At 41.6% G+C, this 72089-nt stretch overlaps 1 protein-coding gene across 3 annotated transcripts; it reads right to left on the bottom strand.

Moving 5' to 3' along the window:
- Positions 1-26094: 26094 nt before the first annotated feature.
- On the bottom strand, positions 26095-67904 carry LOC147640369 (uncharacterized). Of its 3 annotated transcripts, XM_086779869.1 has the most exons (11): positions 67712-67851; positions 66645-66817; positions 65656-66545; positions 58537-58665; positions 58223-58271; positions 57913-58127; positions 57761-57829; positions 57548-57648; positions 41922-42015; positions 41735-41804; positions 26095-27229 (listed from the first exon to the last, which is right to left on the bottom strand). In XM_086779869.1, exons 2-11 carry the CDS (start codon positions 66685-66687, stop codon positions 26355-26357), a joined length of 2535 nt encoding a protein of 844 aa, XP_086635995.1. In that variant the 5' UTR covers positions 66688-66817; positions 67712-67851; the 3' UTR covers positions 26095-26354. The 3 variants fall into 3 exon arrangements, with proteins under 3 accessions (XP_086635995.1, XP_086635985.1, XP_086635990.1); XM_086779859.1 differs by having other exon boundaries at positions 65656-66817; positions 67712-67904; XM_086779864.1 differs by having other exon boundaries at positions 65656-67637; positions 67712-67903.
- Between the last annotated feature and the right edge of the window lie 4185 nt (positions 67905-72089).

The raw sequence follows: 72089 nt of genomic DNA, 5'->3' as shown, positions 1-72089 counted from the left end.
TTCATCAGGTAATCTCTTGTTGGATGTGTTTCAACACCCAAGTGTGTTTTATCATCATCACTCCAGACTATTTCACCAAATGGGTCAAGGCCAAAGTAATGCAAAATTTTGGCTCAAGAGCTACCACTAGGTTCCTCTATGAGAATGTGATTATCCATTTTGGTTGCCTACTAGAAATATTACGATCGTGGTACACATTTTATTAAAAAAGTGGTAGAGTTCTTGCTTAGGGAATTTGTTATGGTGCACAAAAAGCAAACACCTTACTACCTATAAGCAAACAACCAAGCTGGAAGCACAAATAAGACTTTACACACTATTCTCAACAATAAGACAGTAGAAGCATAGTAGAATCAACACAATACAAAGCACTAAATTGAAGAAAGAAGTGGAGAGTAAACAATATTACTATGCTAATGGCGTCTGTCCACATGTGTGTTGAGATTCAAGCTCGATGTCAGTGTGAGCCAGCTGCACTGTGCTGGCATGTTAGGTAGGAACATGTGTGAGAGACATAAATGACCGCATCCAGCTGGTCATAGTGTGTGGACATTAGCTAGGGTTAGATGTGTGTGGACACAACTCATAGTGTGTTGTGTATATTATGGATTATGGCTTTATGCATTGTGTGAGAAGGGAGATGGCTTCCCTCTATGGTTAGGGTTTGCAATATACATTAGGGTTTGCTCCTGTGTGTGTGTCTCCTCTCCCTCTACCTATTTTTCAACATGGTATCAGAGCCTTGTGCTGTCTATTAGGGTTGAGTGAGTGAGAGAAGAGGGAGAAGAAGCTGTGAAGAAAAGCTGTGAAGCTTGCCATTGATGCTGTGAAGCTTGAAGCACACCGGTTACTATCAGATCTGAGAGCTTGGTCTATCGGGTAAGGTATTCTAAACATCCTTGAGCGGATTGTAGGTGATTCAGGCAAAAACAAAGCAAATTAGGGCAACCCAAAGCAAAGAAAATTTTTTGGTTTTTGAAAGCTTTCCATTAAAGCTTGGAAGCACTGATGTATGGCGAAATACATGTAAATCAGGAAAAGACACAAGTATCAGACAAGGAGGAATGTATTGGCAACTCATATACAAGCCCTACACTAATTTTGGAGCAATTTTGATGCATTTGAATGTGTGAAATTTACTGGTTTTTGAGCTCTCACAAAACAGAGAAAAGGAACTCAAATTTTGATGCATATTTGGAGCAAGTTTTTGGCAAAAATCAAAGCATTGATGGATTGCACACATACCTAGGTGTGTTGGGTACTTGTATACATCATCAATTAGCACTTTAAACACTCCCAAATCCCTCAGGAGCAGGCGGCGTAGGCTGGATAGAGAAACAAAGCATATTTCATACTATTTTGTAAAGTGGAGGACCAAAATCAACTCTTGTGCTTGATTAATTTCAAAATTGGTTTAGCAATTGGCTAATACACACACCTGAGAAGAAGACTATATGATTGGATTGATCAATTATCATTAATTGAGCTGAAAATGAGCTGATTAAAAAGGTTGTCTTGCTGGTTGCAGAGAAACAGAGTGTGATTAATCGACTAATTACTCTTTGGTCTTAAACAATTGGACTAATTCCTTTTACATGGAGTTAGTGGACATCATTGCTAAGCTAATGAATGCCTGGTTGCTCAATTTGGACAAAGATTGAAGAAATTAGAGCAAAATTACTACTAGTTTTACTGGTTTTTCTAGTTTTTCACAAAGCAGAGAAGGGGGTTTGACAAAATTGATATGTACACATGTTGGTTGGTGTTGATATTCAACATTGAGGTTGTTTAGGTATCAATGCAATTTGCCCATACTTGATTGCACCACTACATTGTAATTTGGAGCCTTGGAAAGCACATCAAAGCAGGGTATCTTGGACTGTGTGAGCCAGTTCATTTTGGATGCATACAGGTTGATTTTCTACATCAAAATTGAAGTTGTTGACTACATTGGAGTATCTGGAACATCCATTGGAGTGTGGTTGAGCTGAGGAAGGCTCGTTTACAGATTTAGAATCGTACGAAAGGTGTATTTGCATTGAGCAATATGTCGGATAATCCAGTATAGATTGTTGATGAAAAGCTAGATAGGAAGAACGTCCAAGCATGGAAGTACAGGATCAAAAGTTCTGAAGGGAAAAGGTTTTTGGAATCTCATTACAGGTGCTGAGCCAGAGCCGGAACTACCCCGACAACCTACACAGCACCAAGTTATAGCTCATAAGCAATGGTCAGAAAGAGCATTCAAAGTGTTGCATTATCTGTCTATATGTATTTCGGATGCTATGCTCATACACATACATGATGCTGAGAATCCCAAGGATGCATAGGATACATTGGTGAAGTTGTTTGATATAGACACGAATGCTCGCAAGTCTCAGTTGCGACAATAGATACATAATGTGAAGCGGAATAGAAGGAACATTCATGATTATGTGCAAGAAATAAAGAAGTTTGCAGATGCATTGGCAACAATAAATGCCCCCATGCGTGATGATGATTTGGTAGACATTACCTTGCGTGGTCTTGGCAAGGAATATAAATCTTTTGATACATCTATCTCGGTTCGGAGTACAGGTTTACCAGACTTTGATGAGTTGGTTTCACTCTTGCTTGTTGAGGAAATCAAACTCAGTGATTCCTTTCAGGATGCATCTACTAGCCATGATGATAATGGCAGGAATCAGGCTTTCTACTCGCAAAGAGGTTTTAGAGGCAGGGGAAGATTCGCATCACGTGGCTGTGGTAATGGTCGTGGATGGCAGGACGACAGGTCACCACAACAGAATTTTCAACCTTCATATGGTGCTAGAGGTGGTCGTGGATATACACCTCAGAGAGGCAGAGGTAATCCTCATGGTAGAGGACGTTGGCAAGGCCAACAAACATCTATGCAAGATGTGGAATGCCATTACTATGGGAAATTTGGTCATATGGTGCGTGATTGTTTCCGCAAACAGAATGATTCGAGAGGGGGTAGAGCACAACATCGTGGAAATTATGCACAACATCATGGAAATTATGCACAACATGGTGGAAATTATGCACAACATGGTGGAAATTATAAATTATGCATCAAGCAGTAATGATGGCAGCGCAAATCACTTATTTGCCATGAAACATGTTGTGGGATCTATAATGATAAATGCTGAAAATGATGACACTTGGTATATGGACTCTGGAGCATCAAACCATATGACTTGTCATGGTGAATGGTTTGAGCATATGAAGCCTATGGATGTGAAAGGCTATATGGAGACAGGAGATGATATTCAGCATGCCATTACATATATTGGAAGTGTACCATTGGTTATGCACAATGGTCAAACAAAATCTATGTCAGATGTATTGTATGTGCCTTCGATTACAAAAAGCTTGGCCTCAGTTGGTCAAATGGTGGAACAGGGATTACAGGTCATTTCAACAAGCATGATTGCTTCGTTGAGGAATTCAAGAATGGATGTAGAGTCATTGCTAAAGGCAAGAAAGAAGGCAGGTTGTTTAAGCTGGATGCTGGGATTCCTGAGTTAAAATCAGCCATGTTCTCTAAAAGCAAAAATGTGGTACTACAGGACATTGATATGTGGCATAAGAGGATTGGACATGTCAATATACGAACATGCAGGCAAGAGGAATTGTTAGTGGGCTGCCTAGATTCAAGTATGATGGGCATATGCATGTTTGTGAAGCTTGTCAGTTTGGAAAGCAGGCAAGGTTGCAGTTTCCTAGAGAAGGCAACATGAGTAGCAGGCCACTTGAGATAGTACATAGCGATGTATGGGGTCCTACACAAAACCCATCTGTTAAAGGTAGTTTATATTATGTGACATTCATTGATGATTTCAGTAGAATGACATAGATATACTTTCTCAGAGAGAAAAGTGAGGTGTTGGAAAAGTTTATGGATTTCAAAGCTTTTGCAGAGAAGCAATATGACTAATGGTGGATAAAATGTTTGAGGATAGATGGAGGTGGTGAATACACCTCAAATGCTTTTGAGCATTTCTTGAGAAAGCATGGAATAAGAAGGCAATTGACTTACAGGTATACACCTCAGCAAAATGGTGTGGCTGAGAGAAAGAATAAAGTCATATGTGAAGTGGCCAGGGCAATGCTCAATGAAAAGAGCCTGCCAGATTATTATTGGGCAGAAGCTTGTGCTACTTCAGTGTATATACTGAATAAGACACCTACAGTAGCCATACATGGAAGTACGCCAGAGATGCGGCTTACAGGTTTTCGGCCAGACATTGGACACCTCAAAGTTTTTGGATGCATAGCTTATGTACATGTGCCTGACGAGAGAAGGAGGAAGTTGGATCCTAAGGCAGAAAAGTGTGTATTTGTTGGATATGCACAGGATCGTAAGGCATACAAATGTTACAATCCACAAACTAGGCAAGTAGTTATCTCACGAGATGTGGTGTTTGATGAGCTTGCTAGTTGGTACAAAGCAAAGGATGAGGGTGTCATTAAGTCACTTGAAGCTGATGTGCATGTGAACTTGCCACAAGCAAGTTCTAGTTCTACTTCTATGTCTGGGCCAGCAGAGGCTAAGAGTAGTAATGTACGTCCATGGTCAGGACGCTTGAGACATGAGAGTGTGAGCACTCGGAGTAGTGCTGTGGATAAAGGAAAGAAGAAGGTTGAAGGAATTGGAATTACAGGTTATGAGTCGTCTAGTTCAGAGAATTTGGATGAGGAACTTGGCATACCTATTTTACGCACACCTCGTGCAAGGCAGGATAGATATGTGCCACCACATGCTAGAGTGACAGGTGTTCAAAGTGATCCGCATGCATTGCGGAGATCCCAAAGGGTCAGATATCCAATTGACAGGTTGACATATCGTGATTTTGCTATGCATTATGCATATATGACGTCTTTGGTGAAGCATATGGAACCTACATGCTATGCAAAAGCTATTGGAAAGCATGTATGGGATGAAGCAATGGATGTTGAGATGGACACATATTGGTTCATAACGACACATGGGATTTGGTTGCATTACCACAAGACAAAAATGTCATTGGTTGTAAATGGGTTTACAAAGTGAAGTGTAAGTCAGATGGTTCCATTGAGCGACATAAAGCAAGATTGGTAGCTAAGGGTTATGCACAAACCCAAGGTTTGGACTATGATGAAACATTTAGTCCAGTGGCAAAGATGGGAACAGTGAGAGCAGTCATTGCTATGGCTGCTGCAGCTAATGGTTGGAAAATGCATCAAATGGATGTCAAAAATACATTTCTAAATGGTGATATACAAGAGGAAGTGTATATGGCACAGCCAGAAGGTTATGTACACCCAAAGTATCCCACTCATGTATGCAGATTGAAAAAGACATTATATGGTTTGAAGCAAGCACCTCGTGCTTGGAGTGATAAGATGAGCAGATATCTTATCTCCCTTGGATTTCAGGTTTCTACAGCAGATTCTTCACTACATGTGAAGAAAACAGATCATGGGATTGTTTTACTTGTCATCTATGTGGATGACTTGATTATCACAGGTGATCATGGTACAGATGTGATGCATGTAAATAAAGCATTGAGTGGGCAATTTGACATGAAAGACCTTGGTGAGTTGAGATACTTTCTTGGAATTGAAGTGATCAAAGACCATGCAGGTACATGGTTAGTGCAACGCCAATATGCATTGGATATGTTGGCAAAATATGGCATGACAGGGTGTAAGCCTATGAGTACACCTTTGGAGCAGAATGTGAAGTTGCGGGCTGATTTTGGTGAGGAGTTGGATGATCCATCTATGTACAGAAAGATGGTTGGTAGTCTCATTTACATGACTATCACATGCCCGGATTTGAGTTATGCTGTGGGGCTAGTAAGCCAATTTATGCAGAGTCCCAGAAAACCTCATTTGGATGCAGTGAGACGCATCATGCGATATGTAAAGACCACTGCACATTATGGTCTACTTTATGAGAGTGGTAAAGGCTTGGATATACATGGCTACACAGATGCTGATTGGGCAGGTAGCTCATATGACAGGAGGTCTACTAGTGGTTATGCCTTTACACTTGGAAGTGCCGTGGTGAGTTGGAGTAGCAAGAAGCAACCTACAGTTGCTTTATCCAGTACAGAGGCTGAATACAGGGGTGCAGCCATTGCTACTTGTGAAGGAATATGGTTAAAGAATCTTTTGGCAGATTTGGGTGAGCCTATTGATGGCAAAGTTGTCATTCATTGTGACAACATGAGCAGTATACAGTTGGCCAAGAATCCAGTGTTTCATTCGAGGACCAAACACATAGAGGTCCATTATCACTTTGTCAGAGAGAAGGTGCTGGATGGTACAGTTGATCTACAGTATGTGAAGACTGATGACATCTTTACCAAGCCACTTAGTAGGGAAAAGTTTGAGTACTTCCGTACTATGTTGGGAGTACATGGGATGAGCTTGAGGGGGAGTGTTGAGAGCTTTGATATCCCAAGCTCATCTACATCTTCATCTATGGCAGTACATCATGAGCTTGAGAGGGGGTGTTGAGATTCAAGCTCGATGTCAGTGTGAGCCAGCTGCACTATGTGCTGGCATGTTAGGTAGGAACATGTGTGAGACATAAATGACCGCGTCCAGCTGGTCATAGTGTGTGGACATTAGCTAGGATTAGATGTGTGTGGACACAACTCATAGTGTGTTGTGTGTATTATGGATTATGGCTTTATGCATTGTGTGAGAAGAGAGATGGCTTCCCTCTATGGTTAGGGTTTGCAATATACATTAGGGTTTGCTCCTGTGTGTGTGTCTCCTCTCCCTCTACCTATTTTTCAACAATGTGTGCTCCAGGTAAGTGGCCATAGGTCTGTCCTTAAGGTCATTTTTAATGTTGAAAAGATATATTAAATATCTCCTTGAAGTCACTTTCTATGATGTCATCTTTAACAACATGTCAAGCCTTGTGCCTTTTCACATTTTTAGAAGTGTTATTCTCAGTGGTCTCTTAAGTTTTAAAGCCACTTCGGAGGTTCACCATCCTTAAAACCTCTTATCCTTGGACTTGACTTTTGGATGGGTTGCTTTGAAGTTGCGGCTTGAGTTTTGGTTGTGCCTTAGAAAAATCTTGAGAAGCATTTTAATGTTGAAAAGATATATTAAATATCTCTTTGCAGTCACTTTCTATGTCATATTTAACAACATGTCAAGCCTTGTGCCTTTTCACATTTTTAGAAGTGTTATTCTCAGTGGTCTCTTAAGTTTTATAGCCACTTCGGAGGTTCACCATCCTTAAAACCTCTTATCGTTGGACTTGACTTTTGGATGGGTTGCTTTGAAGTTACGGCTTGAGTTTTGGTTGTGCCTTAGAAAAATCTTGAGAGTAGCATATTTAACACTTCTTGTTTTGCTGCTCTTTACTTCAAGCCTTGCACTATGTTTATAAGTGTAATCCGTACACTTAAGAGGTTCAAATATCACGATGATGCTTTAACTATATATGCTTGTTTGAATAATTATTGTAAGCATATTTTAATCCACACTTACAACATGTTCCTCCATAAGGAATAATGTTGGGATTTGGTTTTTTTTCCCTTAGAATTTTGAGTGGGTGGCTTCTTAGAACATTCACTAACTTTGTGTGGGCCTTGGCAACAAAAGCACTAGAGTAACGAAAGGTTATCTCAAGGTTATTCATATTTAAATAGTTAAATTCTAAAATATCCTAGCAGAGTTTATTGCGCCTCCTATGATGGTAGAGGCCATATTCCAGACTATATGCCTGGTAGACAGATTCAGAGAGATGCCACAAGACAGATTGTCATACAGAGCTTTTGAGGCATCTAGACAGCTGGTGGCTGAGGCAGGAGACAGAGGATCATGGTATGCACAGGTCACACATTGGTTCTCACAGCATGGCCTAGACATGGATCATCTACCACCATTCCAATATGACAGGGATGCACCACATACCCGTCTCTCTCATAGTGAGAGGAACAGAGTATTGAGACAGGACCTATGGCAGCTCTATACACGAGAGACATGGATATCGCCTACACAGCCTCTTCCACCGAAGATGCTGTACAGAGATCACTTCATGAGTATCACTGATGATGGATTTATAGAGAGGCCTAGATACATGGAGGGCTTTTTACCACACAGCTCCCAAGTAGCTATTGGTCAGCTTAGAGTCTCATCACATCGATTGGAGATCGAGATTGGCAAAGCAGCACGGATTCCCCGCGAGAGGAGAGGGTATGTAGATTGTGCAGAGAGGAGGTGGAGAGTGAGGAGCATTATGTGTGCAGATGCAGAGCATATACAACCATCAAAGAGAGATATCCCATTTTATTCAAAGAGCCACATTCCCTATGCCAGATCTTTGAGGCAGCAGACCAGCGCATTCTAAGTTGAGTTACATTGGCTACTTTACGATTATGCAACATGGGAAGCTTGTAGCACTACATGTAGCACTAAGGATTATCTTAAAGAGGGCAACAATACTTGATATTTCCCAAAGTATGGCTCTTAAAGGTTAATGTTGTGCTAACTATAGCATCAAGATGTATCATAATTATCATAACATTGGCAATGTGCACAATACAATTGAAGTCTAGGCCTCAACTATGGACACTATGGCTCTTAAAGGTTGTGCCTAACTATAGCATAGGGGTGTAATTATCATAAACATTGGCAATTTGCACAATACAATTAAAGCCTTCAACTATGATTTTGATGGCATATAGTGCACCATACCGTCACATCTTGGATACAAGTGTGGGTGTTCTTGGTCTTCTTGGGGTTTTCTACCTTGGCCAAAGTATATGAATCAAGTTCTTGGTTTTCTTGGGGTTTTCTACCCTAGCTAAAGTATATGAATCAAGTTCTTGGCTGACTCATGAACACTTATATCCCCAATTTAAGTACCTTCTTTCTCAAGTTAAATTAACTTAGACATGGAACCAAGCTTGTATAAGTTATTTCTCAAAGTCGATATTCAGTAGGTTATCTACCATAACAATTGCCTTTGTTATGGCAATTGTTATCTAACCATAACAATTACCTTTTTCACTACTCTTTGAGAGATGTATTTATGGACTGTGATAGATATGGTCACAAAGTTTTTAAATCTTCAATCCCAAGACAAATATTGATATGGGATTTATCATCAAGCCTCTCTCTCTCACTGTCATAAGTGAAGATACTCTATGTAACATAGTCATGAATGGATCCTTCTTCAAATGATCATGGGAAAATATATTTATATTATATATTATAGAAAAATTTACAAACATACATCATTTAGCAAGTTCCATCATACCCATCAATACAATAGAAAGTAAGAGTTATTTTAAAGCTTTTGAGAAGTGCAGTTCTATTTTAAAAAAAATAAAGTAAGTGTGACTTCTTCATATAAGAACTTTGTATCATTACTATTAATGGCGTTTGTCTTGTCTATGAAAGTCAAAAAAGTGTGCAAGTGTGGATTAAGATAGTTCTTAGAGATTAATATAAGAAATACCATTGGATAGGGATATTTGAGTATGACTATTAGAATGTGTTTAGGATTAGATATTAGAATTATGAGTTCTTGGTATTGGTTTTGAACTCACTTATACACTAGCTACTTTCTAGCAAGTAATGAACAATAACTTTTGTTTATATCTTAAAAAAATTATGGTATGGTTTTTAATGACATCCTGGTTTTATCCATGTAAACCACCCTCTATGCTCAACCTACACCACTAAATCCCACATATAGATCTAGTGCCATAGAAATTATTTTGGTAAATATATATCTCCTTTTCTACACACTAGTATATTCAAATATTAACACTCCTAGGTTCTCTAGTCCATGCTATTGGGTTTGTTATAGCTCACCCAAACCCTCGTCAAAACACATCCAACAAGAAGATTACATGGTGAACCGCAACTATTGTGGTGGGGATCTTTTCGATGGCCAAGCTCATGACCCTTAAGGTCTCCAAGTTCCACCACTCCTTAGGTAGCAATTCCGGCGTAGCCTCCTACGTGTGTTGTCACCCTGCCGCATTACACTACGTGCACTCATCCCTTCTCTCACCTCACTTCACTCACGCATACTCACTAGCATGCATTAGAGAGAGATTAGCAAGAGCCACACTCAATTGCACAATGGGAGATTTATTTGTATTGTTATGAGAGATTTTCACTTATATACATGGCCATAAGTGTTCAAACTCACTTAAACTATGGCCGGCTGTGGGCACTTTAGGCTCATAAGACACCTAATGCTATTACAATGACTACTCTCATAAGATATCCATGAAGTACATCACTTGGAACTTTATCCTAACTTGCTACCACACGCTCTTGAAGCAAAAATCGCCATAAGTATTTTATCGGACCATTACAGGCGCGCATCCAAGTTGTAGATTTGGACACCGTTGCTTCATGTCTTGAATGTATGACATTCTGGTGTGTCTACCTTGACTCCTTGATGTAAGATAATGGTAGTAGCTCTTGTTAACCCTAGAAATGGGTTAGCATTCCCCCCTTTCGTGATGTCAATCGCGTACTCGTGATCGCATTGAAGACCTTTTTGTGGGGGGAATTGACAAGCTTTGTTAATAGATTTTGATGTTGAGTGCTGACATTCAATGGCCATTGTTCCTCCAGAAGAAATAAGAAAGGCTAGTTATTAAATAAGAAGGTTAGTGATTAGGGAAAATTCCTAACAGGGGTGTGGATTTTAATTAGTGATTGCATTTTTATATTTTTATAAGCATTTTTTTGTGGGTATATTTTTCTCACTTTGTTTTCTGTAATCATAAGCATAGTTGTTGAGAAACTAAGAGATGTTAATAATGGGGGAGAAGAGAAGGATGGATACGGAGGAACGTAGACAAAATCATCAAAATGAGATTGTGATTCTTAGTTTCTCATCTAATTCATTGAAGCGACATTCATCACTTGAAGAATTTGGCCTTCGATGATGTCCCTTTTTGTGGCAAGATTCTTGTCAAATGTTGTTGAGTATAGGACCTATTCCTGCATGTGTCTTCCCATGTGCTTTTTATGCTTTTATGTATATTTAAGTGTTCTATGAAGTAGATATACATGAAGTACATGAAATGAGTCAAATAGAATCTTATTGAGCAGCTACTTGTTGAAGTAACCACTTATTAGCGAGGCATGAAAGAAATATGGTGACTTGTGAGTTTATCATAGACATCATCACTAAGGAATAGTGGTCAATGTGTTGTGAAGACTCTAGTTTTTGTTTGGAGAGATTTGCAATTTAAAGTAAAATTCTAGATGATGAGTTGTACCATTAACCAAACTTTCGCCCACCATGGCCCCCCATCCAGAGTTCTACCTGGAAAGTTGTTGATGGGTCTTAAGTATGGATATGTACTCATGGAGTAGTTGCTACACATTAACTTAGACAAAAGAATAGTAAGCTATAAATTTAACAAAAATGTATTGGCTATTGAATATCATTGGGAGTTTCTTGTAATATTCTACCATTTTTAGGTAGACCATTCATTTGCCTCCCTTGTGTTTTTATATTTTTCTTTTCTCTCTCTCTCTTTTATTTGTTTCCACCTTGTGAGATGAGCAACATGTTCTTGTGGCTACTCTCCTTTAATATGTTCTTATGTGTGTCGTGTAGCTTCTGTACTCATGCTTCTCTTCCCAGAGGGGTGAAAAGAGCATTGTGAGTTTGTCCTTGATGCACTCATAAGTCTCCATTTGCAAACGTTGGGATTGATTCTTGAATTTGTGCCTCAAGTATTGTCAAGGCAGTAGGTACAGCTTCTGGTTGGTTGCCATTGGTGTTGACTGAACATGCAAGCTCTTATGTATGTGTTGTATGCACAAGAGGGGTTGAGTGGCTTTCTTGGTGTTCCTCCATTCTTGCTGAACTTTAGGTGTTCTTAGAAATAAAGTCGCTAGTGAGAATTTCGTCACTTTGTTTAATCTTAGCAACCATATGATGGGATTTTCATCATAATATCCTTGTTCTTGAAGCACGTTCATAGGCACCCATCTTTGATGAACATTAAAAATTGGTGGGGCTGATGCTTTTGATGTTGAGGTGTCTTTCTTTGTGCAAGATTAGGTGACTTCTTGATGTGCTTGGGAATCCAAGCTTTGGTATTACCTTGGTAGTACCCTTGAGCTTGTAGTAAACTTTTTGGTACCCACGCTTGTTGAGTGGCTGGAGTTCTTTGAGAAACTCGCATAGGCTTTTGCGGACAACATTGCGGAGTACTTTTATTCTTCTTTAGCCTTTGAGTTTTTCATTGAGGAAGAGACTTTGATTCTCAAGGCACCCAAATTGACTCGTAGTAGCCTTGAGCTATAAGTAGCTTCTTTTTCACCCACATTTTGATACCATTAAGATACCTCGATTTTGGTTATCATGATAGAGTTTTCTTTTTGGATCAAGTGGAAGGTTTAGGGTCCTCCTTCACATTGGTTGGTGGCTAAGGTTGCGGGTTTGAGACTCTTGGGTGTTGTTGACAATGAGGCTTGAGTCTCTTATGGATTGGTGGCTATTGATGTTGAGATGTTTGAGCATGCAACTTTCTCCCTTGGTGAGGTTGGTTGACGAGGAGTTGTCGAGATTGAGACTTTTCCTTTGAGTTCATTTTTAGAGATAGATGGTTGCGCTTGGGGGAGTTCTTCAAGAATAGCTATTGATTGCAAGGTTTTGGCATTGAAATTTGTTATGGAGTTGAAGGGATAGATGCTTTGTCGAGGTTGGTCATTGATGCAGATGGTAGGTCTTTGACTAGAGAGGCTTTCAAGGAAGAGGCTTGTAGCTTTTTGCGCTCAGAATCATATAGATCCGTCAATGTTGGAGATGCTTTCCTTGTAGTATGGTATCGTCAACTTTGTGTCGTTGACCATCATGATGAGCCTATCTCTAGCAAAGCACAATGGTGCTTGGGCAACAATAGTCCATTCATGCCCCAAGATCACATGTGCTATACCAACACATATTTCAATTCAAATCTTTTAAGCAAGGCTATGTAGAATTCAAGAAATGATAATTTCGAGATCAATTTTTCTTTAGCCTTTGCTTCACTAGGCTTAGATGAGGAACATCTCATATCATGATCATCCTCCATCATGTTGTCATCTGAACGTATTGCTTCTTTACAACATTGATCAAATGTTTTTGGATTCGATACAATGATCAAGTTGTGTAAGTTGTTTTTCTTTATACCCATCATAAAACATCTCTCCAATTGAGCATCATTTAGTTTCTCCCATGGCTCATATCGTGAGTCCAATATTTTTATTTGAAGGATAAAATCTCTAATGGTTTCGTTTTGTTTTCACTCAATCGAATAAAGTTCTCTTGCTGCACTCCGCCTTAAGAAACTATCAATGATCGAATTCCATCATGTACATATGAATGGGTTGCTTCCGTACAAATTTCTTTGCATGTTTCTTTCCTACAAACATCTACACATGGCCTTTCTAACTAGTCTTCGCCTTCTTTTTATTTTTTTAAAGAGGGATATTTAGAGTCTTCTCACTTTTATGACTCTATGCTAGTGGCAGAGAAAGTAGAATTGCCGATTTGTTGAGAACAGTTTGTCACATCTCCTCCTCTAGAAGCATAACATTGAACTCCTCTAGAAGCATAACATTGAACTTCTTAAAAATGGAAAGATTATTCTAAGTGGTGTCACGATTTTCGTACTTTTGAGCCTCTAGAAGCATAACATTGAAAAACCCATGGTGTGTGTGCACTTTAGTTCATTTCAGTGGGCAAAGCTTTAATTTATCAAAGGTCTAAAATATCATGGTTTGTAGGTGGATTTGGGTTAGTAGGTGGTCTTTATTGAGTTTAGCTGACAAATTATATGGTTTATATGGATTGCATATAGTAGATATTAACTCAAGTAGACTAAGTGCATATAGAGGATACCAACCATCCTATTCATGTATAAAGACCCACCCCCTTGTGAAATCCATGAAATTGAAGGTCCACTTCATAGTTTTCAATGCTTGGTACATGTCCCAACCAAGTACAATCACTTTCTACCATATTTAACTCTTCCAAGTTCTTATCAATTGGAGTATTGACCCGGGTGCAAGAAGCATTCGTAGGCTACTAGGAAGCTATGCAAGCCTTCACCATCCCAAAAATAGCATCTACACCTAGCTTTAAAGCTAGGCCAAAAGGTTCTACCATCATTTATATCTCATTTTTTACCATTTTCTTGTATTCTTTTACTTTCAATTAGTTTAAAACTAATTATCATGAATAAATTATTCTCTATAAAAATAATTATCTAATACCTTATGATATGTTTATTTCATCTTAGGCAATTAATTTTCATAAGGCTGTTTACATAGAATTAATTAAATTGTCTAAATTGAACATTCTATTAATACTAGGACATGAAATTGATTTAGATTGAAAGAATTAGATTGATTTTTGAATAGAATATATTCTATGATCATGCACTTTTAAAAAAAGAATTAATTGGTCATAGAAATTACCTTAGCCTAAGATAAATTAATAAGAATATGCCTTAATTATTACGGATAGTTTAGTAAATTTGATACTTTGATTACTACTTAGGATACACAAAATTATTTGACGATAATAATTGTGAGTATCTAGATTCATATTATTATCCTAATTAGATATTAATGCAAGTAAATCAAGCTTAAGTTAATTTAATTATATAAACTTGGGATAAAATTTATACGAAGGGATAAAATATTATATTTTGATATGTGTATATTTAAATTGAGGAGGTTGAAAGTTAGGTAAGATAAGTTAAATTTCCTTGATTTTTTATATTACTTAGAGTTAAAATGAAATGTGCACCCAAATATACACATAAATGTGCATATTTATACACCCAAATATACACATAAATATACACCTAAATATACACATAAATGTGCATATCAATTGTGCACAAAGATGTGTACATTGACCCTTCATATAAGAAATGATTTAGATTAAGAAAATTGGAGTATTAATTAAGTGAAAAATGAATATAATTTATTTTAGGGTTAGATAAATTAAAGGAATAATTCATGTATAATAAAACATGTAAAGAAGATTAGATTGATTTACATGCACATGCATGTAATAATAATTATGATTTTTTTTAACATGCATGCACATGCATTTGATGTATAGGAAAAAAATACTATTGTGATTCTTATATATGATATTATTTTTTTGAAAGAGAAAGTTAGAGAGGATAGAATTCTATGGAGAGGAAGTTGAAAGAGGGACTTAAAAATGTGTATACTCTGACTGCGGTTAGAGAGACATGTAATTATTACTCTAAGATATTGGATTAGAGCAAGGACTAAAGAGTTTATACAAATATTTTCCATAATCTTATAAGTTGGTCAAAAGCATTAATTCTCTCTTAGAATTAAGTGAAGAAATTGTAGATCATGTGTGCATGAATACCTCTAGATTTAGGTTTAATCCTAATAATTAGGAAAAAGATTAAGTATAGTTTATTTAGAGAAGATGGTCCTTAAGACAATCCTTAGTAAGAATTAATGAAGATTGTAGATGTATTGTCTAGATGTGTAGTGGAAATTTTTGGCCCTTATAATAAGAGATGCCTACCCCAAAGGTATTCTCTAGAACCTAAGTGATCCTTGTAAAGGTTGTCAATTTGTGATCAAAAACTCTAAGACGATTTAGTATGGATGAGACTATACCTTGAAGAACCTCAAAATTTATAAAGACCTTTAAGGTATACCTTTAGAGACCTTACGCCAAAGAGCTATGATTAGATAAAGGATTGGCAAAACAGGATGAATCCAAAGGCTTGAATCGGCCCGAAAACTTTGAAATGACCTTGCTAGGCTAATGCGGTTGGAGAATTTTAGTTCGTAATTTAAGAGCTGTGATGTTGATAGTTTTCACTGCTTCAAGGTGTATATTATTTGGAATCTTGCTTATTTATTTAGATTGTGAATATGGTGCATATTATTTGGAATATTGTATTCATATAGTGCATATGTATTCGTTTATGGAAGCCTGTGAAGGTACCACATAGGTATATGGGTGCATCACACAAAGGTGGTCATTTGAGATCTTGACCCCTCTTGGTCATTTGAGATCTTGACCCCTCTTGGTCGAACGGATGTGTTCATGTCATGAGATGAAGCGACTTGAAAGTCAAACGGGAAGGGTAGTGCCTAGTGGCTAAGTATGCATGGCTAGCACTAGGCATATGTGGCTCCTCCTAACATCCATACCTAGAGTGTTTGTGCTTTTGGGATAGGTGACGACCAATAGAAGTGAATCCTAGGACTATTTGGCACTTGTGTTGAGGTGGATGCGAGACATTATAGGTCTCCTTCGGTCATCATGGTGGTCCAAGTGTGTTCCGGCTCATTGGTGTGTACCGTCCTAGTCTAAGGATAATGGTCGTGGTGTGAGGAGATTATAGTGAGATGACATTGATTTGTTACTTGGATATTTATTATATGATGTGTGACATGAACATCTCATATGTACACAATATAATGTATGATTTCTTTTGAAAGGATTTACAAAAGAGTGTGTATGTGAACTCTTGTTTTTAAAAGAGGTGTGTGAGTAAAGTGGAAACTTTTAATTATGAGTCTGTAGTATGAGTAAAGTGGCAACTTTTAATTATGAGTGTGAGTAAAGTGGCAACCTTTAATTACGGGTGTGTGAATTTACACCGGCCCCATAGGTCCAGTGGTGGGTGTGGCGGAAGGCTAGACCCATGCGATTGGAAGGGGCTAGGTTAAGCCTATGGATCTGGTCTCAAAGTAGAAAAAGGTTAAACACTGAAAAGTGAGTAATCAGTGGACCCAAGAAGCCGAGTACTTTCGAAACAATACAAAATTATGTATTAGAGAAAGAAAGACGTGGGATAAATAATTTAGTTTGCAAATCATAATAAGTATAGAAGAGTTGTCTTCATAATTGAGGAGTCAAGACACCTCGCTGAGCCTTGGGGAGCTGCTTAATGTGACGTTCTTGTAAGGATTATGAAGAAAAACACATAGTGTAATCATTCATCTTTCTTGCATAAAGATTGTTCTCATCATACTAAGAGGAGCTGAAAAAATAGCCAAGTGTTAGGACATTGTAATATAAGGCCTCGAGTGAGTTGCTCTACCCTTAGTGTGATTCTGTTACCATAGAGGGATAGGGGTCTCATAGCTAGTATCAAAGTGGAGGCAAGTTAAGATGATTTTTAAATGTATTTTTATTGTATGGTGCACTTTTTGAACCTAAAATTTACACTATTTCACTAGGTTTCTCTTTCAAATGGAGAAATATAGTTGGCAAGGACACCCTACCAATCTGGAGTCCCAAGATATCTCCGGAGGATGACATGATAACCTTTGCATTTGATTCTCTCTTCAGCTCATTGTGCACAAATAGAGTCCTCCTGTGGCCAAACACTTTTAGAGCCTCTATTTTCCGTGACCATTGCAATCAAAGGTACAGGTTGTACTTAGGATAATGAATCATGGTGGCTACTTGTAACTAGCATGAGCAATTGTCAAAGAGCATTGCCCTTGTAATGATCCTTATTCAACTGGATGTTGCAAGAGGCACAGTTCTTTATGGACCACTCTGGCAAGATCTTAGAGTTCATAGATAGATGTATAGGACTCTTAAACACTATATTCCTTAGATAGATGTGTAGGAATCTTAGAGTTCACAAATAGATCTATATGACTCTTAAGACACTATATTCCTTGACATAGGATCCTGACTACTAGCCGAGCATCTGATCAAGTTTACTATGGCATGTGTGCTCGCTTGTAATGTCACTCCATGAAACCTAGGCTTGGTCATTGATGACCTCTTTTGTACTTGAATAAAACTTTGTGGAATAAAATATATATTGCATTGTCTCTTCTTTGAATCTTGTCTTTTATTTTGAGTATTATTATGTAAAATTAATATGCAGCATGGCCCAAAACTTATCTTGTTATTTAGAAGGACTTGCGATTGGAGTTACTTTTAAGCATCTAATCAGTGAGAAGAAATTGATGGCTCGAATTCTTGTCTCAGTTTTTGAGAATATTATTCTGGGTAGCCTTATCAGTCATGATTCATAAGGTATCAATAGTGGAATGGGGAAGAAGAAAAGTTTATTCTAGTAATATAGATTATTCTCTATTCTATGCCTCAAATCTGAACTTGACCATGATTATAGAGAGTTTAGAGTACACAATTTGTGGTAGAAGTCTTTTTACCCTACAGTATTTAGCTACGTATCCACTATTTTTCACTGATAACTTTAGTGGGGATGTCGTAGTATCTAGTCTATACTATGCATAATGGAGTTAATGATTTATTGTCTTCTAGATGAATACCATGAGGTTATATATTGCACTTTCTTATAAGGTGAATTTGGGCATGTTGATGGATTCATGTGGGTATATCTATGATGTATTAATAGACATGAAAATTTTACATTGTGAAGGTTTTGTCCAAGTTGTAGCCAGTTGATATTGTGTTAATTCTTTCTATCTTTAGTGGTGCATATGCCCTATCAACTATTTTTTATTGTAATAATTCTATCTATTTGTTATAATAGTTAGCGCTAGGCTTCATTATGGCTTAGTATGCCATGTATCTCTAGAGATCTGATAGAAACTCAGTACACATACCTTTGTATGAATATATTCTCTTGTGTGTGTGTGTGTGTGTGTGTGTGTGTGTGTGTGTGTGTGTGTGTGTGTGTGTGCGCGCGCGCACGCACGCGCGTGCGTGGGGGGGGTGGGGGGGAGCCAAGTATCAAAAGCTAGTGAACCTAGAGGTCGAGATTCTTTCCCCAAAATGCCATCAAATTTGTAATTTCACCTAAGGAGCGTAAGCATTTTAGAAACTAGGACATTTAATGAATGATTGCCCCAGTGCACTCGTTGATGTCACCTTCCCAACACCTTCTACTCCTAGATCTCATTACTAGAGGCCTGTGGGTCTGACTAAATATAAGTCCATAGTCTTGCCCTTAGGTATATGCGATGGGATCCTTGGTATGGATTGGCTCACACCACAGAATAAGACTAATATTCATTGTCACAAAGGGACCATTTCTTTCATAGATCTTCACAGGAAACAAGGTGCAAGGGATTGGAGTAATTAGAGCTCCCACCCTGTAACTCGAAATAAAAGCATTAAAGTAATTGAATAGACTCAAGAAGAAGCAAGCAACTTCTAAAAGCATCTAAGTTATTGATTACCCAAATGTACCCATTATTGTCACCTCCCCAACTCCTTCTTCTCCTGGATCTCGTTACCAAAGGCTTGTAGTCTTAATCCCCAGAGCGAGGAAGAAGAAAGGGGCAGAATTCATGCACCGCACAATTAAGCATCAGGATCAGAACAATCAGTTCTCACAGTAATCCAGACTCTAACCAGTTTTCAAGGTAAAGGCTTTAAGATTTTGGTTAATTCAAGCAGCACTTATTCTCTCATTTCACCCGAATGCTTGTGTAAGTTAGTAATTAACCAAAAGAAGGGCAAACCAATGCAAGTGGAATTAGCTAGTTATTGAAAAGTTCTTTTTATGCACCATAAAAATTTATTTTCATGAACCATGAGACATGTAATTTAGTTCTCCATGGATGGGACTAAATACAAGTTTAGAGTCTTGCCCTTAGGTGTATATGATGGAATCCTTGGTATGGATTAGCTCACAAAGAATTAGGCTAATACTCATTGTCACCATCCTTGGTATGGATTAGCTCACAAAGAATTAGGCTAATATTCATTGTAAGGGATTAGAGTAACTAGAATTCCCACCCTAGAACTTGTAAAAGCATCTAAGTTATTGAAAGAACTCAGGAAGAAGCAAGCAATTTATGTTGTTAAGTTAAATCCTACAAATAGGCAAAGAGTCAGATATTGAATGGTTAAGTTAATATGTTGACATATTTTGAAGATTATACTAAAATGTCCCCAACTTGTGAGGTTGATCATGAGATAGAATTAATCCCCTGAGCCCAACCAACTACAAAAAGATTTTACAAGATGGCCACTTCAAAAGCAATTGAGCTTAAGAAACATTTAAGACAAATTTTAGAGCAAGGTTTTGTTCGGCCCAGTGTATTTCCTTGGGATACACCAAAAGATGGGACTCTTAGATTGTGCATTGACTATTGAGGATTGAATCAGCTTACTATTAAGAATAAATATGATATTCGTAGGATAGATAAACTGTTGGACTGTTTGCATGGAGCCCAGATATTTACAAAGATTGACTTAAAGTCAAGATATTATCAAATCAAGATTAAGGAGCAAGATATTCCCAAGATGACTTTTAATACTTGGTATGGACATTATGAGTTCATAATAATGCCATTCGAATTAACAAATATCCTACTATCTTTAATCGACTTAAAGTCAAGATATTATCAAATCAAGATTAAGGAGCATGATATTCCCAAGATGGCTCTTAATACTTGGTATGGACATTATGAGTTCATAATAATGCCATTCGAGTTAACTAATATTCCTGCTACCTATGTAAGAAATCTTCAGAGATCATCTAGATGATTTCTTTTTAGTCTTCATTAATGATATTATGTTTTACTCCAAGAATATTGTTGATCATGATGAGAAGCATGTGCATAAAGTCTCAAAAACCCTCAGAAAGGTTAAACTTTTCACTAAAAAGAGTAAGTTTTCCTTCTTTACTGACTAGATTGAATATTTAGGATTCATATGGTATATCAGCTGATTTCGCTAAGGTGCAAGAACATTATCGACGAACGACTGGCTAGAACCAAAGATGGGAAAAGAAGTCAGAGGATTCTTGGGTTTGATAGGGTGGTATCAAATTTTTAATCCCTGATATGCCAAGATTGCTTCTCCATTGATAGCACTTCTCAAGAAGGATATTTCATTCCGATGGTCTACGATGTGCCAGAGTGATTTTGATAAGCTGAAGGTGGCTTTAGTGACTAATATGGTGCTAAAGTTGCCAAAATTTGGGAATCCCTTTGAAGTCATCACTGATGCTATGCGCTATTGGAGGAATCTTAATATGCAAGAACTAACTTAAAGAACTCATGAAAGAAACTATGACATCCATCTAGAGTCGCTTGCGGTAGTGCGCACACCATAAAGCTTTGGTGTCACTATCTTATCAGACAAATTCACATTGATCACAGATCATAAGAGCTTAAGATGTATTTTCACTCAAAATGATCTTAACATGAGATAGAGAAGGTGGATGCAAACGCTTCAAGAGTTTGATTTTAAAATCAAGTATAGATCGGGAAAAGAGAATTTGTTTGCTAATACACTTACCTACAAGGCTCCTTACTCTAAATAATAGTAATTTTAAATCCTTTACCCATCGAGATGATCAAGAAGAAGATTAGATCATAGGCCCAAGAAATTACAACATGTTCGTCAATGCTTAGTCCTACCAGAAGATAAAGGCCGAAAAGGATAAAAATGCCACGAAAGTTGCATGCTTTAGATATTCCATAGATGAAATGGGAATGTATAAGCATGGATTCATTACTTGATTGTCTTTGGTTAATGCAGGATATGATTCCATCTTAGTTGTGGTAGATCGTTTGACAAAGGTAACTCATTTGATTCTAGTAAAAAAACACCTACACTGCTCTTTGATGTTGCTAAACTCTTTCTGAAGGAAATAATCAGACTTCATGGATTGCCTGAAGGAATTGTGAGTAATCGAGATGCGAAGTTCATGTCCCACTTTTGCATTGTATTCATAAAAGTTGTGGGGACCTCTCTAGATCTTAATACTGCCTACTACTGCCTACTACTAGCATCCAGAAACTAATTATCACATAAAGTGGGTAAACAAGGCGAAATCAAAGATATTCTTTGAGCATTACGTGGACGAGAATCCAAAAGATGGATGAAGTATCTACAATTGGTAGAATTTGCTTATAAAACATTTCACCATCGAACCATTGGGGTGAGTCCATTTAAGGCACTTTATGAACAAGAGTGTGTAACACCATTGAACTGGTCTGACCCACATTGATTAGAGTGGAAGTGTCAGGAAACGTTAGATGAAATGGATCATGAGATGTGGTCGATAAAGAAGGAAAGCTACTCTCAGGAGGAGCGACATGTGTATACGTTAACTGCAGGTAGAGAGACATGTAATTCTTACCCTAAGATATTGGATAGAGCAGGGATTAAAAAGTTCATGTGAACTTTTCCATAATCTTATAAATTGGTCTTAAGTTTTAATTCTCTCTCTAGGAATTAAGTGACGAAATTAAAGATCATGTGTGTATGAATACCTCTCGATTTAGGTTTAATCCCTATAATTAGAAAACAAGAGTAAGTATAGTTTATTTAGAAAAGGTGATCCCTAAGATGTCCATTAATAAGAATTAATAAAGATTAATGTATCTTCTAGATGCGTAGTAGAATTTTTTGGCCCTAAAAAGAGATGTATGCCTCAAAGATATTCTGCAAACCCTAAATGATCCTTATAAGGGTTCTCAATTTGTGATCCAAAACCCTAAGAAGCTTTAGGATAGATGAGGCTATACCTTAAAGAACCTTAAATTGCTAAAGACTTTAGTTTAAGACCTCTAGAGAACTTATGCTAGAGAACTACGATACGATAAAGAATTGGCAAAATTGGAATGAATCCCAAGGCTTGAATCAACCCGAGAATTTTGTAATGACCTTGCCAGGCAATGCGGTTGGAGGATTTTTGGAGAGCTGTGATGTCTCATCGAGCTTACGATGATGGCTTACACTGCTTCACATGTGAATATTGTATATAATATTTGGAATCTTGCTGATGTTTGTGGAAGGCTATGAAGGTACCATACAAGTTTGTGGATTATTGTGTGGGTGTCATCCGCAAGATGCATCACACGAAGATGGTCATCCAAGACCCGATCGAACATGGGTGCTCTCCTAGCACAATTAGTTTAAGGATAGGAAGCAACTCCGCAATGAAATAAGCATGGTAGTTCTTGGTGACTAAGTATGTGCACTTGTACTAGACATATGTCGCTCCTGACATCATTACCTTGAGTGTTCGTGCTTCTTCGATAGAGGTGATGACCAATAGAAGCGGCTCCTAAGATTATTTGGCACTTGTGTTGAGGTGGATGTGAGACATTATAGGGCTCCTCCGGTCATCATGCATCACACGAAGGCAGTGGTCGGAGACCTTGACCCCTCTCGACCAAACATGGGTGTGCTCCTAGCATGATTAGTGCAAGGATAGGAAGCAACTACGTAGTGAAATGGACAAGGTAGTGTTGAGTGGCTAAGTATGGACATGGTACTAGACATACGTCACTCCTGCTCTGATGCCGGTACCTGGAGTGTTCGTGTATCTTCGAGATAGGTGACGACCAGTATAAGTGACTCCTAGGATTATTTTGTACTTGTGTTGAGGTGGATGTGAGACTCTCCCAGTCATCATGCATCACACGAAGGTAGTCGTCGAAGACCTTAACCCCTCTCGACCAAACATGGGTATGCACCTGGCATAATTAGTGCAAGGATAGGAAGTGACTCTGCAATGAGACAGACAGGATAGTCCCTAGTGGCTAAGTATGTACCTTGGTACTAGACATATGTCGCTCTTGACGCCCATACTTGGAGTGTTTGGCTTCTTGGATAGGTGACGACCAATAGAAGTGACCCCTAGGATTATTTGGCACTTGTGTTGAGGTGGATAAGAGACATTATATGGCTCCTTCAGTTATCACAGGATCAAAGGATCACGGTTGTGGTGCGAGGAGATTATGATGAGGTGACACTTATGTGTTACTTGGATATTTGTTATGTGATGTGTGACATGCACATCTCATATATACATGATTTGAGAAAGAACAGTATAATTTATGATTTCTTTTGAAAGGACTGTTTTACAAAGAAGTGTGTGCGAACTCTTATTTAAAAGTGGTGTGTGTGCGTAAAGTGGTAATTTTTAATTATGGGTGTGGTAGTTCACACCGGCTCCATGGGTCAACTGGTGGGACCCATGGGATTGGACAAGGTTGGCTGAGCCTATGGATTTGGTTGAAGTAGAAAAAAAGATTAAACAGTAGAAAATGGGCGATCTGGTAGACTCGAGACAAACGAAACAAGACTCAAATTTGTGTGAAACAAGATTGTGTGAGATGACATTTTTTTCCCATATTAATCAATTACTGGGTACGGTAGGACCTTTTTGACGTTTTTTTGCATGTGCTTTTATACTAGTAGGGAATCTCTCTCGTCATTTAGAAAAGACCGTACGTGGCCATGGTAGCTTTCTCTTACCAATGAACTACAGCCCTGCACAAGAAAACGTTGTCTTCACCATGGGCTTGCAAAGATTGAAGTGCTCTGCTCCCATAGTTGTTTGCACAAAGGAAACCCCTCTCTCTCTCTCTCTCTCTCTCTCTCTCTCTCTCGTAAAATAGAACCTTGCTCTCTTGTTCACTCTTGAGCTCTAGATGTGTCTGGTGTAGGTCGTTCTTAGGGCACACGACTCTCCGTGTGAAGAAGCACGACACTCTGTCGTGGAGCGGAGCAAGGGGTGGAGGTGGCCAAGGGCAATTTAGGTCACGTGCAAAGGAGGACGGGGTGTCCTTGAGCCCTTGTCACGCGTTGCTAATGACATTTAATGCACCTTCAACTAGTTCTACAGGTATAGTAGATTGCATTGCATTACAATTACTTGAATAAAACAAACTATATTTCATTAGCTCTGAATAAAGTTGGCTGGCTTTGCTTTTGTACCATACACTAGGTTTAGTAAATGAAACATTTGTTAAATGGAAATCGTTCACATCTATCTGGCGGAGACCATCGATTTCCTTTTTAAACCTCATTCTATTTTTATTTTTTTTCCAGAAACTGTGTTTCGTAAACCAAAGTTTACTTCTTGTTTGAGGGAAACATCATGGCATTGTTTCAACTAGACAATTGTACTATATCTCATGTTGATCTCGTCTCTAAATGTTGGCATCACTCCTTTGTATACAATTTGAGCTGTTTTTGGGTTACAGAGAAGAATATATTTAAAGAATTTCCCTTTTCTTCTGTCCCTCTTCTCCTTGTTTCCAATACATTTTGATTGGTTTTAACCACAGACGCTTACTTGAACTCACTAAAATCGTACGACTCTGGGTGAAAAAGATGACAAAATTACAATTGATCTTTTGATTATCATGCTAAACATTATGGCTCACTTGAGCTCACTAGACCTGTATGACTCCAAGATGACAAAATAATTTTGACGTGCTTAGAGTCGCATTACGATTGGAGCACTCCTACACTCCTGTTGACTGCATCCTACGTCAACCAGCTTTAACAGCATGGCTTAAAAACCTTTTGGGTATTGTCTAATTTCTTTACAAGCAATGGATCTTGGACTACAGTAATGAACATTTTTCTATTTTTTTTTCTTTTGGGGAAACAAGTGGTGAGGAGCCACTAGACCTTGCTATGCATTTTTAAAAATAAATAAGCACTCGAAAAGTAAAGGCCCCACCATGAACCTAAAAGTGAGAAAGGGAAACTCTCAAAGGGTTAAAAACTAGTTGAAGGGAAACTCACAAAGGGAAAAGATATAAGGAAGACCATTTTTTGGGTTGCCATTGCCTGTGTTAAGCATGGTTTTATTCTTACGGCTTTTTTTCTTTAAAAAATAATAATTAAAAATAGTGTGAGTCTGTTTTTTAAATGTTGCATGTAGGGCATCACAAGAAGTAAGCTGAGCTTCTAGGCCACAAAGAATTGTTCCTCAAGAACCTTTCACTACATGAATTTGTACGGCGTAAAATTGTAAAGCATGCGCTTACACATAGCAAGTTATCCAGCGGACAATTATAATTCTCTGCGTATTATTATACCTATACGGCATACTATTTCATTAGTACGCATACCATTAAGACTTGTATGGAAAAGGTACAAATAAGGTGCCACGTGGCACCTTGTGATTGATCACGTCAATTACAGTGTCAAATGATTAAACCATATAGCAGTATCAGGACAACAAATAAGGGATGTTTCTTAGCCAAGAATAAAAATAACAAGCAGGCAAAAAAAAAGTTACACAGTTAATCTCAAAATTTTGACTATCACCACTAATCTCTTCAATCCATAAGCACATCCCTTCAACCATGCTTTTGAAAGCTACAGATGGTAAACACTTGCAAAATAGCCACCATCACATAAAACTGGCAGCTTTAGAATTAAGACCGCAAGAACTTACATAAGTATGGCAATGGCCCGACACACATTTACATTCACCCCCAAAAAAAAAAAAAAAAAAAAAAAGTTGTGGCAAGCGAGTATCCTTCACCATGGTGAACAACTGCCATATGATTATGATACATGGATGGCCCCAGGAAGTTCGTGTACATTGCACAGCTATGGAGCCAAAGACAACATCCTGTGCTTACTTCCAATTGATTGTACTTTCTGAATTGATGTTGGCACTGAGGCCAAGGCCTTGTTTCAAGCTGTCATCTTGCAAATGCATTTCCTGTTGTGAAGCAAGTGGACCCAAACTTAACCTGCTACCATGCATGCCCATATGGGAAAGATTACTCCCCACACTTCTTAGGCCCACATTCACCCCGCTTCCACGCCCCATGTTTGCTCCCCCAGAGATGCCTCCCATGCCATTAACATTTCCCCTGACGTTGGTACTGTTTATACCTGACATACTCCTGACAAGGCCAGATGGCATCCCCTCCTCAAGACTTCTGTTCATCCCTATGTTCCCAGTGTTTCTTTGATGGAACACTTGACCAGCGCTGGACTGAGGATTCATCATTCCTTGTAGGAAATGTTGCACTGCACTGTTAGTGTTTTGATCGCTAGATTGGATGTGCTGAAGCCAAGGCTGCTGCAGTGGATTTGTGTTTCTAGAGTTGGATGCAAGGTGGTTCTGGAAAGCAGTGACAGGTGGTTGAGAGTTCGTAGTCAATGTAGACATAGAAGTCTGGTAAGAAGAAAGGGAACTGGTTGGTGAGGCCTGTAAAGAGTTCATTAGAGAACCATCACCAGCAGTTGGAGTCCCAACGAAGGACGGATCAATCTGTGCAGAACTTTGAAGGTAATCAGAGCTCTGTCGAAGCAGCCGTGACTGAAGCAAATTCATATGGTCACTCACTGGCCTGTTTCCCTGATCATTTATATTTGATTGCAAGGGATTGGTGGTTGTGTTCTGTTCAGTCACAAACAGATCCATTCCCATGGAGTCACTCCCCCTGAGATAGCTTGGAACTTCTGCAGATAACCTTCGACAAGGATACTTTGACAGGCTTTCTGAAATATGAAACAATTGTTTAGCTTCACATGCCAGTCACAGACATCACATTGGCCACTTGTAATTAGCTTAAACAGAGGACCAAAAGAGCTAGAATAGCAACCTGCCCCCAAACCATAAAGCTGCATATTATAGGATTTCACTTGGAAAATGTCTTGCACAATGGAAAAAGAACCCAAAAAGGTCAAAAATTGTACACAAATTGTCACATGCACTCACTGCACTTGGAGTGGCACAGTGACATGACAATACCAGAATAGTGTAAGTTTTGGGTTAGTAATGTGGACTCCGCATTTTGTGGGACAGGTTTGAACAGCTCTAGGCAGATCCGGCAGAGAGGGCAGCAGGTCGGGTAGCTGGTCATACAGCGGACCAACCAGGCTGAATAGCAGAAGGGGACAAATTCAGCCCTGAAAAAAGGCCCTTCATCTCCCCACTTCGGTGTCATCTGATCCCCAGTTCAAGGACACGTCAATAGAGCATCACTCAGGTTGTCACACTCAGGCTCTCACGTCCATCCTGCACTTGGATGTCGTGGACATGATTGTACAGGATAAGTGCAAGCCTTGTGGTTAGTCACCTGGTCCCTTGTGAGCCCTCGTCTGGGACATGTCAGCCAGTGTGCCACCACAAGAATGTCAAGGTCATTTGTGCATGCCCCGCACAGGTCAAGTCGTGCTTGTCCCGCACACCGAGTAACCCTCTTAGGCTTGTAGCGGGGTATATTGGCATCAGTCAGAACCATAGGTTTAGGCACAGGAGCCCATGAGACGTGGCGGTTTTGGGGCTATGGGCTGTCCAACCCTTGTGCATGGGAAAGAGGCCCAGAAACTTGAAAGCCATCCATGCCTAGGAGCCCAGCCTAGGTGGCCACATGTGTGAAAACGCAAGAAATATTATATTTCTTGTCCTCTTTGCGAGTCAGCCAGACCATCCAGCCCCTATATAAGGTGCGCCAACCCCTTGTCTTCTGATCTGAGAATCTTGCAAGTATTGACCAAGAGTGAGAGGCCATAAATGCAAGGGAGAAGGTCAAGGCACAGGGGAGATCTCCTGTGTATGCAAACGCAGCCTGTAGAAGGTCATCTGGAGGTTAACGCAAGCTCCATGGTGCTGTTAAGGACCACATCAGGGGGGCGGCCAGTTTCAGCCCCCCTCCACGAGTCCTGCATGCATCACCAAGTCAGTGTGGTGCTGATTTACAGCCCACAGTCAGTCCTCTACACATTCAGCAGTATAAGCAAATTCATGTTTATGGCAGGGGCCCTTCAGAGGGTTTTGGGACCCAAAACAGTAAACTCTCCCACTTCTCTCTTTCATTTGCACATTGCAAACCGTCAAGTTTATGTGCTGAATTATGGTCTAATCAAGTTTACGATTCATCTACAAGTCTTCTGCATACTACACAGGCATCCAGGCTTCCAGCCCGGCATCAAATCTATGAGAGTCAACACTCCACTTCAGTAGGTGAGCCAAGGCATCAACGTTATGCTGCAGACATGTAAAACAAGGGTATTCCTAGAAGCCCGCTCCTACACAATCCCCATTTGGATCAGAAAGGTTCCGTCTTCTATTCAGCCTAGATACACAGGACAGTAACAGCTAGGCAAGCAAAGCATGCTCACTCTTTGATGATTTGGTGTACCCTGCTTTGAAGTTTGGTGCCTAACACAAAGGAACAAAGCAGCTCTTGGTATTCCCACATCACTAGATGGTTTGATTCACATGGATCACATCCCACTCTTGAGTACTGCCTGAATGCCCCTCTTTTACATCTCTCATATCAAGAGGTCACCCACATTATCTGCCTAGAATTTACTCGGCTTCACATGGACAGGCCTGGCTGTCCCCACCAGAAATTTCTACAAAGCTCCAGTGCTATAGAGCACACTTTCGTGGAGCACCAAGGATGGGTTTTTTGTCAGACCCAGTTATCTATATAGACACATGTCCCATGTCACGAGCATTGCCATTGATCAGTTGAGGGTGTCTTCCCATCCCATTTAGATAGAGCCAGGGAGAGCAAAGGACATACCACAAGGACATAACATGGGAAGAGCTAATATGCAGATTGTGCATAAGCAGGGAGATAAGAGAGCGATGAGCACTACCTGTTGAGATGCCCAGTCTACTACCAGCCTGCTACCTGATGATTTGGTTGGGTACTAACGGATTAGGGCAGGAATTTACAATGTAGAATGAAACAAGAATTTGCTATCATGTGGCGAGCTCTCCTGCAACTGGATATGTACATAGAGTCAATATCCACCTCCAGTAATACGCTCCTGATCTGAAGCTGATGAGAAGAGGGCCTGGGCCTTTGGGGGTGGGGGCATCTTGCCCTTTGGAGGATTCATGCCTTCTCTCTGAAGATTCTGCGTGTGCACGGGGCCAGCACGTCTTGTTGTCGGGGCATACTCTCCCAAGGAGATGATGAAGTGCCTCTCTTATGATCTATCTGTCCTCTCTGATGTCGTCTGGACTGAGCATCAGTCATGGCAGTCCGGGTGGTATCCTGCCTCCCTGCATGTAGCCTTACTAAATCTTCTCTCTGTCTAAGAAGTATACTCCCAAGTATTGCTGATCTCTGTAATGCATCACACGTGACAAGGAGCCACTCCCCTCTCTTAAGAGACAGTGAAACCTCCCTCGTATCTTGGGTTATTATGAGACAGTTGTGCGGATGCATCACTGAAGGTCTAGCTTGGACGAGGAGAGCAAACATGCTCATGCCATGCACATGGCAAGTACATAGGTTGGCGTGCAGGCTTTGGTGGTATGGGGCGCCGGAGTTACATGGGCCTATGGGATTGTGCAAGAGCCCTAGCCTTGGCTTGGGGAAGATTCGTGGATGCCAGTCGTGGTTGGGAGGTGAGCTGGCTGTCACTTATATAGTGATAACTAGTTACTACACCAAAATAGCTAACCTACTATAAACAGCCATTAAGCCTGTTTTATCAATCCAAGAACCCTAGCCAAGTATCTACCTCCTATCCCTAATCTTGGGATCCCCTAAACCCAATGGATTAGATTCCTAATCCATTGTGTCCAAGTACATAACATACTTCTCATCTTCAAGCATTTACTATTCAAGGAAGCGCTTACTCAAACTAGTTGCTGACTCCCAAGTTGAGTACTCCTCTGTCCTATGTTTCCACTTGATCTTAATATTCACGGACCTAAGTTGCCTTTCCTTGAAATCTATCACACTATCGGGTTCATGTGGAACATTGGACAAGTCCTCTACCTCCTCGCATCTCTTTCAGTTGATTGACATGAAAGACTAGATGAACTTTCACATTCGTAGGCAACTTTAGTCTATAAGTAACCTCATCAATCTTTTTCGAGATCTTGTATGGTCCGCAATACCTAGGGGATAACTTCTCAACCTTCCCCATACGTAACTCTTGGGCACTCTCAAACAAACTAACATTCCCTCAAAAAACTTCCTCAGACTATAACTAGTAGCCGCATGCTTAGCACTATTATAGGAAAACCTAGCCATCGGGATGTACTTCCCCAATCTGATGGTCTCTTGGAGACATATGCACCAAGCATATCCTCCAAAACGTGATTCACCCTCTCTGTGTGCCCTTCCAACTGAGGATGATCAGAGGAGCACATACTCAACATAGTCTCCATCTCTGGAAACTAGCTACCATAAGTGTCCACAAACCTTGGAGTCCCTATCATTGACTATGTCAAAAGGCAATCCATACAACTCAAAAGTTGCTCAACAAATTGTTGCGCCAATTCAATTGCCTTCACTATCACTATTATAGGTTAAAAAATTGTGCTAACTTTGTCACTCTGTCTACCACCACCCAAATAGCATCATCTATCTTCATCACTCTATCTACCACCACCCAGATAGCATCATGTCCTATGCTAGTCTGTGACAAACCCACAATGAAGTCCATGAAAATACTCTCCCATTTATCTCCTAGGATTTCTCAAGGATGTAACATACCTCAAGCCCTAAGACATTCCTCAGCTTTATTCACTTGGCATTGACAACACTTTGCTACATAGTCTTGAACATATGCCTTCATTATCAGTAAAACGTCTATTTTACCAAGTCATAGGTCCGTTGTACCCCTGGATGACGCATTGTAGGAGCATCATGGCATTCATCCAGGATCTTTTTCCTAATCTTGATGTTATCCAGTACGTAAACCTTCTCTTTCTGGAAAGGAAAATCCATTCTGAATAAGGGACTGACCACCTGCTACACTCAGAGATGGTATGACTCCTGAGAATCTTGGTCTAAATCTATGGAGCAACTTGGTTGAAACTACTACCAATTCCAACCAAAATGATTGTCAATCTCACATAGCCCTCTTAGAAAGTCATAAGGGTCAACCCCAATCTTGATGAAGCTCAAAGAGTTCACCTCCCCAATTCTACTCGACATCTACCACTCGATTTGCATATCAAAGTCTTGCATCAACTCACCCCACCATGCCTTCCTCCTCCTCAAGTGAGGCCTCAACTCAGGTCTATCACAAATATATTGCATACAACTCTTTGTCTTAAATGTGTCATCCGACCCACATATCGTCAAAGCTTGTTGCTTTCAATGCTAAAGGTCAGCTATCCACGAACAATGTTGTGCCTGTCGCGAAACCATAGCATATATCTCAACCACAAATGATCTGCTAAGATCCGGCGAGACCAATACAAGTGCTTCCCTCCCTTTAAGCTTGAGAGCTCCGAAAGCCTCATCAAGCTTCTCGTTCTCCAAGAAATCGAGCTATTGGACTTACATCCTATTGCTCGAAGGAGGTTTGTGAACAGTACAGTTAACTATGAATAATCCCTCACCGACTTCTTCAGAAAGACAATGAATCCCAAAAGCGCCTAAAGTTGCCTCACGGTCTGAGAAACTAGCCAATCAAATACTTTTGTATCCGCTCAAGATTTGTTCTCATTCCACCTTGAGAAACCTGATGTCCTAGGCATATGAGTTTTTGTTTGACAAACTCACAGTTCGTATACTTGCATGCCTCAATATATGGAGATGTTCCACGTACTCCTCCAAAGTGCGATTGTACATCGGGATATTATATAGAAACACTACCACAAAATACCCTAAATAATCTCTAAAGAGATCATTCACCATTTGTTGAAAATTAGCAAGAGCATTCGTGAGCCCAAAAGGGTAATACAAGGAACTTGTAATGGCTGTACCGCATGGTGCGGAATCCTGTTTAAACATCTTCCTTGGACCTGAGCTATACCTATTTGGTGATAACCACTATGAAGGTCAATGTTCATAAAATAGGCAGCTCTCTACAACCTATCAATCAAATCATCCACTCAGGAAAGGGGATATCTATTCTTGATCGTTACTTTATTCAACGTAGATAGGTGTCAATCATTGCCAAGCTTTTAAACTTCCGTATAATGTCATACTATTGGGAGATCCAATTGGGAGAGACACATCTCCATGTTTTGGTTCCTCAAGCACTGTGGACGGCTCCTCCCCCAACCTTCCCTCACATTCAAGCTTGAAGCTCCATAGTTTGTAAGTTTTTTTTTAAAACCGTATTTTATCGTACAATATCCCAAAAATTCATGTACCGTATCGTACCGTACGGTATCGTATTTTCGTAACATGACAACTATGATGAAACCAACACCCATACTCTCATGAGAGGCCTGACTGATACGGAGGCTTGACCATACATACTTGAACCTACATCAGTCTACTCAAAATCACCCCCCCCCCCACCCCCCCCGATCTAAACAGGGGTAGAGAATAATAATCACACACAAGATGGGAAACACATTTACAAACACATAAATAGGAACAATCGAGTATCGGGGACAACCCGTGCAGCAAACCCTTAATGACACTTAAGGAGAAGGGTTTAGAAGGCCCAGTCATAATCTATCTCATTAAGAAAGATTACTTATCACTGCAAGAGCTTTTTCTTCAGTTACTGAAGTTTCTCATGCGTCTTCAAAATCTTCTTCGTCTTCTTCTGCAACAAGATTGTTGTGGTCCTTGGACTCCTCCTTGGCAATCTCCTTGAAGCACGTCCTCATTGTGACTGAGATTTTTGCAAGTGGAGCACATAAGGGTTTTTCCGGTTCTTCCCTTGCCTAAGTCTTCCCGTAGAAAGCTCTATCGGAGTTGAGTTCCCCTATTAGATCCTTATGACACCGATCTTCGTCGTTAAGGATAGCTAACATCTCATCATACTCCTAGGGTCTCTGCAAATCTGTTAATCTCTTCAAGACTAGTAAGCAAAACTATTTTCATGTCGTCATCAGCTGGTGGAGCCTTTAAAGGAGTAAGTCGTTGAATGATTAAGTCTAATGTGTGTAATATTCTTGGAGAGATTCGGATCTTTTCACTTTTGTAACATACAACTTCAATTTTAAGAGAACCTTGGAATTGTTAATTTTGTTTTCAAAAAGATTGTCTAACTTATCCCATACCGCTTTTGCCGGCTTATCCATGTCAAGATTTAGATATGGATGAGGTGTTGGCGAGACCAAGACCGATGTGTGCCAATGCCTTGTCATTTTGATCATTCCAAGCTTGAACTTGAAGAGATGTTGCCATGCCTTCCGGTTTTTCATCACTACCTTTTACTATGTTCCAAACACTGTCATGCAAAAGCACCAGCCGAATCTGTCTACCAAGTCGGGAAGTTGCTGTTAGAAGTCATCTCCTCTCCAGTTTTATACACCAGGGCCTTTGTTGTGGGTGTGCCCGCCCTTATCAGGTGTTTTATCATTTTTCCTCACTCCCCGTATTTTTCCCCTATTTTTCCCATTTTTCTAGTGGTTGGGAGGGTTGCCAGAGGATGCCAGGAGCACTCCAGTGCTGGCCGACTGCATACACATGAGTCGTGGGCTACTGGACTGCTGGCCGACTGCAATTTCTCAGTCGTGGGCACTTTTCTGCTGGCCGACTGCATTTATGCAGTCGTGGACATTTTTCAGCTGGCGTGGGCAATTCCTATGCTGGCCGACTGCTCTCCCAGGGGCATATATATAGGCCCCCAGCCCCATACTACTATTTGTATCATATTCGGGATCTTCTTGTGTATATCAGAGCAGAGTTACACGCTTACATCTCTCTTTCTCGTGTGCTGTTTTTCTGCCTGCGTTTTTGCTCTCGTGTTCCCAGATTTGGTCATCATCTCCGCTGCGTATTCTGACAGTTGCTTCCTGAGAACTTCTCAAACACAATTATAGTTCTTGGAAGATCCAATCATCCATGATTGCATGTGTAGCTTCTAATGTCAGCTCCGCAAGTGATCAGCTGACTTAAACTTGGAATGGCTTTCAGCTAGCAGAGACAAGTGAGAAGCAGGAAGCACGACTTCAACATGAACATGAGCTGCATGTGAAGGTCATGCTATAGGGTGCGCGAACCACTGATGTATGCAATGTACACAACCTGTAACATTTCAATTCCAGACTCCAGAGACAGCTTTCCAACCTCCTTTTACACTTCCATGTAGATTTTCCACGCGTGGGTTTGCAGCCGTTTGCCCTCTGGAGCCCACTGCATCTTTGGTTGTATCCCTCGAAAACTGCTACGCTCGTAATCACCCAACCAATGCACGGGTGCAATACAACAATCACCCATATATGCTGTTGTTAGCTCGTAATAATCACCCAACCAATGCGCTTAATTTCTCAGCACCGAGCACTATTTTTTTTCTGCAGAGATGTACTACACAATCCAAGAGATGAGAAAGGCTGCTACAAATGACATTGCGACCCAAAGCAAAGCAAGGCGACAAATGCATGTAGGTAGAACCACATCAGCAAAAGTAGGGTGTGCCACAACAGTTGATAAAGCTCTGATACCATGTTGAGACTAGAAGGTGCTTCAATGAGTAAGAGAGATGGAGGGGAGAAAGCAAGAAAGAAAGATATATTAAGCGTCTACTACAGACCCAATGGGCCTATGAGACCACAGTGCTACAATAATGTCCATGGCATATCTCATCATGGAATGGAAAATAAAACAGAAAGAAAACATAAACATAGCTATCTCACTAGGGTGATACAAAACTGTCCATGGAAACTCATCATGGAATACTAAGAACATAGAAACATGAGAGCAACATCAGCTCCGAGTAGATGGTATACCACTCTCCAAAATATCAAGCATGGGGCTAATGAGTATGGCCGAGAGGTCTCCCTCAGCTATGTCACGTGGAAAGGTAGCTCAATGGCGGTGGAGCATGTCCTGGATCTAGAGCTGATGAGGTGATCATGGCTGACCGGGGGGGGGGGGGGGGGTCGGTCCAAGGTAACTCCTCTCGTGTGAGGTAGGTCCGGAGCAGCTTGTGGAGGGTCCACAAGATCCACTATATCAATGTCCTCCACCTCTCCTGGGTCCAAAAGAAACTCGTGATGGTTGGCTAGTGAGGGAGGGGGTGGGGTGACTAGGGCCGAAGCTCTCTCAAGAAGGTGTCCCTGTGTCTGCGGAGCTCAAGCACGAAGAGGCCTAGGCAACACTGGTCCTGGAAGTCAATGATCCTAGAGAGTAGACCAAATCCCTCACGAAATAGACAATGAAACCTCCCGCGGATTTCATAGTATACTGGGCAGCAGCATATGTAATGCTCCTCCGTCTCAACCTGTGTGTGGCATAATTGGCAGATCCTCTCCTCTCTGGGTCTCCGTATGAGCTTCCCGACTCTGAAGATGCGCTCAGCTCTACCTCTCTCCACTCTCAGGCAATGGGATGAAACCCGCATCTAGCCAATCGCAATCCGCATGCATGGGACATGTGAACACTCAAGTAGCTCGGCTGCTAGATGAATCCATCCTCAGTGAGTGTGAGGAAGTGATCTCTGTAGAAGTGCATCTTCGTGGGGAGCTCCGAAGGTGTGATCCATGTGCAACGGGTGTAGAGGCTCAGAAGATCTAACCGGATAACCCGGTTGGTATCCTCGTGAGACAATCGGAGAAAAGGGGAGTCCAAACTGTACTGAAGGGGGGGTAGGTGGTCCAAGCAGAGCCTATATACTAAGAACCAAGTGGAAACTAGTGCATACCATACTCCATAGTGGCCCTCAAGTGCTAGTTGTCTTGATGACTCCAGGGCAAGCCTCCGGTACTTATGGGGATCCATGTGATTGATGCGATGGAGGTATGTGACTGTCTAGAAGAGTGCATCCACTGCCATCGAGGCTGCAGCAAACTCTGCCTGGATAATCTAGTGTGGGACTAATGGTTTGTTGCGCATAATACGGGAGAACATCATGACCTGGGGCCTCTCAACTCGCTGCCAATCCTCATCGGATAAATCTGGCTCCCATAAGGCTGCTCCATACATCAAGGCTGGTGTGAGTCGTGACAAGGGTGTCAAAAAGCGAGCCCTTCGTCTTGGGCTCTTGGAAATGTGCTTGGAAGCATTGATGTCAAGTAATGCTCAAGGCTGCATATCCCCGTGTCACTCTGGCATGTGCTACGGGAACCATGATGAAGTGTGGGCCACTGAAAGTGACACCAAGGTAGACATAGGATGAGACGATCTCCACAAGAACCCCTCTATATGTCAAGCTCAATCTAGATGTGAAGGGGTGAGATTGAAGACCATTACCTTGGTTTTACCAAGGTTAACAGAGAGGTCCCGCTGAGTGCAAAAGTCATGTAAGGCATCCAACTATCTCTGAAGCCCCTCGACTGAGTCTGACAGGAGGATGTTGTCATCTGCATAAAGTAGTATGGGAATCAATATGCCTACCAGTGTGGGACTAGCCCCGCTTAATCCATCAATGAAGCTTGAGATCTCATCAATGTAGAGGCCAAAAAGAGTAGGTGATAGAGGGCAACCCTATTTCACCCCAATAGTGCTGGAAATCTCCTGTGATGTACCTCCTGGGTCTCTCACTCGTCCGGTGACAGACTCATAGAGGGCGATGATGCTCCAACCCATGTCAAATAGGACTCCTATCTCCTGTAGACGATGTAGGAGGCGGGCTCGGGATACAGTATCAAAAGCTTTGCAGAAATCCACAAAGCGACAGTAAATCCTCTGATGTCGTGCTCTACCCTCCTCAATGATCGCACGGAGGGTGGTCAAGGGTAGAGTAGCTCCTCCGAAAGCCAGCCTGTACTGAGGCTCTGCATCCCTGGCTCTCTACAAATGAGCTTAGCTCTGCCTCTAGCACTAATCCATAGAGTTGGCCAATGTGTGGCCAATCATGATCGTCCTATAATTATTAGGATCAAGTGGATCTCCGGCTTTGAGGATGGGGATGATGGTGTTGGTGGACCAAGAGGGTGGAAATCCTTCACAAAGGGCTCTATTGAACATGTAGGCTAGTAGGGACGCCAGGGTATCATCGGCATGTGAGATGTACTCGGCAGTGAGTCCCTCGTGATCCTGGGCTCACCCATTGCATAGTCTACCAATGGCCTTGAGGACCATGCTCTTTGTGATAAAGGTGAAGGTGGTGGGACGGGGATATGGTGGGGGGGGGGGGTGGCTGATGGGGTATATGATAGAGGGAGCGTGATTTGCCCAATCCGTACCTCATGCTTAAGACGGGAGCATGTGGCCCAGCAGTCGTCATCATACCAACAGTTCTGGGACATGGAACCGCAAGGTGGCTTGGCGATAGACCCCCGCGTGAAGATGAAAGAAGCGGTGGCAGATGTGTGGAGTATGGTGGTGAGTTGTGATGTGAGGGTGGATAGGGGGACAGTAGGTTCCACATCCTAGAGTTGGTGGTAGATGTGGTTGGAGTAAACAAGGTCAAGCTCGTGATCAAAAAGGACTTGATTGTAATGTGTGTGTGTGATAGAGAGAGAGAGAGAGTGATAGCAAGAGACTGTGATTGCTCGAATGCTTTGGCATAATACTCTAGTTTTCTTGATTTTTTTTTAAAGTTGCGAGTGCATGCTTTTTTATAGGCCTTTCAAAGCCTTATCTATTGACTCAATAATCTCTAGGATAATATCTACAGTGATGTCATGGGTGGCATCATCAAGGTGAAATCATGCATGATAGCATAGGCCAATGTCATCAAGGATGACATTATGCTAACATCATCATGAATGACATCACTATTGATATCATCATGGATGATGTCAACATACACACACAACTAAGAGGTTGCTCTCACTCTTTTTTTTTGTAAAAACCATGCTTCTATTAATAGTGACTTCTGTACAATATAGGAAATGGACTCAAGGCAAGTCCATCTTCAGAGAACTTCAGAAGCAGTGGAAAAACACCTCGAACTGACTAAAAACCATGTCCTCCAACAATAAGCAGTCGTGGAGGGATTGTCGCAAATTCATCTTAAAGTAGCATATGCCTGTAGAGGCGTGTGCCCAAACAATGAACATAGCATTGTTTCTCGTCTTCCATATTGTCCATAAATCCCAATATCTAGTCCATAGGAAAAAGACATCAAAATCAGGAGACTTGGGCACACGAGTCCCAAATATCCAAAAATGCTTGCCATATCACTTGCCAAGGAAGCGACCTAAGATATCATCAACCAATCTTCATAGAAACTCTGGTCTTCAAACAATGCCATAACAGATGTGGAAAAGTTTCAGACCGGGCTCCACATCTGTAGTAGAGGTTGCTGAGGGCTCCAACTATCAGTCTTTTAGCAAGCATCTCCGCAACAGGGAGGACATCCACCAAACAGTGCCAAAGCAACAATCTTTGCTTTAAAGGCAAAAATGCAAGGGGATTACATTTGGATAAGATAATTGCAACTAGCATGTATAATCATTTGCTGCCACCACCTTGGATGGACATGGTCTGAGAGCGAAGCTCATCCAAATACATCCTTGCCTAGGAGTGAAAAAACCTTCTCCAAAAGTTTTGCACTTCATCCTTGGAATCATCCAACACCTACTCTGAAGCTTGGGCCCTTGTAGATTCCACATCAGGAATACTAGGTGCTCGAGGTGCCAACTCCATATGTCGAGATGTCAGATATAGCCTCCATTTCAGCCGCATGTGTGTCCATGGATGCCTTCATGCTGAGAAGCAAATTAGTGAGTTGTGTCCATGTATGCCTTCATGCTGAGAAGCAAATTAGTGAGTTGTGAATCCATCACAAATATCAAGTGATCAACATTGTGCAAAGAGGTAAGGGTTTGGTGGGGCGGGGACGCACAATACACCCCAATTAAGTTATTAACCCACATGCAATGAAGAGAACCCAAATATTCACTTTCCCAAAACTCAAACTTATGCACTCATGGAATCTAAGTGCTCTACCCTATCATAGCAATCAACGCACACGAGCTCTAATATCAACTGTAGAACACTTGTGCCTTAGGCTTTGATACCAACTGTAGAACACTTGTGCCTATGTGCTAGGGTTTTCAAGAGATAGAAAGAAGAGTGCAGTGGAATTACACATACAGCACACACAAGAGTTTTAAACTACTCCTCTGTAATATGTACAAGAAAAAGAGAATGCAATTGAAATTCAAGTACAAGATGGGACTGAGAATGAATACATCAAATCGGTAGCCCTGTGACCTATTGTACACTCCTGGCTCGCAGTTCGCCAACACAGAAATGCTATGTGAAGTCCAACACCAAGGAAAGCAAATGAATATGACGATTTGGTTGCCCACTATACACACACACACACACACACACACACACACACACACACATATATATATATATATACACACACATATATATATATATAGTGCACTAATGCTCCTAGTCGGCCAGTAGTATTGTTGTCCGCCACCTATATATATATATATATATATACACTAATGCTCCTGGTCGGCCAGTAGTATTGTTGCCACCTATACCCACCTACCACATCACCATTGCCATGTCATCATTGCCACGCGGCAATGCCACATGTCACCTGTGTTATCCAACTCTAGCCGTCGGCTGCTATCTGATGTCCGGTTGTGCCTTGCATACTGGTAAGTGTAACCAAGAAAAAAACACATAAAAAACAATGCTTCTTTCTATCTCTCCCTCACAATGACATGCATACCTTAACGCCAACAAATCCTTGTAGATATGAACTTCAACAAAGCAATTCGTTTTAGGGAAAGAGAACGCTAAAAGAAATACTTGGAATCCCGACATCTATGCCTAAACACACATACCTTCGTCAGCCTTTATATTAGCGTTGCTCTCATATCAACTGTAAAGTCTCCTCCACAAGGTCTTCCCTAACCACAGCTGAAAACATGGATGTACTTGCCATGTGCATGGCATGAGCATGTCTGCTCTCTTTGTCCAAGGCTCAAGCCAAGACCTTCAGTGGTGAATCCACACAATTGTGTCTCATTATAAACCAGGCTATCACTTATCTAGTGATAACTACGCCATAAATAGCTAACCTGTTATAAATAGCCATTAGGCCTGTTTTATCAATCCAAGAACCCTAGCCAAGTATCTCCGTGCTAATCCCTAATCCCGGGGTCCCCTAAGCCCGTTGGATTAGATCCCTAATCCATAGATTAGTGTCCAGGTACATAACATGCATGCAAGGTCCACTCACTATGTGGGCCTTGTTTTAGACTACAATCTTTCTTTCTCTCCCCCCTCTCTTCTCTTTGGTTGATACACCAAAGCACTACTCATATGCCTTAACAGTAGTATCAGAGCTTCCACATGTGACATGTGGTAGTATCATAACAGAGTAGGCCATGTTGCATCTGACACAAATCAACCCAAAGTACTCAGTTACCTACACAACAACTTCTCAACGAGCACAACCACACTTATAAACACCAATGCACCATGGGCTTGATGTGCAATCACCATGATAGAGACCAAATAACACACAATTCTTGTTAGTTCAGCCTACACACACATCAGACAGTTGTGTCAACAGATTATGGAGGGGTTTCTCAAGTTGCCAGATATGGTTCGACAGTCTGCAGCCAACAACATTTAGCAGCTATGGTCCCTTACTTTGTTCACATGCTCAATCATTGAGAAAACACACCCCCCCACCCCTCCCCTTTCAAGCTTGACTTAGGTCAATCATGAAACTAGAATAGCCACACACAAACAAGTGTGCACGGGGTGTGTGCACAGTGCACACGTGTAACACACACATTTTTTGTATCATTATAAACCATACTTGGTCTCCAGAGGACTGTAATATTTTCATCTCATCTAAGCTTTTCTCTTCTTCATTTGAATATCTAGGTTTAAGGACCTTCATAAAGAAGATGACCGAAAATTGGTAGTGATGAAGATACTTGTCAGTTGATAATTGGCAGTTATGCAGATACTTGGCAGTTCAGCCTTTTTTCTTCAGTTCCTTTCTTGTTGTTTAATACCATTTTGAGCTTTATGTAACATTCTGACATTAAACATAAGGTCCTAGAGGACAAGGACACGAGATATGCTTAGCAATGCACCATGCCCAATATATCAATGAAGGCTGATTGATGGGTGTCCAGAAATCGTATTCCTAAAGTTATTACATGTCACCAAAAATTACAAAGTTAATCATTTCATACCACAAATGTACAAAAGCAAAAGGATGTGCAAGGGTAGGTACCAATGGGGCCAAAGTTGTTCTCTCGACTAAAGTCTATTAGATCTTTCATGCTGTTCACGACTTCAGCTATCTGCACATCATCGAGTTGTTATAAGATTCTTCGCAAACAAGTTGAAATCTTGTTGAAATAGAAAGTTAATTACACTTGGTTAATGCTACTAATGTATATGAAACCCGCAAAACTTACCTGTATGCAACGAACAAATCTTTTGGTAAAACCAAGCTCATTCACACAAGGTGGCTCCAAACTCTTGGTCAATTGGCGTGCACTTGAAACAAACCTACAAACACACACGTGTTTCACAATATGATCTAACAAGCTAGCAAAAACTCCAATCAACATTGATCGGTGGATCCAAATTTTTATCACCTTAAGAAATAGAAAGACCATACACTCACCGGAGAAAAAATGCAAAGACAATGGTTTTATAAAAGAAGTGTAAATAAACCATTACAAACTTTCACTCCACTCTAAAGAAAGGATCTTTGTTTCAACCATTAGGCACACATGTTCCTGACTTCATATGTTTTGTGCGCCATAAACTAAGCATGTAAAATATGCAAACTTTTCAAACTTCAAACTATCGTAAAATTTTAAGTTTCTAAGTACAAGTCCCTACGCATCTTATAAGAAACAATGAGCAGTTAAGTCCCTGGAGATAATATAGTCGAATTCAAGCCTCAGTCTTCTCTAACTTAATTCTATTGAGTGCAAACAAATGTGTTTGGGTGGTTGCTAAACTTTCAAGGATGAGGATGGGGGTCCATATTTAAACACTTAAAAATTTTGGTTACCACCTTAGCATATTTGGTTGGAATAAGCGGACCATAGTAAAGGGGCTACTTTTTAATGTGTTGTCTTGTGCTTACAGAGGCCTCTCAAAATTGGACTTCAGGCCCGTAAAATCTAACCAAATATGCTCGGATGGTGGCTAAACTTTACACTTGCAAAAAGTTGAGTCACCAACAACCGAGCATATTTGCTTGGAATCTGTGCACAAGGGGAGTACTTTTTATGTGTCTTAGCCTTAGAGAGAACCCTTAAAATCCAACTAAATGTGATTGGATGTTGGCTACACTTTGCAAGAGTGAGGGTGGCGTCCACATGTACATACTTACAAAGTTCAGTTTATCAACCTCACACATTTCATTGAAATATGTTGACCACGGGCAAACTTTTTAATGTATCTTGGCCTTAGAGAGTGTAACTTGGTTGAACACAATGCTAATCAATACACTTAAATACACTAAGATTTGATGGACACTTGCTCAAATACAAGAAGTAAATTACTGAATTGACAAGAGGCACACAATGAGCCGGAACGGCCGACCCCTCCCTCAAATAAAGTATATTAATCTTGGGAGAATCAAGTACATAGTGTCATGGGCATTTCCGACCAAATTTCTATACCAATGCATATGAATATAGTATTGCAAACAAGTGGTTGTCGATGTAGCCTTGCAATCCACACTACCCTCTCAAGTGCCCATGTTCCCTACCATCTGCTCTCTATTGTTCCACCAACACATGGTAGCAACAATCTGCAAGAGAGCACGTAGGACAAGAGAACACCACAAAGGGTATGTGATCTTGTAATCCAGTTCCTCCCTCCTGCTACTTGCTCCCATATTTAAGCATAAAAGCTTACCAATAGCAAGTAGAGTCGATGACAGCAGAAGTCTTTGCAATGGAAATCCTTGGAGTGTTGAGATCTTCGATTTGTCAAGAGGATGAAGGGAACCTTAGGAAAGCTTCCCCTATGGTTCAACTTGAGAAAGGAGGGGCGGAAATTAGGGTTTTTAGCAAAAAAACCAAAAATTACAACAATAAAGAGAGCTATTTTGCTGAATTTCAGTCATTGGGAGTGTGTAGGAGAGTGATTAGCATCCGGAAACACTCTTGGAAGCTTAAGAAACACCTTAGCAAGCTTGGAAATGGAGTTGGGAAGGAGAAAGTGCAGAAAACGCAGCCCAACAGTCCTCATGAAGGAGGCGCCAATCTCTAGAGAGAGGAGGAGCGAGGTGGTGAGTTGTCCAGTGTAGGTGGCAAGCAGGTGCTTTGTGGAGCAAGCTAGAGTGGACACATGGCTGGTTACTCCCCTTGTACAAAGGGGATAAGGTCTGGGCGGTGGACATTGGGTTATGTCCACATCGGGACATCAGTGTGTGTGAACATCGGGCTGGTCATAATTTATAAGTGAGTTTTGGTCGCCCAAAACTTAATGAAGTGTGTACACACTCACTTATAAATTAGTGCTAACTCCTAAGGCTAGGTTTATGACCAATACTTACCACCTGTCACATGCCACATAACCATGTCAGCAAACAGTTTCACACGCACGGTTTGGCGAGCCACGAGCTTACTTTTTAATGTGTCTTTACCTTAGAGAGCCCACTTGAAATTGGACCTCTGTCCCGCACAATCCAACCAAATGTGCTCAGATGGTGACTAAACTTTGTAAGCATATGAGAGTCTAGACTACATATGTTGGTGTTGGACTCACACACTCACACACACAGAAACCTGCACATTAAGGTTAGGTGCAGGAAGAAGAAGCTCATACACAGAAATGAGAGCGAGAGAGTGCCAAAAGTGTGGTAGCCACAAAATGCAAGTCAACCCTTACATGTGTGTCACATCCATAAAATATAAAAGTACAAAACATTATATGTAGAGTGTCCTTTCACACTTGATATCCAAGGGAAAAAACCACATGGAAAAAAGTGCCCTTGGTTAAGCCCTGTTCACACATAGCACTACCATAAGTGAGCATATGCCTACAAATCCCCCCTGTAGTGAAAGCGTGAACCTGTACAAGGTAGCAGATCATTCTCTGTATGAGAGTAAGCCCAAAGCTTTGAAGAAAGCTTCAAACTTTTCTCGAGGTAAAGCCTTTGTGAATAGCTCTGCAACATTATCCTGTGTAGGGCAGTAAGATAAACTGATCTCCCCTCCATGTAACATCTCTCTAACATAATGATAATGAATCTCAATGTGCTTGGTACGTGCATCAAATACGAGATTTCATGCCACGGCCATAGCACTCTGGCTATCAGTGAGAATGGTGGTGGGTATCTACTGACACTCACAAAGATCAGCCAATAATCTCCTCAACCATACACAATCTACTGTAGCTGTGAAGACTGCCCTGACTCAGCCTCACAAGTAGATGTGGCAACACTGGGTTGCCTTTTGCTCAACCAAGATGTGCATGAACTACCCAAAAAAAAAATCCCACTAGTGGATTGCCTGATATCATAATCACCAGCCCAATCTGAATCACTGTATGCATAAAGCTGCAAGCTGCCCCCCTTGGGATAGAACAAACCAAGATCCAGGGTACCGTGAAGATAACAAAAAATGCGTTTGACTGCTTGCCAATGCTTTATGCCTAGGCTGTGCATGAATTTGCTCAACAAAGACACCCCAAAAGACATGTCTGGCCTCGTGCTACATAAGTAAATGAGGCATCCCACTGCCTGGCTGTAAATGCAGGCCTCAAAAGGCTCTCCAATATCATGCATAGTAAGCTGTACACCTGGTTCCTGGAGTAGAAATGGGCTTACATTCATCCATGTGAAACCTTTTTAGCAAACTTTTTATGTACTTAGTTTGCTACATAACAATGCCATCATCTGTATGCATAAACTGTATGCCGAGATAGTAGTGTAAAGGCCCCAAATCTGACATATCAAATTCAGCTTTCAAATCTGAAATTTGTGCTTTGTTAGTACCTGAAATGAGCATGTCATCTACATACAAGATGACTATGAGAATGTCGGCACCCATTGTCTTCACATACAATGTGCTTTCAGCTGGACTATTCACATACCCTTGGCTGGTTAGATGAGCATGTATTTTATCATACCAAGCTCTTGGAGCTTGCTTTAATCCATACAATGCTTTGTGTAACCTGCATACTTTATGCTCCTCACCAGGAACTACAAAACCAATGGGCTTATTTACATATACTTCCTCCTGTAAATCCCCATTTAAGAATGCAGTTTTGATGTCCAATTGATGCACTGAATGCAATCACGGATCTTATTGTAGTCATTCTCGAAGTAGGAGCAAAAGTCTCCTCATAATCTATTTCCTTTTTCCGGGAGTAGCCTTTAGCCACAAGTCTTGCTTTGTACCTGTCAATAGTACCATCAGACTTCCTTTTGACTTTGTACACCCACTTTGTTCCAATGACATGCTTGCCTTTCGGCAATTCCACAAGATCCCAAGTATTGTTCTTCATGATAGAAGAGATTTCAGCTTGCATAGCTTGCACCCAATGCTTATTCTCATGTGCTTCTTCATAAGAAGGTTCTTCTGAATCAAAGAGACCACCCATGGCTAATGCAGACTCCCCATGATGCATATTCAAAGCATGGCTGGAACTAGCCCTTGTTCTACCTGTCAGTGGAGCTGCAAGTTTGCTTTCTTGCAAAGTTTTCAGCAACCATCTTGGCACTGACTTGGTTGTGTCTATGGCTGTTTGCTCTTCCCTGGCAAGATCTTCCACTTCTTCCATAGGAGGGGGCTGAATGGCTGGCTGTTCCACATGTTCTACATGAGGATTTTCTTGTGTAGGGGCTGGCTGATTTGAATCCCCCCTAATTGCAATGGGTAATAGTCCATCAAACATGTCTTGTATGCCTGTATCATTACTTTTAAACAAGCTGTACATGGGCTGTACTGAATTTTCAGCAAATACCACATCTCTACTGACAAAAATCCTGCGTGTTGTTGGATTATAAAGACGGTATCCTTTGCTCTCATTGCTGTAGCCCACAAAAATGCATTTCATTGCTTTATCATCTAGCTTTGTTCGGAGTTGTTCTGGCACATGTGCATATGCCCAACACCCAAATGCACGCATATAATCCACTGTTGGCTTTCGGCTATACCTGTCACATGCACTCTGCACTCAGTGCATGGTGACAAGATGGCTCATCATCAAAAGTGCAACAGTTGTACAGTTTTAGAACCCAATAGGATGATATTTGTCGTACGCCGTGACCCCACTGTACATCCTCAGTCCAGGATAAGTCAGGCACGAGCTACGCAAGCCATTCCTCAGCCTTAGTGGGTTAGTCAGCATACATATGCCTGCATCATTTAGAACATCCCCAAAGCCTTAGGGAATTTACTGGGATTTATCTGGAATTTTTTCCATATTTATTAGTATTTATTTAGCATTATTTGCATTATTAGGCATTTATAAATATTAACTTTATTAAATGACCAACCTCCAGTTAGTATAAATAGGCTTGCCTAGAGCCTCTTTTCCTCATTCAGTCTTCATTGTGCTAAGAGCTCTCCTCCTTCTTGCTTTCAGCCCAAGACTAATCCAGCCCTAGTGCCCATAAGCTTTCTTCTCCAGCCCCTTGAGATCCATAGCTTCAGCCAGCCCTAGGTGCCTGCATTCAGCCCTGATTCAGCCTCAGTTCAGGCCCAGATTCAGCATACCCTTCAGCTCAGTTCCACGCCAGAAATCAACAGTTTGCAGCCTGCGTTTTTGTCCAGCAGTACAGCAGTATGTGTTTCTGATCCAGCACAGCCTGCAAAGCCCCTGTTTCTCATGCGTTTCAGTCCTCAGCCCTCTCTACACTTCAGCGTTTCTGTCCACAGCAGATTCCAGCCCTGAAGGTTCAGTCTACAGCAGTTTCCAGCCCTGAAACTGTTGTTTGCATCAGTGTCCAGCCTTCTATGCATCATCCACACATGCAGCAGTCATCTGGTGAAGGTAACATAGCATTCATATGTGTTTTCAGCATTCTAACATAGTGTAGAACAGTCCACCTTCTTCTTCTCTCAGCCTCAGGTGTGCAGCCCTTCCTCATGCCCTTGGGAAGAGTGCATAGGCTCGAGATCAAGTCATTGAGGTGTTTCTACAGCAGTGTACAGATCATCCGCTCTCCGATCCTCCGAGATCTTGCGTTTGGCTTATCTACAGTCCAAAGTCATGCTCTCTAAAGTAATAAAGCAAATACTATCTCGTTATCGGGATAGGGGACCCTTCAGTGGGTAATTCGGGACCCAATCTGGTGTACAGTTCTCATATCTCTCTCTCTCATCTCTTTAAAGTTTGAAGTAATGAAAATTGAAATGGATTGCTAAACTCACGAAACTCAGGATACAGAAGACGGTGTGAGCATTTGTGTGACAGGATCAACCAATACAAAGACTTCCGCTGCATATCACAATACCAAGCCTCAAATGGTGTTATGGTTTTCAAAGCTTTTGTTGGACACCTATTCAACACATGAGTTGCACACATCATAGCTTCCATCCAAAAATTGTGAGAAAACTTTTGTGCTTTCACCATGCATCTTACCATCTCCATGAGAGATCTATTTTTCCTCTCAGCTACACCATTCTACTGCAGTGTATAAGGCACAGTACATTGGTGTTTGATGCCCTTTTGAAGCATATGATCCTTGAATGCATTTGACATGTATTCTCCACCTCTATCTGAGCGGAGTGTTTGGACTTTACATCCACACATATTTTCAGCCATTGCTACAAAGTGTCGAAAGCATGTAAACACCTCTGCTTTCACTTTCAAGGGGTAAACGCAAGCAAACCTAGGGTAGTTATCAATGAATGTGACGAAGTAAAGATGTCCCCCTATGGATGGTGTCCGCATTAGACCACATACATCACTATGTATGAGCTGTAATTTACTTTGAGCTCTAACAGCTCCATCTTTGGGGAATGGTTTAAGTTGCATCTTTCCCAAAATACACTCCTCACATATATGTCTTGTTGGAGACTCGAGAGGCAGCATATGATGCTTCTGCAAAAGCATCAAACTCCGAAAATTTACATGTCCAAAACGAGCATGCCATAGCTCTGCATCATGCATAGCAGGAGTGTGGGCAGCCACTGTATTCGCATCATAAGTACGCTTGTCATAGCTGTCCAGCTTATACAAGCCTTTGTATCGTGTTCCAGAAGTGACTATTTCATAACCCTTTGATGGGTCTTTTACCAAACACTTCCCATCTTCAAATTCAACCTTTAAACCTTGGTCGTTTATGGCTAAGACGGAGAGCAGATTTTTCTTTATCCCTGGAACATACAATAATTTTTCATACATATATTGGCACCATTGGCTGCAATAAAAATGACATTACCAATTCCCTTTACTAGATATGTGGTATGATCTGCACATGATACAGTGCGGCCATTTGAAGCATAAACCAAGTGCTGAAATACATCTTTGCATGAAGTGATGTGACTCGAAGCACCACTATCAAAATACCATGATGCATCCTGTCTGTCAGATGCAATGCAAGACATATCATTGTCTGAAGCACTTGGTGTGTCACTAGTGCATGTGACCAAAAAAGTATACTCTTCCTGAATTACATTAGCTGATTGCTATGCTTTGTCATCAGAAGAGTCTGCTGCTGCATTGCCTACTTCTTTCCTTTTCTCTTTTGCAATCCGCTTTCTACGTTCACTGATGTAGTGTCCAGGCTTATGGCAGTAGTGACATTTGCCCTTCTTTTTGGACTTGTTTGCATCCCCTTTGTCAGACTTTTCACCACCAGAAGAGGGCTATCCATGACCAGCCTTGCTAGACTGTTGTCTCCCATGCCTAAAGCTCTTTGCTTTACCCTTATCCTTCGCTATAAATGCCTTGTCTCCACCACGATTGCTAGATAAGTTTGCTCTTGTTTGCTCTTCCTGCAAGAGTAAACCCACCAACTCTTCAAAAGTGACGGGATCACCACCTCCTCTCATAGAGAGGTTGAGAGAGGTGTGAAAGCCCAAGTAGGAAGGTGGTAAAGAATGAAGAGTGTTGGTGACCAACTGTCTGTCTGGGATAACCTCATCAATGTTGAGCAATTATTCCTGCAAATCTTTCACTTTGGTGAGATGATCTGCCATGGAGTCACCCTCATCCATAGAAAGAAGATCCAATTGCCTCTTCAAGAAGGCAACTCTTGTCTCGTTGCGTACCTGATACATTGCTTCCAATGTGTCCCATGCAAGCTTCGATGTCTTGCAAGAACGAATGTGTGGAATAATAGTCCTTTTCACTGAAAGGGCTATCAATGACATGGCCTGTGCATCCCTAGAGTCCCATCTCTTCTGCTCTTGTGTGGGAGCAGGTTCTACCTCAGGAGCTCTTTGAGCACCTCCGCTTTGAGGCATTCCTGGCTGTATGGTAAGTGGGCGTGTGTCATCACCACACAGAATGCCTCAATCTGATGGCCAGACTGAAAGAGTGAATCAGATTTTGGAAGCTATGCTTCGAGCATATGTATCCAAAAGACAGAGTTCATGGGAGGATTATCTTCCTATGTTAGAATTTGCATATAATAGTACTAAGCATACGAGTACAGGTTTTAGTCCTTTCATGCTTATGTATGGTTTTCGACCTAAATCACCTGTACAATGGGATTTTCAGGACTTCAGCATGATGCAGTACGTAATTTTTTGCAAGATATGCAAGAAATGTTACAAGTTGCGAAAGAATCTATTAGACATGCTGAAGACAGCGCACCCGCCGCTGCGGAAAGATCTTACCAGGCAAGAGTCACACTTTTTGGTCTCCATCCATCGGCCCATCAGGGACACAAGGAGGAGTTTGTATTTCTGTCAGTGAACAGCTTTTGCCGACAGTGACATGCTCAGGAGTCATAGTTCCGAGGCAAGCACAGTGGGTTGCCCTTTTGATTGGAGAGGATTGCGTTGGCTTCCTTAATGTTTATGCCTCGAACGTCGGTGCAAGTAGAGTCCTCTTTTGGAGCACAGTCCAGCAGGCCCTTTTCCAAGCAGACTTTTGGTGCATTGGTGGAGATTTTTACATGATAGAGACAACAGACTTGGAGGAGGCACTGCCACAGTCTCAAGAGCAGAGCACTCTGCCTGGGAGGAGATGATACTGGCACTTAGGGGACAGGACCCTTGGCATCTTCCAGAGTTTGGACGCAACCTTGGGAGCTAAGCTTCTCACGATCGGATAGCAAGAGCACCGGCCCCAATCTCTCCAGACTACACAGGTTTTATGTTGATGAGTGGGCTTGCGTCGTGGGGGCATGATCTATATCTTGGCAGGCACCACTTTTTCAAATCATGCCGCCGTTATTCTGTCCTTGGAGGAGTCAAGACCCCTGGAGGCAAGACAGGCATGGGAGCTCAGGACCCTGAGATTTGCAGCAGGATAGAGCAGATATGGGAGGGACTGGACTTTATTTCACGCTTTGCTGTGTGCACAGTGGATGTGGGCCTGGGGGAGATCAGCAGTGTCTTACAAGAGGCAGCCCAGAGCAGATTGGAGGGATTTCGAGAGCAGGAGAGAAGTTTGAGGTGAGGTATGGCTTTTTTTACAATGGCTTCAAGAGAGTTCCCCAGATAGCCCGTGGATTGAGAGTCAGATAGCCGCCGCCCACATGAAGATTAGATCTAAGGAGGAGGAGGGTGGAGTTCAGGTATCATGCTAGAGCTTCCTTCTGGACCGAGGCCGGCAGAGTCAAAGGGGATTTTTTTGAGATAGCCGACCCCCATGGGAGGAGAGACGGCATTCGCAAGCTGTATGGCCAAGATGGAGCTATTGTTTCTGATCCCCCCCAAGTGAGAGCCATCGCCACAGATTTTTTCCGATCTCTTCTCACTAGTGCCCCATTATCCCCACATGTGATGGACGCGCGCGAGATAGTTTGGTGGCACACAAGAGAGGTGGTTCCCTCCTCTCTTTGGTCCTTCTTATTGACTCCACTTACTACTAAGAGGCATTGACGGCACTTCCCAAGGGCAAATGCCATAGGGGTGGACAAGCTTCCAGTCTCTTTCTTTCTTCGTCATTGGGACCTCATGGAAGGCGGTCTTCGAGCTACTTTCAATGAGATTATGCTAACAAGTGACATGCCAAAGAGGCTCTCAAAGGGCTTGATACACTTGATTCCCCAAGGAGGATGGTGACAGATTGGAGATTCGGCAGTGGAGACCCATCACTCTTCTAAGGACCGCCTAGAAGATCTTGGCCAAGGACAACAACAAGCGACTTCAGCCGTTCCTTCCCGACTTGATTCATGACACTCAGACAGGCTTTGTTCAAGATAGGAGCATTCTAGACAACATCTTCACTTTCTGGGAAGCGACCTCAGAGTGCTTCTCCTAGACTTTGAGAAAGCCTATAATAGGGTGGATTGGAGTTTTCTTGAGGGCACGATGAGCCGGATGGGATTGCCCGTGGAGTGGATTCGTGGGGTGTCAGGACTTTACTCAACTTTGCACATCCAGGTTCTCATTCAGGGAGCCCGTGGCAACAAATTCCCCCTTTCTTGCTCGAAATGGCAGGGCTGTCCTCTAGCACCTTACCTCTTCCTATTTGTTGTCGAGGCCATGAGATGTTTTCTCTCAGCCCAAGAGACCGGGCTTCAGGAATTGCGTCTCCCCCTCCGCACTCAGGAGGAGCTGCTTAATTCAAAGTTTGCAAATCACACTACAACTCACCTCTCAGGGGATGTGGGGAATCTCCAAAGATTCGAGGAGGCGATCCAGATCTTTTATCATGCATCAGGACCACAGATCAACTGGCACAAGTCGTGTGGTTTTTGGGTAGGCTTTGCACCCACCCTGACTTGGCACCCAGTTGAGGCTTTCCAATGGATCCCGAAGGACACTCTTGTTTGTTATCTTGGATGCTAGGTGGGCATTGATCTCTCTCTTGAGCAGCAGCTCGCCCCTCTTCTTCTGAGTATTCAGAAGAAGCTTTTATACAAGAGTTTTGCGAGGCTTTCCTTAGCAGGTAGAGTGGTGGTGGCGAACCAAGTTCTTGCCAACATGTGGTATATCACTTCATGTTGGGCCTTCTCAAAAGCATGTATTGGCCAAGTACATCGGTTGATCCGGAAGAACTTATCGGCCGATAGTGACGGGAGGCCTGCTAGGGCCAAGGTGGCATGGAAGGTGATTATTCAACCACGACGTAGAAGGGGACTTGGCATCATCGACCCTGCTTTTCAGAGTCGTGCCTTGATGGGCAAGCTGATTGTTAGAGGACTCCTTCTCAGTGGTGGTAAGACTTGGAAGGACTTGCTCTTGGCCCGGATTTCAACCCGCACCCCGTGTCTAGGCCGCAGAGTACCAGATGGATCTTCACAAAGATGCGGGCCCGTAGTTTTAGTCCAGCTTTTGAGGACAGGTTTGCAACAAGTTTACTTCGAGCTTGGGATCACCTCAAGCGAGCCCTTGGACAGATTGCTCCAGTAGCCTCAGAGGAGTGGCTTCGACAGCCTTTGGTCTGGAACCCCTTATTTGTTTACCGAGTGGCCACATGTTGGGAGCCCGACCTCATGTATCATGGGGAGCGTTGAGCACAGGACCACCCAGGTCCCTTGGAGACTCAATCGCACACAGACAGTTACCCCAGGAGGTGCAGGAGAGACACCAGACAGGGGTCCACGGTAGAGACAGCCTCAACATTGATATCGACTCAGCTATTCCGCAGGAGTGGTTGATTCCTATCCCAGACCCGACTCCCCCAACATGGTTCGACATGTTTACCCGGCATGATATTCTTGTGGCTGTCCATGGAGCAGATGAGGACAATGGTCTGCTCACCTTTTCTATTGGATCACATGGCAAGTTAGAGAGATCCGAGCTCCCCTTTAGAGGATTTCAGTGGCTGCACCTTACAGAGAATGAGGGTGATTGGATTTCAGGAACGGGAGTGGCAGATAGACCCACCACCAACCAAGGTGGCTAGGGAGATATTCTAGCGACTATGGATATGGGAGTGCTAACTTCTCACACGCCTTCAGTGGGACCCAGGGAAGTGGACTTGGCATGACCCCGTTGATCGGGAGGAGACTCTGGATGCCCCTTTCTTTGCATATACATCGTAGCTAGGCCGCAAGATCCAGATCAGATGCCAGAGGTTGATGGCACCGCAACAACAGCAGTTCACTAGCAGGCACACGGCCCTCACAGCGTTTCCTCAAATTTTTGGAAGAGGCTCTAGGACCGTTTTCGGCCTAGAAATATCACCCTCTTTCTTTGGTTGTTGGCACCACACGAGCTTAGCGGTCAGCACTTGGTTGGCAGATGGAGGTCAGCCAGCTGCTTGCCCGAGGTGTGGCCACCCCCAGGAGTCTCAACAACATTGTCTTTGGGATTGCTTGAAGGCACAACAAGTTTGGCGGTGGGTTCTCCGCATCTTCACTATGGAGTTTGGATAGGGCCTCGACCCGGATCATCACATGGGGAACCGTCACTTGGGCCACATAGGCTGGGGTGGTCAAGGCTTACGAGGAGGATGGTGGAGGGCTAGCTCTTCAGGTCTCTCACCACTGCATTTCGACAGTACCAGTGCTACCCCACCTACAGACCACTAGCAACAAGGTTCATGCCAGAGGTGGGAGATTTGTAGTAACATTGCAGCCTGGCATATATGGTGGGCTCGATGTAGCGAAGCCATTGAGGACACCCACACTCCACCAACATCGTCTATTAGGAGCATTTGGCTCGATATCATACATACCCTCCGCGACCAGTGAGGGAAGTTGCAGTGGATCCAACCGCACGCGGAAGTGGTGGAAAGATTTCTCGAGGCTTTGACAGCCTGGCCCGTTTCTCACTGATAGAGGTGGTGACCCTACTTGGCATTACAGACCACCGGTGTGGTTGTCCCCCCCTCCCCCTGTATGAGATAGTTTTCTCATAAGGCCGCCAGCCGAAGGAGAAGCGTCCTTTTCCTCTCCTTTGATTACTTGATCACCAGCTTGTACAAGAGGCGAGTTTGTATATAGCCCTTCGTGGTTGTTTTTAGCCCTTCGTGGCTGTTTTTAGAAGGATCTTTTTCTCGGGGAAAAAAAACTTGAGAATGCTATCCGTTTTGCAGACTTATGAAGAAACGATTACTAGCAAGAGTAAGAAGAACGTTCCTTAGAAGCAAAAAAGCTCAAGCAACTCCAAACCAGAATCCAAACATAAACTTAAGTTTAGGTTCGTGAAGGCTTCCACAACTCAGAATAAGATTCAGGTCAACCCAATTCCAAGAAGATATAGAGGACCGAGCAGAGTGCCCATAACATTCGAGAGGGCCAGTGCTTTACTTGTGGCCAGACAGACCATTGGAAAGGGAGTTGCCCTCAAGCGCAAAAAAAGCATAAGCCTAAGAGACCTCACTTGACCGAGATTACAGGTAACCCTAAGATTATTTTCGTTCGTATCACAGTTCTTCATCATAGTTCTTGAATGGATTGTAACTTTAATATGCCAGTTTTCGGGCGCCCAACGATCTCATACGCATGTATGGATCTGTTTTTGGAAACTGTACATATCCTTTTTTATCCTCGCAACACTCACAATTTTATTAATGCCAAATTGGTGTAGAAGTTGGGAGTGGAGACCTAGCCAAGTGATCATGTCTACCATGTAAACCTGGCGGGCGAGTCATGGACAGATCTAGGACAAAAGTGTGACCCAATTACCTATATCTATCCAAAGTTATTTGGATAGACTAGATTTTTTTTTATGAACCTAGATAGGGTAGACATTACTATAGGTAAAGAATGGTTTTATAAACATGATGTCCATGTAAACTCGAAGGATCATGCATTGTCTTTTTTACTGGAATATGCTCCAGTTTATCTCAAGGGTGATTTTGGAGTCCCACTCTCTACTCTTGTAAACTTTGCAAAACTTCATAATATTATACAAAGTTCATATTTTGATTGTGAAGTGCTGCAATGTGTTCTTGATCCTATTTCATCTAATGTTACTTCTAATTTTAAATCGAGTGAATTGGATGTTTAGGAGACACAAGAGTTAGAAAACATTAAAGCAAAATTCATTGATATTTTCCTTGCAATGTTACCCATGGTTTGCCGCCCAATTAGTCGATTGAGCATAGTTCCAAGGTCTCAACCTATGAGTATTGCACCTTACAGTATGAGCCAACTGCTCCAAGAGGACCAGATTGCCTGACAATTGTCGGAATATCTTAGGATGGGACAATTCACTATAGTAAATCCCCTTGGGGAGCTCCAATGCTTTTAAAGCATAAAAAAGATGGAACTTGGTGTGTCAGCTATAAAAAGTTGAACAAAGCTACATTTAAGAATAGATTCCCCCTTCCTAAAGCGGACGATCTGATTGATAGTCTCCACGAAGCCAAGTATTTTACGAAGATTGATCTTTGTACAAGTTATCATCAAATTCAGATAGCCAAGGAGGATGTCTTTAAGACAAGTTTTTGAACCAGATATGGTCATTACGAGTTTCTCGTATTACCTTTTGGGCTCACGAATGCTCCTGCTACTTTTCAACGGGATGATGAGCAATCTCTTTCGGGATTGTTTACAAAAAATCGTTGTGGTATTGTTAGATGATATGTTGATACAGAGCCATTCTTTGAAGGAGCATGTAGAGCACCTCAAGCACATCTTGGGGATTTTAAGGCGTGAACGACTATATGCAAAAATCTCCAAGTGTGAATTCTTTTGCAAGGAATCACATACCTAGGTCATCTGATTTCCATTGATTCAAGAGTGCTCAAGATAGAGCACAGTTTTATGCTAATAGGTAGCATTCGCCGAGGGAGCTATCCAAGGGAATGCTGGTGTATTTGCGAATACCCAAATGTTCAGAGATGTTACGGACGCGGAAGGTTGGGAAGTTATCCCCTAGGTACTGTGGATCTTTCTGCATCCTTAGAAAGATTGGAGAGGTAGCCTTTAAACTAGAACTGCCTCAGAATATGGAAGTTCATCCAATCTTTCATGTCAGAAGACTGAAAGAGATGTTGGAAGCTAAGGATAGCATTGTGACTCCTCAGGAACTTGTTGAGGTTGAGGACTTGTCCTATGTTCTGCATGAAACAGAAGCTGTGATTGATTTTAGGGACATGCAACTTAGGAATACGTTGATCCTTCAGTATAAAATTAAGTGGAAAGATAGGGCAGAGGAGGACTCAACTCTCTCCGATGATATGTCCGTCCCCTCAGGTCCTGTCGGGGCTGAGTATCAATCCCGAGCACATGATGAGGGCCAAAGACGACTGTAATAGATGTCTGTGGTGTCCTGTTGCCCAGCATGCAGCCTCAGGACGCCCCCTTTGTGACACTGCAGAGAGAGAGAGAGAGAGAGAGAGAGAGAGAGAGCAAGGGGAAAAAATACTCAACCTCAGATGTAAAAAGCGAGAAGAAAAAAAATTGGAGAGAAAAGGGAAGAAAAATATACTAGATGATTACTTTTATTTTTCAACAATTATTTAGAGCTGTTCTCCTAAGCAAAAAAAATATACAACAATAAGACCTGCCGTGAGAAAAGAAGGTTTTCTAAAGGTTACACTAAGGCAGGCCAAAAAGTGTACCCTTGAGAAAAGAAGGTTTTCCTCTGAATATGCATGCATGTAGTTGGGTGGCAACAGAGAGAAAGAGTCCCGCATCTACTCTTGCAGTAGAGAGTAGCTGACAACAGTACAGATTGTATGGAGCCTGTACCAAAGTTGCATAGATAGCTGCTGCATGGTGCGTGGCAGCTAGAAAGAGAACAGTAAGTACGCTACACAGATTTGGATTGCAACCGCATTGTAACAAAGTTTGATGATAAAAGAATACCCAAATAGGATAGAGCACACACAAATCACAGCATCCACCTGTATCATATTGTGCACACATTTTACTTGCATCTTCTTGTATTAATTGAGTTAATTATCAACATCTTAAAAGGCCAGTCCTGTTACAGTACACCCTTAGGCTGAAAATGTCCTAACAACAAAGAAAACTTGTGTTTAGAAACATTTCCGGAGAAAACTGTGTTTTAGTACTCATGATTTACACAAAAAAACACATGCTTACATGTTGCATCTGGCTTGAAGATCTTGGGCAGACAGGCCACTTCCGTTACTTTGTGCCATGGCAGACTGGTATTTAGAAGCAATTGTTACTAGCTGATTCACCTACAAAGTTTCAAACATAAAAGCCACAACAAAATGAGAACCTTCAAGGTTACAAGACTTATGGGTTTTGAGAGACAATAAAATTGCCTTGCTGCCTTGATCACCATACAACCTGAGGAACAACAGTTCGGCGGGGAAAGAGCTCCTCATGACGCTTGGCACAGAAATCCCAGGAGAGAATCTGGGAAATTCCAAAATAAACTTCAGAAATTCATGTGTTGTTTCCTAAATCTCAAAAAGAAAAGGACCTTTAAGTACAGGTACCTTCAACTCCGCAGTGAAGATGATTCTTAGCTGACCCTCCCAAACAACTCGGAGTTGCTCATAGACACTCTCTTGGACAGCTTTGTTATACTCCAAAACCATTAGTCCTGAGCTTAGTCTATATTCATAGGGAAGATCCACAAAGAGTAGTTCCTCCAGCTCCCCATTATCAAATTTGGTCTTGCAAAGTCTAGGCATAACCTCGACAGTCGCTTCTGTTATAAAATGAGACAAAAATGAGAACTCCTCAGACCAAACCGGTATGTTGCAACCAAAATGATGAATGATCTGAGGATAAATGCAGCCTTACCAAACCCACGACCAGGGCTTGAACCGCATATTTCACAGCGCCAAAGGTCCTGCAGAAGTTTAGGCATGTTATATATCACAAAGACGTTCCTTTGGTTCATAGCCTTAGAGGCTTTGCAGACAAGGTCAGAGGTAAAAGCATCAGCAACTACCTTGAAGTTGAGATATACATACTCATACGTGTAAAATTGGTAAATTTACTTATAAAGACAAACTTACACAATAATCTTCCCAAGCACCACAGAAAGCTTAAAAACAATCCTTCATGCAGCAATCATTACCCCATCAACCCATCACAGTCAATTACAAACCGACCTGTGGGAAAACTCCATTTGACTGGCATCCACCGCCACCAGCACTGCACTGAGAGAGGCACCATCTTCTTCTAGAATGAGGAGCAAAATATTCTGATATGAACTCTCGCCAAAATCCAATATTGTTGTCCTGAATGTAATCAGTGAAAAAAATCATTAAAAAAAACTTTTAATATGCAGTTAACCACAGACCAACAAATACGCCACATAATGGACAACTTTCCCTCACAACCATAATATGCTGATAAACTCTTTTATTATCTTCAATTAGCTGGAAATAATTTGTTTGCAGGCATGTTCTACAGGCCCACTTAAATGCTTTGATGGAATTTGCTTCTGCTACCCCTGTGGTAAGCATTTGCCACCTCGAACCCCTTCTAGCCATCCCAAAACCATATATTTGGATTCAAGAACACAATGAATACAGAGTGCCTCATGAACAATTCAAAGATTTCACCACAATGCTTGTACTCAAAATAATGGTGACTTTAGCAGCAACAAGAACAAAAGAAGTACTCGATGAAGGGCAAATGCAGCCTTGCCAAAGCCAATTCAGAGCATAAACAAGTCATCCTGAAAGTGGGTCTTGAGGACAAAAATTTGAGAGCTCAAAACAAAATTTGAGAAACTGCCTTATGAAGGGAAAAGCATGACCAACCATTTCGAGATCTTCCAAGGAAAACCAGTCAAGTAGCTTGAAGACATACTTAGCAAGTTATCAATGGTTAATAAACTAAGTTGCTTACTTGAAAACTAGGAGCTTCCAGCCAATGAGGTGATAGCTCAAGTGGTGAAGGTGTTTGCCTAGGACCAAGAGATTCTAGGTTCAAAACCCCCCTTGGTACTTCCTCCGCGGCATCACCTACGGGTGGATAAGTAAGCACCTACGGGTGGCTGTCTACGGACCATGAAATTTGGTAACTATGGAAGGATCTTGGGCCAAAGGCCAGTTGTATAAAAAAAAAGGAGCTTCCAAAGTCCTCTAAAAGTATTGCAAGCAACATGCATCCGGCCCACCCAAGAAATACAAGCCCAATAACAACAAAAGCTTACTAAGAAAAAAAACATTTTAATTACACATAAATTTATGATCTTTGATAGAATATCCTGCAAATGACAAGAAGACCACATGTGTGCCCATGACTCAATGCACATGGTTGGTTTATTTCCTAAACTAGACAAACAAAGTGAAAACTTCGCTCCATGAGAGTCTACTCACACAAAGCTTCAAATCATCAACTCCATCATGCATAGCATAAACTCCGTCCCCACTCAAGTGATCATCAGGTGAAAGTTCATGCATAAAGATATGTCCACTTTAGTAGACTACTATTCATAAATAAACCACCATACTGAGTTTCTATCCTTTCTTCATACGTGAAGGACAGACTCAAACCATGAACAAAGACGTGTGAATGCAGTAGCTCGTCAAGCAAATGCACTGCTCAAGATGGGAAGATTTAGCTTTCTTACTTTGCAACACAAAGTACCCAGCATCTAGCTCATCGCCCAACCAGAAAGCCCCTCAAGCTCATCCCTGTGTTGGAGGTCTAGAGGTGTCCAGAGACACAACTCTCGTGCATTAAGCCCTCCCGTCTCATGTCAACACAACACAACTCTCATGTGTCATCGCAAGGAGTAGTCCCTACCAGGTCACCAATCCAAGACTAGAATGATCAAATCCCCCATTGAATTGTGCCAATAATTGACATATTTAGTCCTCCAAGCTACAACTAGCTAATGTATCTTTAGACCACTAAGGCTCCCCTTTAGATGCCTTGTCCCAACGCCCACGTTAACCACCATATCAGATGTCAAATCTCAGCTCAAAGGCAAATTTGACATAAAGGATTGTTGGTCCCGCTTCTTAATGTGATAAAAGAGATCAACCTCACCATTCGTACAAGGGGATTAAGGGAAATCACACAAGAGTCATGAAGATTTGGGAAAGGACTATTTCTATTAGTGTTTAAGCTTCCTTTTATTACAAGTTACGGCCTTAGGCCCATATAGCAACTATGCACATGTATACAAAAGATATACAAATAATTGCTCTCATACCATGTGTGCATCTAGTTGTGCACTTATGCGTAATATACTAATAAAGGTGCTATGTGCTAGACTAAGGTCTACAACCATTCATTTAATCCTAACATCCAATGTTCTCCTAGCACTCATTTATGTGCATGTGTGCACGTAAATAAGTGCACACATTCATTTAATCCTAACATTCAATGTTCTCCTAGCACTTATTTATGTCCATGTGTGCACTATCCCTAACAATACTTTATGTGATATTTGTAGGAGATACACATTTAGTAGTGGACATGTACGTAGGAGTTAGGAGTTTATTAGCGCTACGCACTAGGCAATTAGTGTATTTGGGATTTGTTATACCGTAGTGTCACTTGTATACTTTATGGTGGCACATGGCACTTTTTATTTTTACCCCTTGGTCCCTAGATGTAGGGGTGCACCTATTACTTTTGATGCGATGAGATTCTCACACAACACTTACCTGTGAGCTTCCACCGCCATCTTTTCTCTCTCGTTGTTGTACGATGAGCAAGTTGACAACCTTGCAACCTGTGAAGCTCTCTCTCGGCATTTACGGCCTAGCAAGATGTGGTGCTCTCATCTGTTGAGAGCTTGCGAAGCATGGTCTTGGTTCGCCTCCACGAGGCGATACTTTATAGCACACAAGCAAAGGGGCACAGCCTATAATGGGTCTAGTTGAGTCAATCCAGCGGATGGCTAATAGGCAGCACAAATTGTGCAGTCACAGCAAGCTAGCAAAGTGGATAGAACCAACTACTTATTATGGCGTTTTATGATTCGGAATGTGTTGGTAGCCAAAGGGCTATGGGATATCGTGTCGGGTGATGACATACGCCCATCAACACTTCAACCAGCTACACCTCCTAGAAACGCTACACAAAGGGTTGTGGGTATTGATGTACATGTTGCAATCCCTCCTCCTCCTATGTGGGAACAAGGGAGATGGGACTCTCATGGTGCACAAGCAATGTCATTGATTGCCTTGTCAGCAAAGAGGTCAATGATTCCACATGTACGATCATGTAAGACAACTAAGAATGCTAGGACACACTGGACCGTATGTATCGAGGCTAGGGTTGCCTATCTTAAGAGGCAACTCGATATTCTAAAGATGCATGCGGGGGACTCTACGACAGAGCACCTCACAAAGGTCAAAGATTTGCAAGGACCAGCATAGATGAGGTCATCCCTCACAAGCCACTAGTTTAAAGCACACTCAATTCATCGCCACCATTGTATCTTGGATTCGTTACTTCTATCAACCTCATGATGAGGGGTGGTGCAAACCCAGTTCTTTTTCGTGAACTTTGTGGGATTGCACCTACAAGAAGAGCAAACAAGAGAAAATCTCTCTAGTTCCCATGGTGGAGATGTTAAAAGTTGTACCTCATGTGGGAACAGGGTTTAACAAAGACATTTATTTATTTATTTATTTCATGCTTTTGGGTCGGCCATTTCCAGCATAAGGGTATAAATACCCGTGTCCACCATTGTATTTTCTCAATCAGTTCATTGCTAATAAAGTTCAAGCTGTTCGTCAACTCTTCTCTCTCTCTCTCTCTCTCTGCGTCAACTTCTCTCTCTCTCTCTCACTGCGTGTGTTAAGCTTCCGCATACACGATTCTGACATGGTATCAGAGCTGAGCTCTTGATCCTCGGCTGTACGCAAGGAGCAGAAGGAGAAAGAAGGCAAAGGGCTGCGTTTTCTCAGCTGGAAAGCTCGTGACCTCGGCACGGAAGAGAAGAGGTGCAGCGCAACGTGGGGAGCTGACTACCAGCTTGCATGGCATGCATAGCACGGACGTGAGAAGTCTAGAGGCAAGCATAACACGAAGCCAACGTCTAGGGAAGAGTGCAGAGCAAGCGCAGGCTGTGCAGGAGGCAGAGCGTGTCGGGTGCTCGCGAGGAGGACAGAGCGCTAGGACCACCAGTTCGCGTGGAGCGTGGAGTCGGCTCAGCTGGAGCGGCAGCTCGAGTCGAGCGCTTGGCTCCTGCAAAAGAAGAGGGCAGCTCGCGTGTAGCGTTTTTTTTGTTTCTGCTGAGTATGGCCAGGCTGGTGCACGGCTGTAAAGAGCACTTTGATGGAAAGAGTGCGATAAGGAGGGCGCTGGAGGAGAGGCTAAGAGAGCGAGCTATGCGCATTCGGGCATGCTCTCTGTGTGGCCTGGCAGAGGGGCTCACGAGAACAGCAGAGCAGGAGCTTGTGCGCCGGCAGGACAAGGCTACTGGCGCTTGGGAATGCCACCCTTTCTATCACTATGGTAGCAATGTGCTTAGCTGGATCGGCAATGAGGCCGTTACTACTGCTTATGCATTAGCTTCCCTAAGGTGCTCTAATCCCAAGAAGTCATTCATCAAGCTTCCATCGCTCACCTTCGAGGTCATCAAACAAAACAAGCTTGATGGAATGGATTTTGCGCATAGGGATTTGATCCTAGAGTCATATCCAATGAAGGCAAAGATCATCCATTATGAGCTATTGGCTATGAACCACACAACATTCATCACGTTATCCAGTCTACAGGTGGCTGCTTTGATCTTTAGAAAGCTTCTTCAGGAACATGATATAGTCTCCAAAGAAGATGATGAGACAATATTAATGTCCCAAGGTAAAGTGTATGCATCCAACTCAGTGGAAGATTCAGAGCAAACATTCCAAGCTAGAGGAAGACAGAAGGCAGACAATCGTGACAGTGATACTAGAAAGGAATTGGAATTCCATAATCGAGCTTATGTGGTCCAAGCCACATTGGCTAAGGATTCTGCATTCTAGTTGTATAACAGTTCCACCACATGCTTCAGCCAGAGAGAGGCACGTGAGTGGAAGAGAGGGCTATTCTGAGCTCTCAAACAGGTGATTTGGACCTGTGTGTCGGAGTTCAAGGCACATGCATCTGGCATGGAACAGCTTGACAAATCTATGGACATGATGTGTTCGTAGTTCATTGGTAGCAGACTATGGATGGGATGAGTTCCTGGTTCATTGTGTAGCAGAATTTTGGGCGTCGTGTGTCAACAGTTCAAGGTTCAGAGGATTTTTTTGAACGTGATGTGTTCGCAGTTCAACGAATGGGGGATCATGGATGTGGAGTTGTCTGCAATTCATTATTCTATGTGGCAGCTGAAGCTCAAGATGGCATTCCTTGAGGAGACGGGTTGTTTGGTGCATTTTTCGAGGTGTATTCGGTATCCGGTCGGTACTGAGGTGTCCATGGTTGCATCTGCATCGACTTGGTTTCTTCATCTATGTCCACTATGAGCTACAGAGAGGGTGTTAAAAGTTGTACCTCATGTGGGAACAGGGTTTAACAAAGGCATTTATTTATTTATTTATTTCATGCTTTTGGGTCGGCCATTTCCAGCATAAGGGTATAAATACCCGTGCCCACCATTGTATTTTCTCAATCAGTTCATTGCTAATAAAGTTCAAGCTGTTCGTCAACTCTTCTCTCTCTCTCTTTGCGTCAACTTCTCTCTCTCTCTCTCTCACTGCGTGTGTTAAGCTTCCGCATACACGATTCTGACAGGAGAACAGGCATTTGCTAGGAGAGAGAGAGAGAGAGAGAGAGAGAGAGAGAGAGAGAGAGAGAGAGAGAGGCAAAGCTAAACTAGACTCTAGGCACACAGTCACCAAGGGTGATAATACTCCAAAAGGTGATGCGTCCAAGAGCAACAAGAAGAAGGGTAAATGCCATTTCTGCCATAAGCAAGGGCACTACATCCATGAAAAGGACAAAAAGGATGCAAGCAAGGATTGGGGTAATGGGGTGGATTCTTCTAGTGATTAAAAGGAGAATTCAGCCAACCTTGTGGAAAATGATTGGGTGTCCTTGACCTTGCAGGAGGTCACTGATGAGATGTCTCTTAGTGCATGTGATAAGAGTCAACCAATTGACAGTGGAGCTACTAGACATATCACGTCTAGACATGATGCATTCAACTCTTTGCCGATGTGGATGATGGGAGGAGTATCTCATGTGCAAACCACTCTTCATACCGCGTGAAAGGCATAGGTAAGGTGCCTTTGAGTTAATATTTTTGGCAGATATACTTTATTGTGAAAAGCATGCTTTAAGATTTTTTGAGATAAGCTATTTGCTTCGTAAACATGTATATAAGGCAATTGAGCCAAGCATAATAAACAAGTTCAAGATTTGGGTTTCATCTACTTTTAACACCTTTTTGGTGGTTGTCCACCCTTGAGATGACTATATATACCTAGATGAATCCAAGAACATGCCCAAATTCACCTTTTAGGAACCTGCTGTTATATACTCATGGTAGTCAACCCACAAGACTATATAACTATCAACTCCTTTATGCATAGTATGGACTAGATACTACGACATCCCCACTAACGCCTTCTCCTTTCCCTTTTGCATGTAGGCATCATTGCAAGATTGAAGCCATTGCATGTCGACATCATTGCAAGATTGAAGCAATTTAATATGAATCTTCTTTGCAGTAATTGCTGGGCATTCTTCCACTTCACATGTGTTTGCAAGACACATCTGCTGAGTCGTTTTTTCATACAAGCTCAGCTAGGGAGGAAGCTGCCCAGCTATATATGCTGTTAAAAAAGTAAGACTACTACAAACAGAGCCTCTATTATCTAGTTCTCCCCAAGGCATTAAAATTAATTATTCATTCTTTCTCTGGTGCCTCATCTTGGAAGTAAAAATAAGTCAATTCCATCACAAATCTCCATAGATAAACCATCGAACTGAATTTTATCACTTCTTGGGAGTTGAAGGACAGAGTCCACCATGACGAAGGCTAGCACTTGAGAAAGCGCACATACACACCCCCGCGCACACTCCCACGGAAGCTGGTTGGGCAGCAATTGCACCGCTTTGGATAAAAAGAATTAATGCAAATCAGCTGGCTGCAACTTGGATAAAGACTCCAAAAGAAAAATGCATGTTTGGAAGGACAGTATAAAGATATCCCAATGGAAAGTTGAAGTCATTTCCCAAATTTTTAAGAAAAAAACAAAGTGCTATCTTGACGAGAGCGTATTCTCAAAGCTTCAAATAATTGTCAATGAGGGTCAGTTTCTTACTGCTGGGTGCATTCTTTGATGGTGCATATACTGCATCAGTATCCGGGAACATGCTCCTAGAGAAGCATTTTCAGTTTGCTTGGTCAGTCCAGCAATTTGGTATTGCAGCTGTTGTAAGTGATGTTGCTGCTGCAAAACATGGGAGCGCTGCATTATCTGCTCTTGCTGCAAAAGGCGCTGCTGTAAAAGTTGAGCCTGAACATGCTGAGGCTGCTGTTGTAGAACGTCATGTCTCTGAAGCTGTGCTGATAATAGTGAATTTGATCTCTGAAATCTGTTTTGTGCAGCCTGCTGCTGCAAGAAGTCATTCCGCAAAGCTTTGGCAGCTGTCATAGAGGCATGCAACTGCGCCAACTGCTGCTCATTATTATGGCATTCCTGCCCTTGTCCTATCAAACCTTTCCCTTTAGATTGGTGTGCCAACCTCACACCGATATTTGGACTTACTCCCTGACAAGCAATGCCAAAGTTGTTCACATCATACTGCAAGCCAAATTTTGCCAGTTCCTCACCACTTGGCATAGGCTGGTACCCTGTTTCAGTTTTTAATAGCTTTGCTGGATGTACGCTAGGATCCTGATGTACCTCTAGCCTAGTAATAGGTGTCATCACTGTATGAGACAAGGATGAATTACCTAAACCTGAAGATCCTGGCAAGCTCACATTGCTGGATGAAAAAGACAAGGGAGATGTAGGCAGACCCATAGAAGCTGCGCCTGTAGATGTCACAGAATCTGCCTTCATGTTCATGCTCTGTTGTAGGGTGAAGTTCCCTGAGATAAGCGAGTTCCCCCCTGTAGTAAGGGAGCTGGCACTTGTTGCGCTAGGATTAGCTGAGCTGACCAGTATTTGGTAGCCCTCTCCAATTCCAGTAGCAGGATTCAGACTAGCTGATATGGACAGACCATCAGAGCGGTCAGAGAAGTACTGAAGAACTTGGGAACACCCGGACGAATTCGATGACTGATCAGAATGAGAAGATGTTCCACCTGCTTTGAGAGGGATGTTGCCATCACCTTGACAAACCACCATTGAGCTCGAAGGCAGCTTTGATAGAGCTCCTACTGCCAAAGAAGGGCCACACCCAGATTGCTGCTCGGACGCCAGCCTGACTATCTCCTTGCACTTTAAGTCTGGTTTATCGACCAACAATTCGTGAATGCTGAAAAGCAGAATATGCTCTGAGAATTAAACAGTGAGCAAAACTCACACACTGCTATGCAAAAGTAATAATACCAAACAACATATAGTATCTCAGCATTGGTTTCTAAGAGAATATAGTCTTCTCCAGGGCAAGAGCAAAGGCTGCTCTGTGAGGCTAGATTCTGATCAAAGCAGATGTCAAGCTTTATTCACAATTCCATTTCCATTTCTATGTGGTTAGCGTATCAGATGTTGAGAAAAAGGAGTGGCTAGTCATCAAATCGTCAAAGGAGTGGCTAGTAAGATTGCATACTGAGCAAAGCACGGACTGCTAGATACTGTTCATGCTGCTATGCATTTTCAGTTCTGCAATGATAGACATCGTGTTTCCACCTTATCAGTTCACGAAAAACCTTTATATTGCCTGTAGGATGTGAAGGCCAGATCAAACTGCTCTAAAATCCTGTGAGTTTGACTGTACTGATCAAAAACTTTAACCCATGGCTTTACCACTATATGGGATGGCCTTCTAGAACTGTGTGAGCCGTACAAGAAGAAACAGTATATCATATGCAAAGAGGCATCATAGGCTCTTCATACTGCCTGCTTCCATTGTAGCTCTCTCCTTCCAATTCAGTAAGCGAGCACAGACTGAACCAATCAACCGCTGTGTTGCCTTTGAACACCAGCAAGTGAGTGTCCAAAAACCTAACAAATTTACAGAAGGCTAAAACTCAGCACTAGCCCCGCATTCCTGCGGAATATTAACTTAGAGGTCGATGCTTTCCGGTGCAGTCTTCCAGCTCAAGCAAGGAATTGACAGAAAAGACACAAAATCCCTGCTCACAGAGAAAACGATTACAAGAAAGTAGAGGCGGTGGACCACAACAGGAAAACAGAGCAGATTACTAACCTTGGACTGTGCTGCGAAGAATCCTGTTCCAAGCTTTTTCAACTGCAGAGGTTAGGGTTAGGGTTAGGGTTAAGGATTTGGGTTGGAACAAAGAGAGGACAACTGCGCACAATGGTCGGTGAAAGGTGTAGCTGCGAGGTCGCAATGGAGAGAGAGGGAGAGATGTTTTTAAAATAAATATATTAAAAAGCATAGAGTCCTGGACGCCACGCTATCATCAAATCCACCGTATGAACGACGGACTCCAAGCTCTTACGCAATTGAATTGACTTGCATGGCTACGTCCCACGAGGATATATTATTTGTACCAAACACATTTTCACTAACCACTTTCCATAAAAACATTTTTTAAAACCTGTTAAAATAAGGACATGCTTATAAACTAATCGATTTTCTAGTCTAATATTTCTAACCGGTTTTTCCAAATTTCAGCTGGTAGAAATACATTGAAATGCCGTTTTTGTCGAGCCTAACCACTTAGCATTACCTAATCTCTCCCTTTAGATATCTATATTGTACTATTGCCTTTTAAAAATGAACTCACTCTCTTCCTTTTTCTCTCTCTCCCTTTAGGTGTCTATTTTGTTTTATGGCCTCAAATGTTTGAAGAAAATCATCTCTCTCAATTCAGAAAGAGGGAGACCGAAATAAAACCATACATGTTACTTAATTTTAATGACAAAAATTCCCATGGTTTCAAAATTGAGAGATTCTCTTGCAGATGTCCAATTGTTACATCGAAATAGCAGCTTTGTCTCTTTCTTACTCGCATATATGTATATATAAATAGATCTATATGTATGCCAACATAAACACATGCATGTGCATGCACACAATGCACCACACACACACACACACATGCACACAAAAAAACACACACATGCACACACAAAAAACACACACACACACTCGCACGCACTGCATATACACAAATATGCACACTTACACGATGCACACACTCAACCTTGCAATACACATACATGCATATGAACTTGCATATATATACACGCATATGAACTTGCATATATATACACGCATATGAACTTGCATATGAACTTGCATATATATACACGCATACACACACTGACATACACAAATACATGTGCACACACATCGATAGGCACACATGCTTCCACATATGTATACATAGATGCATAGATGCACATGCGTATACACATTTGCATGTGTACATGCACACAGACACATGTGCACATGCACGTGCACACACATAGACATAAAAATGCCCACATAAAAAAATTCACATACTCACACACACACATATACATTCGCATATGCACACACATTCATGTGTGTGTGTGTGTGTGTAATATACATATATATATTATATTATATAAAGAGTATAATGTGTATATAACTATATATATATATATATATATATATATAGTTATATATATATATATATAACTATATAACTATATATAACTATATATATATATATATATATATAGTTATATAGTTATATATAGTTATATAGTTATATATATATATATATATATAGTTAGTATATATAACTATATAACTATATATATATATATATATATATAACTATATATAGATAACTATATACTATATATATAGTTATCTATATATAGTTATATATATATATATATATATATATAACTATATATATATATATATAACTATATATAACTATATATAGATAACTATATATAGTATATATATAACTATATATATAACTATATATATATATATATGTATATATATAGTTATACGAGGCACTGTCAATCTCCGTAATACGAGGCCGGATCCCTCTTCGTATGCCAAACATCTGACCCAAGGTATTAGCTGCTAAACAAGGTGACATCTGCCAACACTGAGCCAAGGAAGATGCTGGATCAGCATCCCAACGAGCACAATCAATATGAGTCCGCTCACCAAGTTGCCTGCTCTCCTCATCTGTAATAAAAGAGTTCCAGACGAGAGGCTATCTCTCAAACTCCTCCAATGTCTGAGGCTCCCGTCGAATCAACGCAGGACGTATAGCGCACAATATACCAAAAAGACGCCTCATGAACGGTGAGGATGGTAAGACCAAGGGTGCATCTGAAAAGATCCATCCCATGCAGTCCCCTTGCGAGGAGTACACCGCAAAACTGCAGCTCTCAAAAAGGATTTCCAAGGCTCATCCCCTGGAAATAAGCCCCATACAATGAGCTTTACCAATAAAGCCATAGGTTTACGATGGAGCAACTCAGTGGTACCAAAATAGAGCAAGTATATTGTTGAATACTTGCGCGATCGCACTTTTTTTGAGAATGTGTCGAAGGTACGACACCATCTTCATCAAGGCCAAAATCTATGTCTTGATAGAGAATCAACTCTATAAGATAGGGCCAGATTCACAATGGAGAATATGTGTGCGTTGGAAGATAAATATATTCCTCTTCTAGAGCAAGCACACTCTCGCCAAGGAGCCAGACATTTTCTCTGCAGATACCACAGCAAAAGCTATCTTGTGTGACGGGTGGCCAACACTGCACATGGATATAGAGGCATGCGTTAAACAATGTGATGACTACCAACGCACAAAAGGACTAGTGAAAAGAGATAATATGCCACTTAGACCGATGATGGAGGCAACAGCTTTTGCCAAATGGATAATTGATCTTGTTAGATCCATCGACTGAGTAATCCCATGCCCAATACACTATAGTGGCTACTTATTTTTTTGCTCCTTTTTGCTCCTAAATTGCTTATTTTCTATATACTAGTTCTTATGATTTATGTAATGAGAATGTATTTCCCTTCTAGTATAATCCGTGTTTATTTAAGGTGGAATTGAAGTGTAGAATTACTATGATTATTTAGGATACAATATTAAAGGGAATTCTATATTTAAGATTCACTACAAACCATTTAGAATAGATGCATAATTCCTAGGTTTAGGTAGGTATATAGTCCTCCTAGTTTCCATTCCAAGGCCCCAAAACTATTTGTACTTGTTATTGTTGCATTACTATAGAGATACCTTATATTTAACAAATGTTTACACTTGTATTAATTTTTGAAGGATGAGTAATCTCTCTTCCAAAGCCCCCAAAACATTATGCCTAGTTGGAAGTTGTTATTGTTGCATTAATATAGAGATACCTTACATTTAACACATGTTTACACTTGTATTAGATTTAAGCCTATTTTTGAAGGATGAGTAATCTCTCTTCCAAAGCCCCCCATAATCTACGAAAGCATTATGCCTAGTTGGAAGTTGTTATTGTTGCATTACTATAGAGATACCTTATATTTAATAGATGTTTACACTTGTATTAGATTTAAGCCTATTTTTGAAGGATGAGTAATCTCTCTTCCAAAGCCCCCCATAATCTAGGAAAGCATTATGCCTAGTTGGAGTACGAAGTATGCTTGGAGCAGATTTGATGTCTTTATCATTAGAGTACGAGGTATGGAGTTAGTTTAGATATCAAGTAATTGATGTTAGTGCAAATGACTATGTGTACGTATGTAGCAATTGAGTATATGCAAACTAGATCACAAGGACCATGGATATGCACTGTAGCAGCCATGGATAAAACATAATTCTCTTAACATGTGACTCAAGATCGAAACAAAATATGGGCTAGTTGCAATTGGGTATACATGAGTCGATTGGATACATAAGGGTCCCATGTTGGGGAAAAGGGTTGTGTGTGTGTGTGTGTGTGTGTGTGTGTGGAGAGAGAGAGAGAGAGAGAGACACACGTGCACGTGCACACACACACATACACACACACACACATTGTATGGGAAGTACATAGCTATTAGGCCCACGTTAGCTTTTTCAAATAACATGAGAACACTCAAACAATTGTTCAAAGGGAGCGGCATGAAGAAAGCCCCAAATAGGAGAGCTCACATTAAAGACCTCAAAAGTTGATTTAGGAGAAAAGCTTGCTCTTATACACACCTAGGCAACACCAATATCTCGACTTCGATACAAAAGAAAAAGAAAAGTCTACTGCAAATGGAAGCGGGCTGGGCGCCCATTTGCACTCTGTGTTATCAAAGAAGCCATCTAGTATAGTCCTGAACCCAATGGACAAGAACATTTAGGCATGTACAGTGCTTACGTTTGAAACTCCTTATAAACAAGAGTTCGAGTGATGCTCAGTATACCCAATTGCTCAAAAAAAAGTGAATTCAAACCAAAAAATTAACATAGCAGAAACCCAGACCATAATGATGGTTGAACATGAATGAAAGCTAAGTCTCCAAAGATAAACACCTAAAGCACGAGAACCATGTGCTCAAACAAGCATTTCTATTAAGGTTCTACAAATAGAACACATGAGATATCATAACGTGCATGTAAACTCACAAGTCCTCCTCAGATATTATAAGA

Source organism: Cibotium barometz, chromosome 3, assembly GCF_041138505.1.
Source record: "Cibotium barometz isolate CiBa-2024 chromosome 3, ASM4113850v1, whole genome shotgun sequence".
In the NCBI taxonomy this organism is placed as follows: Eukaryota; Viridiplantae; Streptophyta; class Polypodiopsida; order Cyatheales; family Cibotiaceae; genus Cibotium; species Cibotium barometz.
This window is presented reverse-complemented; position numbering and strand designations above follow the sequence as displayed.

What these genes read in the sequence shown, in the direction of transcription:
- LOC147640369 (XM_086779859.1), bottom strand. Translation starts at nt 66,687, where the DNA reads ATGGTGGTTTGTCAAGGTGATGGCAACATCCCTCTCAAAGCAGGTGGA. An exon ending in GCCGAACTGTTGTTCCTCAG is followed by an intron (nt 57,649 to 57,760) that starts GTTGTATGGTGA and finishes GAAACTTTGTAG; the next exon opens with GTGAATCAGCTAGTAACAAT. An exon ending in GATTTGTTCGTTGCATACAG is followed by an intron (nt 41,805 to 41,921) that starts GTAAGTTTTGCG and finishes GATGATGTGCAG; the next exon opens with ATAGCTGAAGTCGTGAACAG.